Raw genomic sequence first — 72,089 nt, 5'->3', positions numbered from 1 at the left:
TCTGAATCTATTACCATTTGTCAAGTCCAAAATGTATGAGTACAGCCAGATTATAATCTTGAATGGCTTATACAGAAATAATTATTTCTTAAGCTGTTTCCTGAGAAGGCAAAGATGAGTGACAAGAAAAGATCCCAAGACAGAATGAGAACAGGAGAAAAGGAGCTTGTGTAGATGTAACCAACCATCTTATTAAATAAGAAATACAGAATCAATGCAAAGAAGAAAGCCAAGAGGTCAGAGCAATAGCTACGAGCTTAAACCTTACATTTCCTCTAGTGGTGGTCCTATCTCTCATAAGAGACCTACTTCCTGTGTGTCTGTCTTTATAAAGACTTTTTGTTCTGCCTTCTCATTGGTTGTTAAACCAACCACATGACCTCCTCATCACTGCCTGTCTGTACAGACCTCCAGGTCTTCTATGGTTGGTATTGAGATTAAAGGCGTGTGTCTCCATGCTGGCTGTATCCTTGAACACACAGAGATCTGCCTAGCTCTGCCTACCAAGAGCTGGGATTAAAGGCATGCACCACCATTGCCCAGCTTCTGTGATGGCTTGCTATTAGCTCTGACCCCCAAGCAACTTTATTTATTAACATACAAATAAGATCACATTTCAGTACAAATAAAATATCACCATATTTCCCCTTTTCTATTTTAATAAAAAGAAAAAAGGAAATAAGTTGTAACTAATGTAAGAAAAACTATATACAAAAGTACAATAACTATATACAATATATACAAGTAATAAATACCTAAACAAAGTCTAGTCCATTTGTATTTGACAAATTCAGGGAAAATAATTCCACTATCTATCCTATTTTGGTAAGTCCAAAATGTACCTAATTCACTTTCTATCCTAATTAATCTTCAACTATAACTAACTAATCTTCAACTCCTTCAGAGATCCAAGAAGGAAAATAATATTACCTAACAAAAATATAAAACAGGAAGTGCATGCAAGCAACTTCCAAAAAATTGTGAGTTGACAGAAACAGCCAGCTGCCTGGACAGTCACCTGAGGTTTCTCCGCAGTGCTGGGGCTTAGCGTATCTGACAGACTCATTTGTGAAGTAGGATGTACACAAGTTCAACAGTTCAACCACACATTGGGTGAGAGCAGTCCATGTACCAGAAACACCTGAATTCCACTAGTGTCCTGTTATGATTCAGGATTTTAAATTCTGGAAATTGTTGATTTTTTTTTTAAATTCAGCTGTCCATTCTTCTTGGCTATGTGTGTGTGTGGCTTCATCTCTGCATCCTGTTCTTCTCCATATCCTACAACTAAATGCCAGTCTACTTTGAGAGGTGTGAGTTTAGTTACTCTTCAAGAATAACTGTTTTAGCTGCTGTTCCATTGCACATCAGAAGCCATTGGCCCACTGCCTGTTCAGCTGCCTTCAAAGAAAAGGGCACTGTAATTTTTCTGGATTGCGAAGGTCACTTCAGGGATGGTGCCATATTGTCCTGGCCTCAGAAGATGACTTTTGATAAAGCCATAACCACACTTGTTTTGGTAAGAATCAGTAGTCCTTTGTTTCATGTCCTGTCTGTCCTGTTTGTCAGCAGTTGATTCGAGGATACTTTGTTGTCCAGTGGCTAACTTTTGCCACAGTGAAAGTTAACTCCATATGCAGTTTCTTCAATGCCCATATTTTCTCTGAAGTAGATTGGTGCTGCCAGGAGCTGACATGTCTCATAGTCATAAAAAAGTAAAAAAATCTAAGTTATTAAAACATTTTAAATGTCATATTCTATAGATCTCTGAGGGTTTGAAGATGACCTATCTAAAGTATATCTGCTCAATCTTGAAAATATACCTAATATGACTACAAGTTCTATTATAATGTCTAACTACTAACTTTCATTTCTTTATATCCCAATAGTTGGTAATAATAACATTCAAGGAACAGAAAATTGCATTACATTGTTAAATGAATGGTATAAGTACAATTAGAAATATAGCATATTCTGGCTAAGATCAAAAACACTGAAGACACTTTATGCTGGAGAGGATGTGGAACTAGGGGAACTCTCCTCCACTGCTGGTGGGAATGCAAGCTTGTACAACCACTTTGGAAATCAATATGGCGCTTTCTTAGAAAATTAGGAATCAATCTCCCCCAAGATCCAGCTATACCACTCCTGGGCATATACCCAAGAAATGCTCAATCATACCACAAGAGCACCTGCTCAGCTATGTTCATATCAGCATTGTTTGTAATAGCCAAAACCTGGAAACAACCTAGATGCCCTTCAACTGAAGAATGGATAAATAAATTGTGGCACATATACACAATGGAATACTACTCAGCAGAGAAAAACAATGACATCATACGGTTTGCAGGCAAATGGATGGATCTAGAAAAAATCATCCTGAGTGAGGTAACCCAGACTCAGAAAGACACATATGGTATGTACTCACTCATAGGAAGATGCTAGATGTGGAACAAGGATGACTGGACTGCTACTCACATCACCAGTGAGGCTACCTGGAAAATGGGACCCCAAAAAAGACACGGAGAAATGGACGAGAGCTACATGAACAGCCTGGTCATGAGTGGGAGCAATGAAGGGCGACGATTGAGGGAGAGATCCTAGCTGGATCAAGAAAAGAGATGGAGAACAAGGAATAGGAGACCATGGTAAATGAAGAACACATGAGAAGGGGAGGAAGCTGAGAGCTAGGGAGGCCCACGGAGATCCATAAAGATACCCCCGCAAAAGACTGCTGGCAATGGTCGAGAGATGGCTGGGACTGACCTACTCTGGTGATGGGATGGCCAAACACCCTGATGTGCCATAAACCCCATCCAAGGACTGAGGAATCTGGATGCAGACATCCATGGCTGGGCCCCTGGTGGAGCACTGGGAGTCTAATTAGTGAGAAAGAGGAGGGTTTATATGAGCGAGAATTGTTGAAGCCAAGGTTGGATAAAGCACAGGGACAAATAACCAAATGAATGGAAGCACATGAACTATGAACCAAAGGCTGAGGGGCCCCCAACTGGATCAGGCCCTCTGAATGGGTGAGACAGTCATTTGGCTTGATCTGTTTGCGAGGCAGCTGTGCGTTGGTGCCGGGTCCTGGGCTCATTGCATGAGTTGGCTGTTTGAATCCTGGGACTTATGCAGGGACGCTTGGCTCGGTCTGGGAGGGGGGGACTAGACCTGCTTGGACTGAGTCTATCAGGTCGATCCCGGTCCTCGGGGGAGACCTTGATCTGGAGGAGGTGGGAATGGGGGGTGGACTAGGGGGAGGGGGAGGGGAGCAGGAGGGGGAGAGCAGGGGAATCTGTGGCTATTATGTGGAACTGAATGGTGTTGTAAAATAAAAAATAATAATAATAAAAAAATAAAATAAAAAAAGAAATATAGCATATTCTAAAAATATCAATTTCAATATATATAATTTGTATATAATATAAAACAATCCGATCCAATGTAAAGTATTTAAAACTAGTAATTGTCTTTCTTTTTCTTTCTTTTTTCTTTTAAACAAGAACCTTAAATCTAATCTCCTTTGCTTAGCCCTTTTCCAGTATGGGATTGAATATGAGTTATATATAAAGGATAACTCCTTTTCCTGATTGTATCTTGTAATTGAATAAATAGTGAAGTTAATTCTGAAGCATCAGGGATAAATTCTGCAGTCTCAATATGTAATACTACTTTTTCAGCATACTGAGAGTCAGTTACTATGTTGAGAGGTTCTGAAAAATTGATTAATACCAACAGAATAGCATACAAATCTGATTTTTGAACAGAATTATAAGGACTTTGAACCACTTTACTTAAATTTTCTGATTTGTAACCTGCCTTTCCTTGTTTGTTGGCATCTGTATAAAATGTATGAACTCCAGATATGGGTTTTTCCCATACAATTCGAGGCAAGATCCAATCAGCTCTCTTTATAAGATCAATTCTATTGCTTTTGGAATATTTGCTGTTAATTTCTCCCAAAATATTACTGCAAGCTCTTTGCCAAGTTTCACTTTCTGTCCATAATTTTTCAATGTCCTCCTTAGTTAAAGGTATGACAATTTCTGCTGGAGCTATTCCTGATAATTGATGAAGTCTCAATTTTCCTTTCCAAATCAAGTCAGAGATTTTTTTCCACATAAGTTTTTAATTTTTTATTTGGTTTATTTGATAAAAATGTCCATTCCAATATAATATCTTCTGCATTAATATTCCTGTAGGAGAATGCCTAGAAGGTAAAATAACCAAAATTCAATCCAGCTTTGAATCAATACGTTCTATGTGCCCTTCATTACTTTCTTTTTTGCCAAGGCCAATTCTTTCTCAGCTTCAGGTGATAATTCTCTTGGACTATTTAAGTCCTTGTCACCTTCTAAGGTTTTGAACAAAGTATTCAGCTCATCATTTTTTTACCCCAACAATAGTTAGTAGGTGAGAAATGTCTCCAAATAATCTTTGAAAGTTATTAAGAGTCTGTAGTCTATCTCTCCTATTTTGCACCTTTTGGGGTCTAATTTTTATAGCTCTATTTTATATCCTAAATAATTAATAGAATCTCCTCTTTGTATCTTTTCTGGAGCAATTTGTAACCCCCAGTAAGGCAAATTTTTCTTTTTCAAACTTTCTTTCTAAAGTATCTGCATTTGAGTCAGCTAGTAAAATATCATCCATATAATGATAAATTATAGATTTAGGAAATTTTTTATGTATCACTTCCAATGACTGTTGTACAAAAATATTGGCACAGAGTTGGGCTATTCAACATTCCCTGTGGGAGGGAATTCCCTCCACTGAAATCTTTTAACCGGTTGAGTAGGCACTGTGAAAGCAAATAGGCACTGTGAAAGCAAATCTTTCTCTGTCTTTTTCTTGTAAGGGTATTGAAAAGAAACAGTCTTTTAAATCAATAACTATGAGAGGCCATCCTTTTGGTAACAGAGTAGGCAAAGCAATTCCAGACTGTAGAGAGCCTATTGGCTGAATTACTTTGTTAATTGCTCTAAGGTCTGTTACCATTCTCCATTTACCAGATTTCTTTTTAATAGCAAATATAGGGGAATTCCAAGGGCTGGTTGATTCTTCAATATGCTGAGCATTTAACTGTTCTTCTACCAGCTCTTCTAAAGCCTGGAGTTTCTCTGTTGTTAAAGGCCATTGCTGAATCCATACAGGCTTGTCTGTTAACCATTTTAAAGGTAGAGCTGTTGGTGTTTTTGGAAGATCATCAGTTGTTGTGCCCTGTTCTTGTATAATATGGATGGCTGGTGACCACTCATTAGAATAATATCTTCTAATATTTCTCTCAGAAACATGTGCTAGTTTATGATTTGTTTCTGAGGTTAGAGGGATGTTAATCTGAGTATTCCATTGTTGCATTAGGTCTTGACCCTACGGGTTCTTAGCTATGTTAGACACATATGGTTTTAATTTTCCTCTCTGTCCTTCTGGACCTATACATTCCAGCCATCTTGCACTCTGTTTCACTTGAGATAAATTCCCAATTCCTAACAGTTAAACATTTACCTCCTGAAGAGGCCAAGTTGGATGCCAAAATTCTGGTGCAATTATGGTAATGTTCACACCTGTGTCTACCAGACCAGACAACAAAACACCATTTATTTTTATTGGTAATTTTGGTCTTTGTTCATTAATAGAAGTTTGCCAAAATTTTTTCTTTATGTTTTCTCCTGAATTTTCTATTCTCTGTGTTTCATCATCCTGACCAGCATGATTTATTCCAATAGGCATTTGGTTATTTAATTGCTCTGAGTAGGGGTTTCCTCTACAACTGCAGGAAAGGTTTGAACTGGATTTGCTCTGGGGGCCTGCCTGAGGCCCCTCTGGGAGTTTCCGAGAAGCCTGAGGCAAAGGATTACCTTGCCTGTCCCTTGGTGATCTACATTTGTTGGTCCAGTGTTTTCCCTACCACACCTTCTGTATACTGCAGAAGAAAAGGACATTCTGTTACCAGTGTTCCTTGAAGAAACATTGTTTCTAGGAATGACCTGTTTATAGTCCCTTTTCAAATGTCCTTGCTTTCCACATCCAAAACATCTAAGATTCCTCAAACCTTTTGAAATTGCTTTTCTTACCCACATGCATTCAAGGCTGCCATTCGACATAGAGTTAAGGTTTGGATATCATATAAACATTGTGGTTGTATTGAAGCATATTGGCCTTCTCCAATAAGCTGATCCTGGAAGACTTGTTTACCTCTCTATCTCTCCATTGTTTTTCTGTGTTTTTAGCCTCCTCTTTAAACCACATTTGCCACTGAAGCTTTTGTCTGGGTTCTAAAACTGCATGTGCCTGCTCCCGCCAGTTCTGTGGTATAATCTTATTACAAATTGACCAGGTGTTTAACATTTGCTTTACATATGGGGAATGCATGCCATAAGATACTATTGCCTCCTTAAACCTTCGTAAATCTAACATTTCAGTTGGAGTCCAAATATTTTGTCTATTCATTTGATCTGGTAGCTGCTCTATGGTTAACAGATAAATTAAGGATGACTGTGTGAAAACAGGCTTTCTTTCTGTAACCTTATGATACAATCTTGAAACAACTTCACTGTTACCTTCTTCTGTCTGAATTTGAATTTCTCTATAATTTATTTTTACAGGTTTAACATGTTTTTCTAAAACTCTTATTCTGGCACTTAAATTGACTATCTTTTTAAATAGTAAAATGAGGATAAGAAAAGTAATAAAGTGCATAATTCGATAAATATTAATCTTCTCATATAGTTGTTCCATTGTCAGACTGCCTAAAATTTCAAGCAAAGCCCTTTTTTTCCAATGTACACATAAAACCCACTTTTTTTAAAATGTGGAAAAAATTCTCTTTTAAATAGTTTCCTTTAAAATATCTGATATCTTAATTGACTTACCAAGTCTGCATAGAACAGTAGAAATCCAAGGGAATTTCAAAACAGCCACTAGTGTCTGAGGTGTGAATCCAGAGAGAAAGGAGAGAGGGAGAGGGAGAGGGAGAGGGAGAGGGAGAGGGAGAGAGGAGAGGGAGTGGGAGAGGGAGAGGGAGGGAGGAGAGGGAGGGGGAGAGGGAGAGGGAGGGAGGAGAGGGAGAGGGAGGGAGGAGAGGGAGAGGGAGAGGGAGGGGGAGAGGGAGGGGGAGAGGGAGAGGGAGAGGGAGGGAGGAGAGGGAGAGGGAGGGAAGAGAGGGAGAGGGAGAGGGAGGGAGGAGAGGGAGAGGGAGAGAGAGAGAGAGAGAAAGCATAGCCACAATTTCTGGCTAAAAGCTTAAATCCAGCCATGTGTTCCCACTTGAGCCAAGTCAAGCCTGGGTTCCAGCTTCCTTAAGCTCCGATCACATGTGTTGGCTTTACAGGCAGAGGCCCTGTTCATCAGGGCAGGCCTGAGTTGTTTATAGCACTGGCTTTAAGCAAGTAGGTACAGCTGCATGTAACCGCTTGGGGCTACGGTCAGTCCAGCCTGAGGCCAAGCCAACCTGGGCCTGAGCTAGGGAGCCAGGGCACCTAGGCCAGAAACTGGACCTGCTGCCAAGCCAAGCCAAGCCTTTTTTAATAGATTCTTTTCACATTGGGTTCCAAATGTAGATGTAACCAACTGTCTTATTAAATAAGAAACACAGAACCAATGCAAAGAAGAAAGTCAAGACGTCAGAGCAATAGCTAAGAGCTAAAACCTTACTCTTCCTCTCACGGTGGTCCTACCTCTCTGAAAGAGAGCTACTTCCTGTGTGTCTGTCTTTATAAAGACTTTCTGTTCTGCCTTCTCATTGGTTGTAAATCCAACCACATGACCTCCTCGTCACTGCCTGTCTGTACAGACCTCCAGGTCTTCTATGGTTGGTATTGAGATTAAAGGTGTGTGTCTCCATGCTGGCTGTATCCTTGAACACACAGAGATCTACCTAGTTCTGCCTACCAAGTGCTGGGATTAAAGGTGTGCACCACCACCGCCCAGCTGCAATGGCTTGCTAATAGCTCTGACCCCCGGGCAACTTTATTTATTAACATACAAATAAGATCACATTTCAGTACAAATAAAATATCACCATAAGCTTGTGAATCACAATGTAGCCCAACTCTGAGAAAAGGACCCTCTGAGAAAAGGGAAAGTACCCTCTTGGTGGACTCTATGCCAGGGTTTTTCCATTTGACCCAGCATTTCAGCCTGTTTTGGACCAGGAACATGAGACGATGTATTCTCTTCTGAAAGTGCTTTGAGCTGGTATTGGGATGCTGCTGTCAGGACCCTCCAAAATGTTGGAAGGCTTAGTCAAAGACTGGGCAATTAGTATTTGTCATCTGATCTAGCAGTAGAGGAAGAAAATAATTGTGTTTGGCTGGGCAGGTCAATATCATATAGACAAGAATCTCTGCTGACATTTGTAGCTGCTTCAATGTTTCTGCCAGACTGCTGAAATATAGACTAGACGTGAGAGTTAAAATTTATAATTTATTTGAAATCTTTAAGTGTATAGTTTTGGCAAGTGGTGACCAGAAGAGAGAAAAAAATATATCTGAAAAACTGCAGTAGTCTCATACTTTAAATTTAAAATCCGGAGCTTGTGACTCAAAATGTATCAGAATTGTATTAATGCTAAGATCTGAAATTTTAAAACCTTAATATAATGATATCATCTACTACCTCTCCAGGGCCTCACCCACACTAGCAATGATGGAGGAATGAATGCCAGGTGCCAACTGAACTTTCCTCCACCCAGATGGCTGGAGCCAGAGAAAGGTAACTGGAAATGCCAGGCCAATGAGCTGGCAAGTTGGCTATATCATCAGCGTGTATTTCCTCTGATGCATGGAGGGGAGCTTATATGTCTCTGGGTCCCACCTGCATGGGCAACTAAGGAGGATGGAATGGCAGACCACAACTGAACCTCTCCCTGCCTGCCCAGGTGGCTTGAGTGCAGGGTGTGCTGCCCATGCTACCATTTGTAAAGATGGCAATGAGGTCATATGACCTGCTTGTTTTTGACCTTAGCCAAAATGGCCCCATCTGATCATGTGATCACTTCTATCAAATATGGCACCTGACCATGTGTTCATGTCCCCAGTAACAGTGGCAGCAGCAGAGGAAAGGCGGGCTGCCAGAGGATGGAGGGGCCTGGCCCAAATGGTGGTGGTAACAGCAGCAGCAGCAGATATACAGTCAAGTGAACAGATATTTCTATGGTTAGTCCACCACCCATTTCACTCAGCTCCAGTGGGGAGGAGCCCCTAGTGGTGGCAGAGCAGCCAGTGGAGCAAGGGAAGAGCCCTACTCCAAAGTTCCGTGGGTGGAACAGGAAGTCCTGGCAGCAGGGTTATGTAGCAGAGAGAAAAGATTTAAGATAGAATTATGGACAAGGATAGGAATTAGAGGCAAGGGGTACATGCCATGTAAAGGAACCTGGCGACCAGTGCTGGGGATGTTTTCTGTATGCTCTGAATGTATTGCTCTGATTGATGGATAAATAAAACGCTGATTGGCCAGTAGCCAGGCAGGAAGTATAGTGTAGGTGAGATAGAGGAGAATTCTGGGAAGTGGAAGGCTGAGTCAGGAGACACTGCCAGCCAGACAAGAAGGAAGTAAGATGTAAAAGTACTGGTAAGCCACAAGCCAAGTGACAACTTATAGATTAATAGAAATGGGTTAATTTAAGATATAAGAATGGATAACAAGAAGCCTGCCACAGCCATACAGTTTATAAGTAATATAAATCTCTGTGTGTTTACTTGAGTCCAAGTGGCTGCAGGACTGGCAGGTGAGAGAGATTTCTTCTGACCTCTGCATGAGCAGGACTGAAGTAAACTCCAGCTACAGACAGGTGTTGATGTAATTGCTTAGCAGGAGGCTGGAGGAACATGGGGGAGTTGGCAATGAGGAGGAAACTGGGAGAGGATAGTGCATTTTTTCACAATGAAGTAGAGAAGGTCCAAGGGCTAGAATTTCTAATGTCTCAGAAATTCAGGGAGGACCAATGGCACAAGTTCCTCAGTGGACCATTGTCCAAAGAGCAGGGGTTGAGGGGCAGGAGTCGGAGTGCGACACAGCCATCTCCATATGCCATTGCATAGGGGTGGGGCCTAAGGGCTGTGAGCCTGACAGATAGCAACCAAAACAAGATTGACCTCCAGCCAACAAAGAGCTCAAGATAGCTAAAGGATCGTCACACAATAGCTTTGGGCCATGCAGGGGCAAAGACCCAAGGGGCTTAAAGCCCAAAGGCAAAGTGGACAGCACTATGATACTAATAAACCCTCAGTTGTGGGGAAATGCCCAAACAGGAAGATCCTGCTTGCCTATCCAATAGGGTGAAGAGTTTCCAATGGTCCTCCAGCCAGAAACATGGTGGGTGGCACAGGTTCCCAAAGCTCCTCAAGACTGCCGGTGGGCAGGAGAAAGCAGTGGGATTGCCTGGCAACCCTGGGCGCCAATGTTATGAATTACAAACAAATGCTGGTGGGTAGAGCCAAGGTGCCCCACGGAAGGTGAGAGACAGAGATGCCATGCAGATAATACTCAATGAAGAGGGTTTTCTGTTTGTTTGTTTGTTTGTTTGTTTGTTTTTGTTTTTGTTTTTTGGTGTGGGAAAGAGAGAGATAGGGAAAGGGAGAAGGGCAAGGGGTTTGAGAGGCACACACCTCGTGGGAAGAAAGCAGAACAGAGAGAAGAGAAGAGAGAGAAATGGGCAGGGTTTTCCCGTAAAAACAGGCTTTTACATCAGGGTGGTACCAAGGGGCGGGATCAGAATATTAACACTTTTGTTATTATTGTTATTATTATTATTATTATTATTATTATTAGTCAACTCAAACTTTTTTCCACAGATCAGTGGTTCATTGTTTTTGTTACAAAGCACTTTTCTGTTACTCAAATGTTCCATAATATTTTGGCATTCACATGTGACTAGATGATATGTTTCAAATTTTAACAATTATGAATAAATTTCTCATGCTAATTTGTGTTAGTCACTGTGTGAACATATATTTAATTCCTTTTAGTAAACATCTAGAACTCTGATATTAGAATCCTTGTGGTAAGTGCAGTTTTATTTAACAAGGAACTTCTAGCATGTTTCACATGACACATCATCTTACTTTCTCTGCAACATGGGAGAGTTCCCTTTGACCCTCATCTTTGCCAACACTTGATATTATCAATGCTTTGGGTTTTTACCAGTGCGATCAATTGAGAAATTTACATGTCTCTAAGAACTAATGATACCAATCATCTTTTTTCAAGTATTTATTGGTCACTCATATGTTTTCCTTTGTCAAATATCTGTTCATATTTTCTCACCTCCTATTTGTCCTCTAATTGTAACATTGTAAAGGGTTTCTGTATCAAAATAATTTGTACACATTGTGTTTGATAGAATTATGTGCTGTAATATTCTCTACTGTCTAGTCTGCATGTTCGAAAATAAATCATTTAATAATATAAAATTTAAATTTCATTCAAATTTGACTTATCACTTTATTATGATTTCATAATAAGTCTTTAGTATGAAGAGTTTCTTAATTCAAATTTGCATAGATTTTAACCGCATTATTTTATCTAGATATTATACAGTTCCACCTTCCACATTTAGCTAAAGGTAATAAATATTTTCATTTGGATATTTTATTTATCTTCTCTCTCTCTCTCTCTCTCTCTCTCTCTCTCTCTGTGTGTGTGTGTGTGTGTGTGTGTGTGTGTGTGTGTGTGAGAGAGAGAGAGAGAGAGAGAGAGAGAGAGAGAGATCATATGCCATGTCAGTATGGGTACTTCAGAGGCCAGAAGAGGGCAATGGATCCCCTGGACCTGGTCTTTTAGGAGGTTGTGAGCCACACAGGTACTGTGAACTGAACTTAGGTCCTCTGTATGAGTAGCATGCATGCTGCCTCCTCCTTTAAAAATCATAACAGACACTTACTGAATACTTCAGGAGAGATGTTTTAACTGTATTTTATTTTGAATACATTTTTAATGGAAATAGATACTTTTAATACAATCTATTCTGATTATGACTTACCCTCCCTCATCTTTTCCCAGATCCTCCTTACTTTCCTTACCTACCCAAATTTATATTCTTTCTTTCTCTCTCTATTTTGGATACAAACTTGCATCTAAATAATAATAATAATAATAATAAACAAAATAAAGTTAGATAAAATTAACAAACAAAACACAATAGGGCAAAATGAACAGAAGAAAAAGAGCCAAAGAAAAAGCCCAAAATCTCATACAGACACAGAGACAGACACATTTGCACACATAGAAATCCCATAACAGCACAGAACAGGAAGCAGTAATATGTATGCAAAGGACCTGTAAGGGGAAAAAAGCTCTCACAAAGCATTTTGAGACAAACAACCTCCAAAAATGACACTGAGTTCGTTTTGTGTTGATCTTCTACTGATGGGCATGAGGCCTGGTCATAAGAGTGCTTGTAGTATCTCAGAGTCATTTTGATTAGCATTTTCCTGATGGCTAAGGATGTTGAACATTTCTTTGAGTGTACTCAGCCATTGAAGATTCCTCTGTTGAGAATTCTTTGTTTAAATCTGTACCCCATTTTAAAATTGTATTATTTAGTATTTTGATGTGTAGTTTCTTGAGTTCTTTACACATTTTGGAAATCAGCCTTCTTTCAGATGTGCAGTTGGTAAAGATCTTTTCGATTTCTGTAGGCTGCCCTTTTGTCTTATTGACAGTGTCCTTTGCCTTGAAATGCAAATCAAAATGCCTCTGAGATATCATTTTACACCTGTTAGAATGGCTAAGCTCAAAATACTAACAGCAGCTGATGTTGGAGAGGATCAGGACTAAGGGAAACATTCCTCCACTGCTGGTGGGAGTGCAAACTTGGACAGCCACTTTGGATATTGGTATTCTGCTTTCTCAGAAAATTTGAAATCAATCTACCTCAAGATCTAGCTACACAAATAATCTACCTTGAGAGCCAGCTATACCACTCTTGGGCATATACCCAAAGGATAGTCAATCATACCACAAGACACTTGCTCAAATATGTTCATAGCAGCATTATTTGCAGTAACCAGAACCTAGAAACAACCTAAATGCCCATCAACCAATGAATGGATAAAGAAAATGGGGTAAAATTACACAATGTAGTATTACTCAGGGGTAAAACCCTATCACACCATGAAATTTGCAGACAAATGGATAGAACTAGAAAAAAAAATCACCCTGAGTGAGATAACTCAGACCATTAAAGACAAACATGGTATGTATGCACTTATAAGTGGATATTGGCTGTAAAGTGTAACCAGGACACAATCCACAGTCTCAGAGAAGCTAGGTAAGAAGGAAGGCCCAAAGAAGGATGCATGGACTTCACTGGGAAGGGGAAATAGATGAGATCTCCTGGGTAAACTGGGGGTAGAGGGAGATGGGAGGATGAGAACATGAAGGTTTGGGTTGGGCAAATTGGGGGCAATTATGAAGAGAATTAGTGTTAGAGTAATGAAAAAGATATCCTGATAGGCTGGGCCATATGAGGGTTAGGGAGAAACCTGGTGCCAGGGAAACTCCCAGGAATCCACAAGGATGATCCCAGCTAAGACTCCTAGTAACAGTGGAGAGGGTTGCTGAACTGGCTTTCTCCTATAATTACACTGGTGACTACCCTAGTTGTCATCAGAGAGCTTTCATCCAGTAACTTATTAAAGCAGATGCAGAGATCTACAGTCAAGCACTGGGCTGAGCTCCAGAAGTCCAGTCTAAAAGAGAGATGAGGGACTGTATGAGCCAAGAAGGTCAATGTCATGATCAGAGAAACCATAGAGACAGCTGACCTGAGTTCATGGGAGCTCATGGACTCTGGACCAACAGCTAGGAAGCCTGCATGAGACTGATCTAGGCCTTCTGCATGTGGGTGACAGTGTGTAGCTTAGTCTGTTTGTGGGGCTCCTAGCAGTGGGATCAAGACCTATCTCTGGCACTTGAGCTGGCTTTTGGGAACCTATTTCCCATATTTGGATGCCTCACCCAGTCTTGATGCAGGGGGAAGAGCTTGGTCCTGCCTCAGCTTGATATGCCATGCTGTGTTGACACCCATGGGAGACCTGCCCCTTTCTGAAGATGGAGGCCTGCTGCTTTCTGAGACAGATGAGGAGTTGATGAGGGGGGTAGATGGGAGGTGGGGGGATGAAACTGGAGGAGAGGATGGAGGAGAAACTGTGGTCCATATGTAAAATAAATAAAATTATTGTAAGATGTCAATGACAAAAAAAATGGTCTGTATACCCAGTGAGACTGTCAGAGAAAACTAATTTTTCATTTACAAGTGCTTATCAATTAGAGAGAGCTTCTGTGTTAGGGATATGCATTTGTTTCCACTTCCCCTTTTGGTACTGGGATGCCTTAAGGCTCAGCCATCTGCAGGCCCTGTACATACTGCCATAGCCTCAGTGAGTTCATATATGCATCAGTTCTCCAGTGTTTGCAAGACCTTGTTTCCTTGGTGTCCTCCATCATCCATGGCTCTTATACTCTTTCTGCCTTTTCTTTCATAGGGTTCCCTGAGCCTTGAGGGTAAGAATTTGTTCATAACATACTATATAGAACTGAGTGTTTCAAAGTCTATCACTTTCTGCATATTGTCTGGATGTGGATATTGGTGAAATTATTAAGGCCACACCACATAGTTAAAAGAAAGATTTATTTAGTGGGTAACTTACAAATGAAGGGATAGGTAGGTTGTAGGGTCTGGGGAAGGTGTATTGCAATCCAGCGGTGTTCTCTGGAGCTCTGCTTGGTCAACCTCCACCGTCTAGGATCCAGGAACAGAGAGCACACTGGCCCATCCTGATCTCGGGTCTCTCGGCACCTCCCTTGGCCCTGCCTTCTAGGCGTGACAGTTGCCGAAGCTTCAATGGGGGTTGGAACTTTCAGATCAAAGCTGGAATGGCTACCCACTACATGTGGGTCTCCGTATTTGTTCCATCTTCTGTAGTAAATAGTCTCCTCATAACAGATGCTGTGTACTGACACTAATCCAGGGGCAGAAAGAAGTAGCTTGGGCTCAGTATCTTACTTCCAAGGGTTAGAGAAAGATTCTAAGAATAAAGAAGCGTGTAAGAGTCTATGGTACCGGTACATCATCATCCCCTATATTCAAAATGGATAAGCTACAGTCTTGGCAGGTCTGGATTGGTGAAATTATTAAGGCCACTCCACGTAGTTAAAAGGGAGATTTATTTAGTGGCGTAACTTACAAATGAAGGGATAGGTAGGTTGCAGGTTCTGGGAAAGACGCAGTGCAGTCTGGTGGTGTTCTCTGGAGATGGCCATGCTCTATTAACAAACTTTATCTCCAACCATTGTTTTCATGTAAAGAGGTATCATTGTGTATCTCAGGCTGGCCTGGAATTTGCTGAGCTGTCCAGATTGTCCTCAAATTTATAATTCTCCTGTCTCAGTCTCCTAAGAACAGGGACTACAGCAATATGCTACCATTTACAGATGATGAAGTTCTTTTAAAATAATGACACAAAACCTTTTTCTCAGCTCTGAAATATTTCAAAACATTTTTGGCACTTTTTCTTTTCTTATCACACATTTTGTAATGTTGCAGTTTTAAAGATATTATTAGTCCTTGCATAATAATAATTGCCAACACATATCACACATAAAAGCTCTTTGTAAACTCTAAATTCTGGAAATAATATTTAATAATGAATGATAAACTGTATGAACTAGTCAACCAGTCATGATACAAGGTAACAAAGTTTCCTTGTAATGCTTGATATTTTCATCTTTCTGGCATCATTTACTGTGTCACTGACAGAGTTACTCAAATGTGGATACCATTTTGAAGTTCCCAAATATGCTACAGGGAGCTTCACCATGGTTACAAATACCTCATACCAAGAAATAAGGGAAAAAGACATACACACAATTATTTTTATGACTGCATCTATATAAATGTTCTAAGTTCATTTCAGCCTATGAATTTTGTAAATACATTCTTATTGGAAACTTCTATGTTCTGTCAGCAACAAAGTTAGAGACTCAAATTTGCCCACTAACCAAAAGAACATGAATTATCAGCTGTGTTGACTTACAATTACATCCCCTTGGAGCAGTAGAAGCCACAACAGCCACTGAGTTCTAGAACCTATAAGATTCTCCTAATTCAAACAGGGGTATCTGGGGTCCCAGGCCCTTCTATAAGATAAGGAAACACCAGGACATTAACCCAAAGATCACGAGCATTTTAAGCTCCAAATTGGACTTCAAATCTTATGGAGAAATAACAATACAAAATAATGCAATTCTTTATTCAAGATTCTCCATCCCCCATGTGTGTGCACTGTATGAAATCTAAAGCAGCATTAGTTTCTGCATAACATCTGTTCTGTTTTCTGTTGAGGGAATACAGATGGTCTCTGAGGGCATCAGACTCTATAGACTTATTTCCCAACATTTCTTCGCTTAAGTGACTGTCATTTTGCATGGTTCTGTATTTTTGATGGAAATTAAAGTTTTTTGCAACTCATGTTTTTCTTGACTATACTGAGAAACTAAAATTAGTAGCAGATATAGCACCTAAATGTTCATAAGGAGAAACTATTGAAGTTAAATATAACAGAAAAAGCCCATGTTGACAACAAACACATATCATTACTTTAACTGGTACTTTGACATTTAGAAAGTAACACCTTGTAGCAGGAATCTTAAAAGTTCTTATTAATAAAATCAAACCCGAGGCAAGTTATTGGGGTCCATGCTGGTACACCTCAATTAACTAATTATAGGAAAGGAAATAGAAATTTCTCTTTAATATAAAGTAAAGAATACAGCTGAATAAAATGATGGTAGATGTACCACATTCCAATTGCATTTTTCACAGCACAAAACGTTTAAATAAATACTTCATTATAATATTCAATAAATACTTAACACAGCATGAAAATGTGAACTAAGAAACATTAAGAAATGGCACAATTCTTATTGGAAGACAGAGAAAGCAAAATATCCAGATACGTAGCCATTATCTTAGCACAGCCTGGGAGTGATTTCCTCTAAAAATATGAGTAAAGAAATCCAATAAAGCTTAAACTTTAATGTCTCTGTACAGATGAAGTCTTTACAACTAACCATGTCCTTAATATATATATACATACAGAGGAAAATAAAAATAAAAATCATCATTTCTTTTGCATATCTGTTTCTCACAGAATGTTTGCATAAGATTTACAATCATCTAAACTCAGAAAGCAGACTATCACAAAGTCCTCAAAAAGCAACAATACCAAGAATGAGACAGAACAAAGCAGCTTCCTCCAACCCCAGAGTTAATAGAATAGGTATGCATGAGAACAGAACACTGTAGGCAAAAAAAAAAAAAAAAAAAAAAGAAGAAGAAGAAGAAGTCCAGATCTATCTGGCACATTGCCTGATTATAGGCAGAACAATCAATGAAGAGAGTGTGTTAACTACATAATTTGTGTCTAAAGTTATTACTTAGGTAGAAAGCCAAAGAAGATGCATGCCAGTTACTCACTGTGTGTCACCAACACTACAACGGTGACCAGCAGAATGGAACAAAGGATTTCTTGAGGTATTGCAATGAGGTGCCAAGGGACTGAACACTCTTAATCAAATCAAATAAATGAACAAAAACAAAGCAAGAAAATAATCACCATGAAAAGAGCACATCCAATAATAATTATAACTTTGTATACTATGGAAACAAGGAGCTATTGGTCTGTAAAAGTTTTACAGAAGTCTATCATACAAACTCACTGAAAATGTGCTTTCAAAATTTGCAGATTTTTACCTAAAATGCACCTACTGTAGAAATTCTGTGTGCGTGAAGTTTCACAGAACTTCAAACTATTTTTACCTTCGGCTTTGTATTCTCAATCCTCCTGACTCAGCCTAGAGTAGCCGTATGACAGGCACACTCCCCTCACCCAATTCTCCAGGATCAAAAGTGCATCCTTCAGAAATCACTGGAGGCACAGACACAGCCCAGGTAGACAATCCCAACCTGGAGAGTGCAGTCCACCAAGGGAGTGTAACTGAGGAGGAGGAGGAAGGAAGCAGGAGTGGGTGTTCTTGAGAACTGTAGGGAATCATGGTTGTTCTGAAGCTGACTTGTATACAGGTACATCCTTAAAGGGGCCTAAGGTTAAACCTCTCTTTTTTTTCCCTGTAAGTTCTGTTTTTCCACTAGGCTATACTAAACATCTTCATGTGGCTGAGGTGTTGGAAATCTGAAAGCCAAGCCTCTGATTATCACTCTGTCAAAGAAGTTAAAGTTCTCAGCTTGGAGTACAGCTATTATAATTCATGCAGAGTAGGCAGAAAAAGAGAACAGAAAAGTGAAATTTCTTCTTTTTTATTAATAAACTTAATTGTTCTTTGACATTTTTGAAAAAGCATAATGTGCTTTAGTCATTTCCATCCCCACTACCCTCTCTCATACCCTCTCTTCCTCTGCAATTTCTTCCCAGAAAGTGTCTTCCTCCTCCGATAGACTGCTTTTGCTGTTTGGTTGCATTAGATGTTGGAAATATTTAAGACAATTAAAACACCTTCTGTTAGAATAAAGTATTGTTTCTAATGCATTTGTTACATTTCTTTAACATTTCATTTCTTTTTCTAGAACATTTGGTGTTTCTTCAGATTCTAGTTTTTCACTTTTAAAGTTTCAGAATTCCTTTTTACTAAATGATAAAAACCTCCTAACAGTTTCTCAAATCTGATGGAATGTTTTAACTTCTCATTTGTCAATTCTCAAGAATATTTTTATTATAGAAATCTATTGATCTCCTCTAACTGGCTGGCTTTCTCTGTTACTAACTAACAGGTAAAAATAGAGTTATTGTTTCCTTTTTCTTTTTTTCTTTTGAAAATTGATTACTTAATTTTTCAACTTTTTTTGGAACAATTTCATACATGATTACTCTCCCACTCATGCTCATTTACCCGCCCCCCCCCCCCGCATCACCAAGCCCAGCTAACATGGAGGGTTATTGTTTTCAGTACAAAGTAAGTAGGATAATGTTTTCAAATGTCAAAAGTTACAATGCATAAAAAACAGGTGAATTTAGGCATTTAAAACACTTACCTCTGTGCCCAGCTTCTCTGGACCCTTGAGTCTCATCAGGCCTTCTTTATTCTGCAACTCTGAAGAAGACTTATGGAACCTCACAGTTGTGTAAGTAATCTCATCACTCATCTTGGGAGTAAGTGAAGTACGGTCTGTGTTACAACCTGACCTTGAGTGATTTCTAAAGAAAAAGTTAAAATGTCCACCTTCAGGAAGGTACCTGGATCTGATGCTACTGTGGGTGGGAAAAAGTGGGGTATGATAAACTCCTGTAATGATCCAAACACCCTAAGTCACATGGACTGACCTTGATTTCCACTAGAGGTGAGAAGTCTTTGAAGATTTCAGTTATTTACACCTCTAATGTTCACAGCACTTATTATTAGGAAGTACAGAAAGAATTAAAAATTTACTAATAAGATATTGTAATATTGGCACAGCCTATTTGTGTTAAACACGCAACATATATAAATTGTTAGGCAAAATTGATGCCACTGAAAATCATTGAAAACACTTCTAGACTATCAATTCAAATAACACACAGTCAAACCTTTCTTAATGAATATTTTGCTTTAAAATTATTTACACGTGGTAGCATGAATCTTAAAAGGTCTTATTAATAAAAACAAACCCGGTGCCGGTTATTGAGGTGAACGCTGGAAGATCAAAGAAGCAGAACAAGCCACAGGTACCTCACCTTGCCAATTCCTCAGCTGATCCTGTTTCCTCAGACTTGAAGCCTCTGAGCCCTCATCCAGAAGGGATCTCAGCTGAACTGCTGCTCAAAAGCCTAAAAACCAGATCTAGTTCCTGATTCTTACACCTAATATACCTTTCTGCTTCCTGACATCACTTTCTGGGATTAAAGTTGTGTGTCACCATGCCTGGCTGTTTCCAGTGTGACTTTGAATTCACAGAGATCTGGATGGACCTCTGCCTCCAGAATGCTAGGATTAAAGGTGTGAGTGCCACCATTTTCTGGCCTCTATGTTTATCTAGTGGCTGTTCTGTTCTCTGACCCCAGATAAGTTTATTAAAGTGCACAATATATTGGGGGACACAATATCACCACAACACATTTTGATAAATGACAAATATAAAAAATGTTCTTGCAGTCTTTTCAATTATACATGATTCTCAAAGTTTCCCAGACACCATCTTCAAAACAATATATGAAGGTTAATATTGCTGATGATTAACATATTGGGCTCCAAGACACATAAATATTTTTTTTTTTGTTAAAGCCCAAATACTTGAGATATCCAATTTCTCAACCCAACCTTAGGTTACATATTCTTCTCCAGAGTCAGGTCTGGTAAATGCATGGAACTAGGAAAATCCTACTGAGTGGAGTAACCAAGACCCAAGAAGACAAATACTGAATGTTCTCTCACATCTGAGGCTCCTGGCTCCAAGTCTTCAGACATGCTACAGAACCTGGAGTAACTGTAGCAACCAAGAAAGTAGAAAGGGGTATTGCAAGGGTGGGGTGTGGGAGCAACAGAGAGGGGTGTAGCAGGATACCACCTGAAGTTTTTTTTTTTTTTTTTTTTTTTGGTTTTTCGAGACAGGGTTTCTCTGCGTAGTTTTGCGCCTTTCCTGGAGCTCACTTGGTAGCCCAGGCTGGCCTCGAACTCACAGCGATCCGCCTGGCTCTGCCTCCCGAGTGCTGGGATTAAAGGCGTGCGCCACCACCGCCCGGCACCACCTGAAGTTTTAATCTCAAATCATTCCATGTACATGATTATTTCACATATTATATTCTAGTATATAATATTGCCAGAGAAAGCTATAAGAAAATAAATTTTGTCACTATAAAGCAATCATTAGCTAATGCCCATGAAGTATTCAATTTGATATCAATATATTATTAAATAGTAAATATTTGTTGTAGTTAGAGTTTTTCTGGTCCTGCCTGACCTTCCAGTCCTGAAGTCACTCAAATCCAACCAAGCAAACACACAGACAATTATGTTACTTATAAACTGTATGGCCGTGGCAGGCTTCTTGCTAACTGTTCTTATATCTTAAATTAACCCATTTCTATTAATCTATAAATTGCCATGTGGCTCATGGCTTACTGGTATCTTAACATCTTCTCATGGTGGTGGCTGGCAGTGTCTCTCTGCCTCAGCCTTCCATTTCCCAGAATTCTCTTCTCTCCTTATCCCACCTATACTTCCTGCCTGGCTACTGGTCAATCAGTGTTTTATTTATTAACCAATCAGAGCAACACATTGAACATACAGAACATCCCACAGCACTTCCCCTTTCTTTTTTTTCAAAAAGCAAGGTTTTAACTTTCACATAGTAAAATTACAGATAACAAAACAATTATCAAGCAAGAATTACAGTTACACTATCTAGTCTATTTATAATGACTAGTCTATTTGTATTTGGTAAAATTAAATAAGATATCCTATCTATCCTATATTTGTGAGTCTAAGGTTTCATATCTAACTTATCTCTCATCATAACTAAGGAAAATTATAACTCTAGTCTTCAACTACATCAAAGACCCCAGAAGAATATACTATTACCTGAGAAATGGGAGAAGGATGCAAGCAACGTTCAGAAGACAGAGACAGCTGGCAGCCTGGACAGTCACCTAATGTTCCTTTGTAAAGTTGGGGCATCTGTCTTCAGCCTACAGGCCTAGAGTCTCTCAGTCATTCCTCTCTGTGTCCTGTAGAATGTCTGGCCGTTTTCTCTGTAAAGCAGGAACCTGAAGGACCATTTTGCCAAGCAAAGTTTAGTGGTCACCTTCCTATGGGTCCTGCATGTCCAGTTGATCAAGCAGTCCCAGAAAGAACAGTTTCTTGCCAAATAGCTATCTTTGCTAAGATAAACTCCATATGGAGTGTCTTTGATGCCCATCCTCCTCTCTGAGTAATCAGTGCTGCCAGGAACAGACATGTCTCATTGTCCAAAAAGTCTAAATTTTTAAAACATTTTAAATGCCATATTTTGTAGGTGTTTGAAGTGTTTGAAGATTACCTATCTATCTGAAATATATCTATGTATACCTAGAAGACTTAACTAACATGGCTACAAGTATGAAGATCATAGATGACTAATTATTAATCTATTTCATAATTACTCATTACAATCTAAATGAGTTATATAAACATAATACTTCAAACAAGAATAGAAATATATATATATATACAATATAACAAAATTAAGTTTAAACTTGTATCAATAAACTAAAATCCAGAGCAATGTAAAACATTTCTAAACAAGTTCTTACTTTTTAAAAGTAGGTTCAGCAATTTACCCTTTTATCCTATCAAATCTATATCACATCCCCTTTTCTTCTTTAGAAAGAGATTGCATTTATAATCAACCTGTTTTAAATAAAAATATTGGTTTTTCTCTGTCCCACACCAGGGGGCTCTTCTGATTTGAGACACAAGAATCTCTTAACTTTTTCTTTTAACAATATGACTGGGTTTAGAGAAGGAGTGAGCCAATTCCATCTCCAAAGCCAGCTTGGTATATTTGGGAACTTGGGCATAGTTTCTTTTACTACTTCCTGCTGGAGGGGGCGCTGTTGCTTATGGGGACATAAAGAAAATTTTAGGATTATGGAGTAGTCCGTGAGGGTGTATTGTCTGAGCCAGTTGCCTTGAAACCATTCTGGATGTTGGATCATCTGAGCCATGGTGTCATCGAGACCTTTCAAAGGGTCTTTGGCTGATCAAATCTGATGTACCTTAATCTGGAACAAATCCATAGCCTCTGGCTTTCTGTGGAAACAAAAGCAAAGCCTCCTTTCCAAAGCAACATATTCTTACATCCAAATTTTGAAGTCAAGGTACCTTTAAAATATACATATTTGCTTAACCCAACAACTTTTACAATCAAATGTTTTTCTGCAGTTAAAAATCCCAAAGACAACACAATCTAGATTTTATGTGTAATATCCATCTTTATGTGGCTTATTTTTATACTACCTTGTAGCAGGAATCTTAAAAGTTCTTATTAATAAAATCAAACCCAAGACCAGTTATTGGGGTGAATCCTGGAAGGTCAGAGAGACAGAACAAGCCACAGCTATCTCACCTTGACAATCCCTTAGCTGGTCATGTTTCCTCAGACTGGAAGCTTCTGTGTCCTCATCCCAATGGCTCTCAGCTGAACTGCTGCTCAAAAGCCTGAAGCTTAACCAGCCAAATGCTTCTAGTTTCTGGTCCTCACACCTTATATACCTTTCTGCTTTCTACCATCACTCCCTAGGATTAAAGGCTCGCTTTCTGGGATTAAAGGCATGAGTCACCATGCCTGGTGGTTTCCAATGTGGCCTTGAACTCACAGAGATCCCAGATGGATTTCTGCCTCTGGAATGCTAGGATTAAAGGCGTGTGCTATCACTGCCTAACTAGTGGCTTTTCTGTTCTCTGACCCCAGATAAGTTTATTAAGATACACAATATTTTGGGGAACACAATACCACCACACTACCTTTACTGTCTCTTTAAAACTTTATTTTTTTAAAACTATGTATTTCTTTATATAACTGTATATATCATTTTTTTTATTTCTTTCAAGCCTACATATATTTTACACACATTGTAAACTATTCCATCTGAATCTATCTTATTGTGAACCTATTGCTTTAAAATGCAGCATTCTAAGACTGAAACTGTGCTCTGGCTACTGGCTCTGCCCACCTCAGTTTCCCAACATGGCGGTGGTACAGTTTACCACCAGCTCTGGGAGCCATCAACTCTCAGAAACAGTGGGTCTACGTTTTTATCACAGCAGCCTGTAGCCCAGAAACTTTTTTTTTTAAACTAGTAAAGGGTAAATCTACCACACATCATAATGTGTCTCTTGTAGATGCCTCATTTCTGCCATACTGCTGGTCAAAGGCACATGCCAGGAACCTGCCAACTTGAGAGAGACAACTAGGAAGTTGTTTTTACCTCCAATTTAGAATCTTTTTTCTCAGGTTTTAGGTGGAAACTCTTGCCAACCTGTTGGGCACCATTTGTAGTTAGAGTTTTTCTGGTCCTGCCTGGTCCACAGTCAGGACAAATCTCTCTCACCCGCCAGTCGTGCAGCTGCTCAAACCCAACCAAGTAAACACACAGAGACTTATATTACTTATAAACCGTATGGCCGTGGCAGGCTTCTTGCTAACTCTTCTTAGATCTTAAATCAACACATTTCTATTAATCTAAAAATTGCCATGTGGCTCATGGCTTACCGGTATCTTAACATCTTCTTATGGAGATGGCTGGCAGTGTCTCTCTGCCTCAGCCTTCCACTTCCCAGAATTCTCCTCTCTCCTTATCCCACCTATATTTCCTGCCTGGCTACTGGCCAATCAGTGTTTTATTTATTAACCAATCCCATAGCACTGTTTCTATCAATGTTACATCTACAATTTGTAACTTACCTTGCCCCTTACATTCATAACTGAGATGGTAGCCAACAGATAATATAGAAAACAAATAGTACATGAATTGATCTTCTCTAGTTTTCTAATTTATGAAGTTTTCTGAAATTATTCAAAATTTCCCTTATTTGCTGAGAAAAGGAAACTTTCCATTACAGAATTCTTTTTTTTGGGGGGGGGGTTAGAGACAGGGTTTCTCTGTGTAGCTTTGTGCCTTTCCTGGGACTCACTTGGTAGCCCAGGCTGGCCTCAAACTCACAGAGATCCACCTACCTCTGCCTCCCGAGTGCTGGGATTAAAGGCATGCGCCACCACCGCCTGGCTCAGAATTCTTTTTTAAAATTGTTATTTATTATTATTAGGGGTTTTTTTTGGGACAGGGAGGTATCTGAGCCATGGTGCATGTGTCCAGCAAGATAGCTTTACTGAGGGAGGCCCCTCATTCCACCTTTATGTGGATCCCATGGATCAAACTCAGGTGGTCAGTTTGTCTTGTGTAGCAAGTACACTGAGCCAACTCACCTGGCTCCTGTTATGACTTCTTCAAGATGGGTAGTATTTAAACATTTAACCCACTCAAAAATAATGAACCTCATTGAACCCTGTACCTCATTTTCTTAGCAGACAGCAAAAGTCACAGCATATTCAGAAAAAAAAAAAATGAGTACTGAACTCCAGTTTTCACATGCTGCCCCAGTCGACCAGACCTAACACAACCAACAGGGAGGGTCTCCAGCAATCCTGCTCTCACCTCATACCATCTGAAATTCTCTAGAGAATATTTGATCATGTGTAAACAATAAAAGCAGCTGTTACCTGTGTCTGGATCCAGAAGTGATTTTGGTGCAGTGAACTGATCCCCCAGCTGGGAGACAAGTTGAACTTCCCTGGACTGATCCTCTCAGAGCTCCAAGAGAAAAGGCAGAACTGAATCACTTCTGAGTGATACTCCAGATCGTGATTTTCAGCCCCTCCTCTTGACAGAAATTGAATAGAGGAAACTGCATGATGAGAGCTGATGCTGACAGAAAGGGAAGAATCAACATACTATGACAGATGCAGCAAATCATAGCCATTTCTAAGGCTTCTAACTTATCAGTCAAAATTGCACTTTTTTTTTTTTTTTTGGTGAGTGCAGGACTTGCATGTTATCAGTAGTAACCTTTTCTAAGGCCTGTTCTCATCAGTCATTTTTTCGTATTTGTCACTCATATCAACCAACATTTTTAGGGATAAAACAATAACTACCAAACTGATGATTATAATTGACACTGTGTAAATCCAACCTAAGTTAATTATCCCCTCATTTAATTGTTCCATTGAACATTCCACAACCATTGTGAAATCATACAGAAACCTAACTCCCTCCATTGTAATATTGTTTCCCGTTTTTTTTAATGTGGGAAAAACTCTTAAAAAAAAAAAACTAATCCCCCTCTTTAAGAATTCCCAGTTGTGGATCCATTACCTATGGCAGGACAGGTTGCAAAACCTTGATGCAGTGGGAAGAAGCTTGGTACTGCCTCAACTGAATGTACCAGGCTTTGCTGACTCACTATAGGAGCCCTTACCCTTTAGGAGGAGGAGATAAGGGGTGGATGGGGGTGGGCTGAAGGGGAGCAGGAGGAGGAATGAAAGGAGGATCTGTGGTTGATATGTAAAATGAATAAAAAATTCTTAAATTAAAAAAAATTCCTATATAAAAAAAGAATTCCAATTTGCCTCACCAAATATTCTGCTGCTGCTGGTGAAGTTGAGGCTTGGCTGTTGCTATGCAGAACCATCAGGCAGAGAACACAGATGGTGCACAGCCTGTCTGAGGTCAGCTACAGCTGCTCTTGCATAGCTGTGAGCTGAGAGCTTGGTGGCCATTGCAACAATGATACAAGAGACTGATTGTGGTCAGCTAGTGGCTAGCTCCGCCCTCTGACTCCAAGCAAGTTTTATTTGTCAGAATAGAATGAAAATATCACACAACACTATTACTCTTCAGGGTTTCTGTGAAGAGTTAATAAGATATACAATTAGCTTTTTGTTTTGTTGTTTGAGGCAGGTCTCATTATGTAATCCTGGCTGCCTAGAACTTACTATGTAGACCTGGTTGGACTCAGATTCCCAGATCTTTGCCTCAAAAGTGCTTGGATTAAAGGTTTGTGCCACCAGACCAAGCCTCACAAATGAATTTTTAAATCAGCCTGGCAAATGGGTAATAAATGTACATTTAACATTAAACATTATTATTTGAAGTCCAAGACTCAAATCTTTCCTTATCATATAAATTTGAACAAAACACTGAATCTTAAAAGACTTTTTTCACATGGTCATTCAGAGAGTGTGTCACCTACTTTTTAGGGTTGGAATACCTGCAATCAGTAATACAGACAGAAGAGCTTAGATTTCAAAAAATGATTTTTTTTTTGAGCATTCTAACCTCCAGAACCTTCTCTAGGACACAAATTGAGCTAGTTTTCTTATCTGACCTTGTCAAAGAGTGCAGGTGTTTGGAAGAACAGAATGGGGAGAGTATGTAAGCAAAAGTGAGGAAACAGATCTACAGCAGTGAGCCAGTATTGCTCTAGAAAAATCATGTGGTTACCCCACTCTGCACATGGAAATATTAATGGTGCTGAGACCTTTTCACATCCTTGGCTCTGGTGAGAGGGTGTCATCCTTACCCCAGAGGTTAAGCACATGCAGGACATGTTTCTTTATATTTTCTACATATTGTTTGCCTCCTCTAACATCATGCAAAGTCTGTGGGCAAGAACTCCAGATCTATTCTGTTTATTACTGTAACTGAAGAACAAATGGAAGGTGGGGTGTGACCAGTGCTCTTGATGAAAGAAAGGGGTAGCTAATAAAAACTAAACACATGATGGACAATTTTTTGGTTGTGGACAGTCAGGAGGATACCAAAAAACTGTAATGCCAAAGAGAAGCACCCTCCTTTAAGCTCTGTACAACTAAGCTCTGAATTTCTAGAAAAACATAAAGTGTTAATGATCATAATTAACAGAGTCATATAAGACAGAATTGATAGACACTCCCACTGTGGTTTTTTGGCCAAAGTCAAACACAAAACAGGAAATACCAAAATTCATCTCAACCAATTAATAAAAAGGATAGATGAGAAACTTGAAGAAAGATTTTGTTTTCTTGACTTTTGTCTTCTAAATTCATTTTTGTGCCAAAAACCTCATACATATGCATGGTCATATATATCCAAAATTGAACAATTTAACAAAGATGCAAATATATTAAAAGACAAATTATCCAAATGAACAGATATATTGTCTAAATCGAATTAAGTCCATTAAATAAATGCTATTTTTAATCATTTAGGTACTTGCTCCCAAAGATAATCAAAATTTTAAGAAAATAAAATACAAATCTTGCCAAAAATTAAGTTTACAAAAATACAGGAATGACTTTTTAAATTTCAAACAAACACATAGGTCCACTGTTTTCTCCATATCATAAAGAGAAGAAGGCTGAGTGTGATGGCGCACACCTTTCCTTCCAGCACTCGGGAGGCAGAGCCAGGCAGACCTCAGTAGTTCAAGACCAACCTAGTCTACATAGTGAGTTCCAGGCCAGATAAGACTAAATACTGAGACTCTGCCCCCCCCCCCAAAAAAAGAAAACATTTTTAGAGAATTATATGACTCATATCCATAATTCTAACATGTAAGAGGCAAGAACAGGAGTACTGCCAAGAGTTAAGGCCAGCCTGGGCTACATAGTAAGTTCCAGACAGGTGAAAGGAATAGTGTGAGACACTGTCTGAAACATAAAGCAAATTAAATAGGGTGAGGGTGGTGGTGGTAGATAAAGTTATAGGCCATTCTGTTATAAACATACACACAAATATTCTTTTAAAATATTACCCCAAGAAATAGACAATATGGAGAAATGTCATGATATATTTATGCAATGGCATGTCTATGACACTCTTGAAGTTACAGCATCTTTAGTTGCTTGCTTAGAGTCTTTATGAGACCAAGCCCATAAACAGTCATTCTTAGATAGGGAGCAGTTTATGAAGCCTCATCCTCCAATGCCATTATTTTCTGTCTGTGGCTTCTGGAAGAGAGAAAGCTACCATTTTTCAGTGATGTAATCACTCTTGAGTTACTGTGACTCCAGTGGATAACTCCACACCCATGTGCCTGTGATTGTGGCAACTTAAATAGTCAGAAAATGAAAACAGAACTATAAGAAAGACATCAAAGTGGGATTACCACTCTACAGGCAAAGGGTTGATGGGGGTAGGCAGGTATCAGAGGTGAGGAGGATAAGTGTGAGTAAGATATATTAAAAACAAGTATGACACTGCAAAACACTAAATTAACTTTCATACAAACACACATTTCAAGCAGGCAAAGCTATATAAAATGGTAATATATATTAATGAGCAAATGTGATTTTTTTTACCACATGTAGAAATTCATTTAACATTCAAACAACAATGGACACATTTGTTTATAGGTATAAATAAAAATACTGAATAGGCGATTTGATGTTATGTCAATTGCTCTAAATAATAGTGTTTAGGCCCCACTTGAGAAAAATGACCTGACCATCCATGGATTTTGGCCAGACTCATACTAAGAGAAATGAAACCTTTTCTGTGTAGTGGGCCTCATATCCAATCAGAGAGTAACTGTTTCCCCCATAATAGTTATAGCACTATTGCAGCAGTGGGCATAACTGGCCTGGCAGCTGGTTTTCTCGCTGTTAAGTTTAGAGTTGCATAAAAATGTTGGTGGACTTTTCTCCCTCCATAGCCTATGTCTGCTCCTGTCTCTATGTACACCAGCCAGCAGCAAGAAAGCTTTCAGATGTGTTCCAACTTGATTTCACTATGTCCTGCAAACTAGATGTTCAGTGATAGAATCTTATAATACAGTTCTGGTAAGCAAACAAAAGCAATGGCAATATCCTGTGCTATTTCAGAGAAGTATCCTACCTCTGCATTGGGACTTTTCTTTGATGCCCTGTATCTTTTGGAATTGCCAAATTCCATTCAGCTGCAGTTGCCAGTACTGGGCCTGCACAAGTTTCAGTCTGTCAACAGTCAGTCTTGGGTGGGGAAAAGATTCATTGGACATTATTCATCCCTGGGAAACTACTGGTATTGGCAAATGCTGGGAGAGGAATAATTATTGTCTTCCATTTTGTTCCTATAAGTGAGTACACCAGGATGTATGAATATAGTCCTTCACTCTGCACCCTGCAGGGCTCCAAGGATTGACCTAACTGGGGCAGTGAGCAAATGAACAAAAGACAGACAAAGCAAAGCTGTGATCCGGTGGTCTGGTTTCTATAATGGAGGAGATGGGCACCCTGGAAGCATGGCTTGTTTATAATACAGCATTAAATAGGAAGACAGAGTTATTGCATACAGCTGAACAAGTAGGTAGTACTTGTGGTATACAGACAAACATGGAGTAAGGCTTAGCTTATCACAGAAAGATCAGTCTCTATAGGAGAGCAGTCTTCAGGACATACTAATCTTGGATAGAGAAAGTTACAGTGGACATTTTATGGAGACACTGTTGTAGCTGAAAGTTTTTTTGTGTCCTGCCCAGTCTGTAGCCACTCAGACCCAAGTAAACACACGGAGGCTTATATTAATTAAAACTGCTCAACCATTAGCTCAGGTCTACCACTGACTAGCTCTTACACTTAAACTCAGCCTTCCTCTTTCCAGCATTCACCTTGTCTGCTTATCCAGCCTATACTTCCTGCCTGGCTACTGGCCAATCAGCATTTTATTATCAACCAAATCAGAGCAACACACATTCACAGCATACAGAAAGACATTCGCATCACGCTGTCAACATTCACACTCAGACCCGAGGAAAGCTTTGCCATCCTTCTGAGCCTTAGCTAGGGAAGGCTTTGCAACTCTCATGGGGCTGAGGCACTGGTCCTTGACATGACCATTCCCATGTTAAAAAATAGCATTCCCTCAGGTCTTTACCTGTTTCTTATACTCACCCATGGTGATATGGACAGCCTGGGTTTAATTCATTGAGAAAAAAACTAACCAAAAGACATCAACACAGGAAGAAGTTATGAAGTGTTGTGAAATAATCCTATTGTTCACTCTAAAGATTTTTCACTTGAATTGTTTTAATAAAATGCTGATTGGTCAGTAACCAGGCAGGAACTTTAAGTGGGTAGCCCAAATTAAGGATGATAGGAAGGAGAAGGGCAGAGTCAGGAGTCACAAGATAGATGCAGAGGGAGCAAGAGATGAATGTGCCATGCTAATAATGGTACTACCACATGGCAAAACATAAATATAAATATGGGTTAATTTAAGTGTAAAAGTTAGCTAGTAACAAGCCCGAGCTATTGACTGAGTATTTATAATTCACATTGAGCCTCTGAGTTGGTTATTTGTGACTGGACATTTGGGACAGAAAAAGTCCATTTACACATGGCATTCTAATGTATGACTGAAATTTCCACATAAAACCTGACAAAGCTTAAAAACAGGATTTTAAATGCACAAGATTGGAGGAAAGCACAGCTTCTTAGTGGCTGTCTCTTTTCCAGTGGCTTCTGTTTGTTGATGGTGAGCAGAGGCACAGCTCCTTTAAGAGACAGCTTTTGGTCAGTCATAACAGCAAAAATAGGTCACTCTTTTAAGAGGCCCTTCTGCCAAACACTTATATGGTGTTTATGAGCAGCCACAGGCACTTGACTTGGTGGTAACATAGAACTAGAAACTTCCCAGGGTTGGGACAGTAGATAAGGCTTTCAGAAGTGGTGGTAAACATGCCTCCAACATGAGACTAGACTGGCAAGGAGCTGAGGGGGAAGAGCCAGCACCAGCATGCTATGATCTAAGTTACACAGCAGTTTTGTTTTTTTTTTTGTTTTTTTTTGTTTTTTTTTTTTTTTTTTTTTTTTGCTCACAAAGACAGAAAAGGCTATAGATGTGCCATAATGACAGATGATTCAGGCAAAAAAATCTAAATGGGTTACAGTGTGTTAAAAAAGTATGTGTAGGCTTGAGAGAGAAAAAAGTGTAGAGGAACTCTTTAAAAAAGGAACAGAGTAATAAAAATATAATAAGCCACATAAAGATGGAAAATACAAAATGAGTCTGGAATATGTATATTATTGTGTTGTCTTTAATTTTTTTGGTTGCTAAAAGATCTTTGATTATGAAAATTGTTATAGTAAACCAACCTATATATTTTAAAATTATCTTGACTTTAAAATTTAAGTCAAAGTATATGTTACTTTGGGGGAAATGTTATGCTTTTGTTTCCACAGGAAGGTATAATTATGAAAAATGCACTGAAAAATCTCCAGTGGAAATGGATGGCCCAGATGATGCAAGGTTTCAGAGCACCTCTGTTATAGTTTCCTCTAACTTCTACATGCAGATCATTTTCAAGGTTGCTGACTGAGATGACCCAGCCTCACTGAATAATGCAGTCATGACTTGACCATAATCCTAAATTATCTCAGCGTTCCCCAAAGATTAGCAGCACCCCCAATCAACAGGAAGTAGTCTAGAGAACTATGCCCACATTCCCAAAAATAAATTATGAATGTTTGTCATCTTTAAGGGAGGTTGGTTACAGGTTGTTATTGGTAATGGTCAGAAACAAGCTGAACAAAGGAGATTACATTCAGAGATTTCATTCTAAAAAGAAAAAGGGAGGATATAGAAATTATAGGATAAAAGAGTAGATTATTAAATCAAATTTTAAATAAAAAAGCAACTACTAGTCTTAAATATTTTACATTGATATGGATTTTTATATAGTGATAGGTTATTTTTGTTAGAACATACCATACTAGGTTTCTACTCTTGTTCAAGTTATTGAATCTATACAGCTAATTTAATAATATAATGCAAATTTCTAGTCCTTGTAAGTAATTATTACAAACTATTTAGGATAGTAGAGAAATGTAAGTTAATAGTCACCTATTATAATCAAACTTATAGTCATGTTTGGTATGTTTTCAAGGTCAAACAGATATATTTTAGATAGACAGGTCATCTTCAAACACTTTAGAGATCTACAGAATATGATATTTAAGGTGTTTTAGTAACAAATTTTTTTTTATGACAATGAGACATGTCTGCTCCTGGCAGCACCAATCTACTTCAGGGAAGATGGTGGGCACTGAAGAAACTTCATATGGAGCTTCTTTTCTTTGTGGCAAAAGTTAGACACTTGGCAAGAGACTGGCCTTGCCTTAACTGCTGACAGTATGCTGTCCAAATTGGATAAGCAGGATACAAAAGAAAGTGATTGCTGAACTTTCTCAAGAAAAGGTATGACAGTACTTCAAAACTTCTGCTTCACAAAAAAATTTGTCAAATATTCTAGGCCTACAGGCCAAGGAGAGATGCTTCAAACTACAGAGGAACCTTTGGGTGATTGTCTAGGCAGCCAACTGTTTCTGTCATTTCTTAGTTTTGGAAGTTGTTTTCTCTGCTCTTCATTTTTATTCAGATAATATTACATCCTTCTTAAGACTCTGATGGAGTTGAAGACTAGATAGTTATAGTTTTCCTTTTTAAAAAACAGAAAAGAAACTCACAAAAGAGGTATAAAGTGAATAAAGTTGAGAGCTATAAAAGGATAATTTTGGGTTGATAATGGAAGTTAGAATATAAAGTGTAATTATGTACAACACTTTGGACTCACCAAGATAGAATAGATAATTGAGTATTTTCTCTGAATTTGTCAAAAGCAAACAGACTGGACACAGTTAGTACAATTCTTGCCTGTATATACTTGTATATAGTTATTATATCTATTGCATATAGTTTTGCTATGTTAGTTAAAACGCTTGCTTTTTATGTAGACAAAAAGGGGGAACATTGTGTGATATTTTGATTGTTTTTTGACAAATAAAGCTTGCTTGGAGTCAAAGGGCAGAGTTAATCACTAGCTCACCAAAATTAACCATAGTGTTTGGAGGACTGTAGACAGATAGGAGACAGGAAGTAATAACAGGGGTTTGAGACAAGATCTCAGCCTTTTAGGAGCAAAGAACAGAGAGGTAGGAGGTGATTGGTGGCTGTTTCTCTGTCTCTCTGATCTTTCAGGTTCTTATCCCAATATCAGACTCCTAATCTTTTATTGATAAAGAATAATTACGCCAGTGGGTGGTGGCCCACGTCTTTAATCCCAGCACTCAGGAGACAGAGGCAGGCGGATCTCTGTGAGTTCAAGACCAGCCTGGGCTACTGAGTGAGTTCCAGGAAAGGCGCAAAGCTACACAGAGAAATCCTGTCTTGAAAAACAAACAAGCAAAGAAACAAAAAAGAATAATTACATAAATGCTTCATAATAGCACTTCTGTTTTGTGAATGATTAGACTTATCTGTAGTCACAGGAGCTTGTTGGTGTTTCCACTCATGTTTCCCCAGCTCCCAGATTCATGCTTTATGGCAAATTAAAACCCTGGCCCTTCTGAGTCCACATTGGATTCAAATTGTGTGTATCCAGTTAGGCTTTATTTATAGGTCCAGATTTAGTCTTAAGGTATCCTTAAGTAAATCAGCTGACTTCTTCACAGTGTTTCCGTTTGGAAAACTTAAACAACACAAGCATCTATGTGCACGGAGACAGAGTGTCTGCCACTTTCTCTAGAGTGGTGCTCTTCCACCTCCACTTGCTCTTTCCTCCAAGCACAACTTTATTAAATCTCTTCTTCATTCAGTGTGTGTGTGTGTGTGTGTGTGTGTGTGTGTGTGTGTGTGTGTCTGTGTGTGTGTGCGTGCGTGCGTGTGTGTGTGTGTGTGTGTGTGTGTGTCTATTAACACAAGAGATAGAGACCCTTAGGATGAGGCTATACAGACAAAAGTGACTAGCTGAAGGTATTCTAGAAGCATTCACACTCTGCACCCAGTGAACTTTACTTACACTGTTGAGATGAGTTAATGTCTATGAGCTGTTTCAGGACATCTCTGATGCATGACAATGGCAGACTTGAGTAATGACTCAGAGATACCAGGGGTTAAGAATCATTAAGAGGACATGAGAGATGGCTCAACCAGTTCTTAGGGGGAGAAAAGAACTAACTCCCCAAAGTTGTACTCTGACCACCAAGAACATGACACAGCATGTAAAAGTTTTTTTGGGTCTATAAAAGGAACAAGGTAAGGAGATAGAATCTGGTTATATAAGACACAGGCAGCATAGCCTAGTGGTGAGAACATGTGTAGATTGTGAAAAAGGAAGAAACATTGTAGGTGGTACTAAGTGAAGGTTAAGAGAGAGATGATTAAAGGCTGACTAGAAGTTAGTAAAGGAAGAGAGAAGCAGGAAGTTCACCTCTATGCTTGTCAAGTAGGGGTCAGGCTTGTCACTGCATCCTCAGTTCCTCTTCTCTTCTCCAGCCTGTTCCTCATCCCCCACTGCTCCATTAACTTCTGTCACTTGATTTGAATAATAATTTAAATTGGTGTCATCCAGAACAAGCAGCAAGTTGGAAAAGCTACAATAAAATGAAAGTAAAGTTTGGTGAGAAATTTGGACATATTTTGGCAAGGGTTAGCCCATGGCAACAGACTAGAATTCAAACCATCTTTTACTTCTTCTCTTTCCTCTACTATTGTTGTTGTTGTGTTGTTACTATCATTGTTGCTGCTATTATTATTATTTTTATTATTATCATTCTAATGACAATATAATTAAATCTTTTAGGTCTACAAAAGGAAAATTGTCAGGAGACATTTGTGGTCAAGCCTGAGTATTTGTACATGCCAAGCAAGGATCTTTTATGAACTGTATCTGAAATTCCAATGCAGTTTCTAAAGTCTTCAGTGTTAGAATATGAGACTTCACAGGGAATGTGCACATTAAGGGCTTTGAATGAAGATTTGTGGATGCAAAACCAGCTTTCACCTTAAAGGTAATAACAGATTGTTTATTCTGAAACCATTTTAAGTGACCTTAGCTCCATGTTCAATGTGGAAGCAGGTTCATGAACTTTTGTAGTTCTACAGAACTGAGAAAGTTATAAATCGAGGCAAATTTAACATATATTGGTTGATACTTCAGAGAGGTGGTTACAGCAAGATGGAGGAAGATTTTGTATAGGTCATCAGATATTCTTAACATTCAGGTTGGTGGAAGTTAGTGGTTGTTAAGTAAATAGATTTCATGAAGTCTTTATCTATTTGTCACAGGATATTAGTTCTAACAAAAGTGGGTAAGAAATGGCTATTTAAGGCACTAGAGTTTTTTTTAGTAAGGTAATTAGCCTCTGGACCTACAACATTCCAACTTCTCCACTTCACTGTAGCTTTACTCAGTAAATCAGTCTTTGATAACATAGCTTCTCTCCAAGAATTCTCATTCACAAACCTATGGGCAAAACTCACAAGAAGAAAAATTCACCTTATCTCATCTTAAAAAAAATCAGTTGTGCGTATTTTGACACCCAGTGGGTATACTATAAATGAATAAGATGGCTTGTAATAATCTATATTAGAGTTCCTTAAAAATGTATCTACTTTAATTCCATAAGAATCTTTCTAAATATATTGCAATGGAAATCCCATGAAGTTTTTAACCTAACAACAGCAAAATGCTGTAAAACGACTTAAGTGTTCAGCAGTAGAGGTTTATTTAATTGATTTCTACTGTATACAAGAGACTAATAATTATATTTGGCTTAAAATATCTCATAGATCATTATTTATAAATCATAAATGCTTTTCATTTATTAGAAATATCAAGAAACATGATGTAAATTGATGTGGTGGTATATAGCTGTAATCTTAGCAGTGAAGAAATTGAGTCAAGAAGACTGTGAGATTGAGACCAGCCTGGTCTACATAGTAAATATGATATAACAACTGTCTCAAAACAAACAAACAACAAAACACACACACACACACACACACAGACACACACAAACACACAAACACACACACAGAGTAAAAACCAAAGTCTGTAGCTCAGTGGTAGAATCTTTGCTGAGCATGCTCAATGTCTTATATTAGATAATCTCACACTGTGAAAATATCAGCAATAGACTACTCCCTTTGGAATGACACCAATGTTCATAGTAAATATTATATATGAATAAAAAGCTATGTTTACAGCAAGTTTCATGCTGGAAATGTGAAAGCTTTAAAGGCATCCTAAAACACACAGCTGTAATAATAATAATTCAAAAACAAGAAGTAACTTTTTAAAATATTAACATAAGGAAAAACTTCCAACAGTCTCTTACTAAATGAGGAGTGGAGGAATGTCAGTCAACTCTTTTTACTAGTGGTTTTTCTAAAGATACTGTTTTTATTCTTGCAGATACATTCCTCTCAGGCTTCAAATATTGATTATGTACAAGATCTGCAGCATCTGTACATAGATTCTTCCCTTTCTGTCAGCATCAGCTCTCATCATGCAGTTTCCTCTTTTCAGTTTCTGTCAAGAGGAGGGGCTGAAAATCACGATCTGGAGTATCACTCAGAAGTGATTCAGTTCTGCCTTTTCTCTTGGAGCTCTGAGAGGATCAGTCCAGGGAAGTTCAACTTGTCTCCCAGCTGGGGGATCAGTTCCCTGCACCAAAATCACTTCTGGGTCCAGACATAGGTAACAGCTGCTTTTATTGTTTTTCTATCACATGATCAAATATTCTCTAGAGAATTTCAGATGCTGTTGACATGAGAGCAGGATTGCTAGAGACCCTTTCTGTTGGTTGTGTTAGATCTGGTTGACTGGGGCAGCATGTGAAAACTGGAGTTTAGCACTGGTTATTTTCTTTGTGATTGTGCTGTGACTTTTGCTATGTGCTAAGAAAGTAAGGTAGGAGGTCCTATGGAGTTCATTACTCTTCAGTTGGTTAAATGTTTATATAGTATCCATCTTGAAGAGGTCATAATAGGAGCCAGATAAGATGGCTCAGTGTGTAACATACTCGATACACAGGACTGAGTGACCACCTGAGTTTGATCCGTGGGACCCACATAAAGGTGGAATGAGAGGCCTAACTCAGTAAAGTTATTCTCTGGATAACTTCACCATGGCATAGGTCCCGCCAACCACCCCCAAAACACCCAAATAACAATACATAACAATTTAAAAAAAGAAATCTGTAATGGAAAGTTTTCTTTTTCTCAGCAAATAAGGGAAATTTTGAATAATTTCAGAAAACTTCATAAATTAGAAAACTAGAGAATCAATGCATGTACTATTTCTTTTTCCATATTATCTGTTGGCTATTATCTTAGTTATGAATGTAAAGGGCAAGGTGACTTACAAATATTTACTATTTAATAATATATTGATATCTATTATCAGATTGAATCTTTCACAGGCATTCACTAATGACTGCTTTCTAGTGACAAAATTAATTTTCATATAGTCTCCTCTGACAATATCATATTCTAGAATATAATATGTGAAATAATCACATATATAGAACGATTTGAGATTAAAACTTCAGGTTGTACCCTGCTATGCCCCTCTCTATTGCTCTCACACCTCACCCCTGCAATACCCCTTTCTACTTTCCTGGTTGCTGCAGTTACTCCAGGTTCTGTAGCATGTCTGAAGACTTGGAGCCAGGAGCCTCAGACATGAGGGAACATGCAGTATTTGTCTTTCTGGGTCTAGACTACCCCACTCAGTAGAATTTTCCTACTTCCATGCATTTACTAGGCCTGACCCTGGAGAAGAATGTGTAGGATAAGACTGGGCAGCGAGGGTGGACAGCTCAGGAGTTTGGGCTTTAACTGAAGAAATATTTGTGTGTTGGAGTCCAAAATGTTAACCACTCACAGTATTAACCTTCATATATTGTTTGGATGGTGGTGTCTGGGAAACTCTGAGAGTCAGTTTAGTTGAAAAGGACTTCGAGAACAGTTTTTATATTTGTGTTTATCAAAATGTGTAGATAATTTTAAAGCAAAATTTGTATTCATTCAGAAAGCTTTTACTGTTTGTTATTTGAATTGATAGTTGAAAAGTATTTCAGTTATTTGCAGTAGTATCAATTTTTCCTAACAATTTATATATGTTCAATATTATAAATAAATAGGCTGTGCCAATATTATAATAGCTTATTAGTAAATTTTTAAATCTTTCTGTATTTTCTAATAATAAGTGCTGTAAACATTAGAGGTATAAAAGTCAGAAATATTCAAAGACTTCTAACCCTAGTAGAAAACAGGGTCAGTCCATGTGATTTAGGTTATTTTGATCATTAGGGGAATGAATCAGACCCCACCCTTTCTCACCCCCCACTGCAGCATCAGATCCAGGTACCTTCCTAAAGGTGGACATTTTAACTTTTTCTTTAGAAATCACTCAAGGGCAGATTTTAACTCAGACCATACTTCACTTACTCCAAAGATGAGTGATGAGATTATTTACACAACTGTGAGGTTCCATAAGTCTTCTTCAGAGTTGCAGAATAAAGAAAGGCCTGATGAGAATGAAGGGTCCAGAGAAGCTGGCCACAGAGGTAAGTGTTTTAAATGCCTAAATTCTTCTGTTTTTTTAATGCATTGTAACTTTTGACATTTGAAAACATTCTCCTACTTTCTTTCTACTGAAAACAATAACCCTCCATGTTAGCTGGGCTTGGTGATGCACGGGGGAGGGGAGAGATAAATGAGTATGAGTGGGGGAGTAATCATGTAGAAAATTGTTCCAAAATAAGTTTAAAATTAAGTAATCAATTTTCAAAAGGAAAAGGAAACAATAACTCTATTTTTACCTTTTAGTTGGAAACAAAGAAAGCCAGACAGATAGAGGATTTCATGTCTATAAGAAAAAGTTCTTGAGAATTGACAAGTGAGAATTGAATACATTCCATCAAATTTGAGAAACTGTTAGGAGGTTTTATTATTTAGTCTAGTCTAGAAAAATTCTGAAACCTTTAAACCTGAAAAGCTAGGGTCTGAAGAAACAATATACGTTCTAGAGAAATGAAATCTTAAATAAATGCAAAGTACACGTTAGAAGCAATACTTTCATTCTTGCAGAAGGTGTTTTAATTGTCTTAAATATTTCTAACATCTAACAAACCAAACAACAAAAGCAGTCCATCAGAGGAGGAAGACACTTCCTGGGAAGAAGCTGCAGAGGAAGAGAGGGGATGAGAGAGGGTAGTGGGGATAGGGATGACAAAAGCACATTATGCATTTTCAGAAATGTCAAAGAATGATTAAGTTTATTAATAAAAAAGAAAATCTCACTTTTCTGTTCTCTTTTTCTGCTTACTCTGAATGAACTGTAACAGTTGAATTCCAAGCTGAGAACTTTAACTCCTTTGACAGAGTGATAATCAGAGGCTTGGCTTTCAGATTCCCAACACCTCAGACACACAAAGATGTTTAGTGTCATCTAGAAAAAAAAGGAACTTATGGAAAAAAGTGAGTTTAATTTAGACCCCTTTTAGGATGGATATGTATATATGTCAGCACTAGAACAACCATGGTTCCCTACAGTTCTCAAGAACATCCATCCTTCTTCCCTTCCTCCTCATCAGTTAAGTGCCCTTGATTGACTGTATGCTCCAGGTCGGAGTCTTCTGCTTGGACTCTGTCTGTACCTCCAGTGTTTTCTGAAGGATGCACTTTTAATCCAGTAGATCTGGGTGAAGGGTACGTGCCTGTCATCCAGGTACTTCTAGGATGAGTCAGGAGGATTGAGAATGTAAGGCCAAAGGTAAAAAAGTCTAAAACCCTGTGAAACTTCACACATGTAGGATTTTTACAGTGGGTGCATTTTAGGTAGAAATCTACAGACTTTGAAAGCATATGTTCAATCAACTTGCTCAGCTTGTTTGATGGGCTTCTGTAAAACTTTTAGAAACCAATATACCCCTTTTTTAATGCTATATGAAATTATAATTAGCATTGGGTCATGCTCTTTTCATGGTGATTATTTTATTGCTTTGTTTTTTGTTTGTTCATTTATTTGTTTGTTTTGTTTTGACTTGATTTAAGAGTGGTCAGTCGCTTGGCACCTCATTGCAATACCTCTGGGAATCCTTTGTTCCATTCTGCTGGTGACAGTTGCCGTGTTGGTGAAACACAGTGAGTAACTGGTATAAATCTTCTTTGCCTTTCTGCCTAAGTAATAACTTTAGACACAAATTATGTAGTTAACACACTCTGTCCATTGTTCTACCTATAATCAGGGAATGTGCAAGACAGCTCTCAACTGTGTTTTTTTGTGTGTGTGTTTGTTTGTTTTTTGGTTTGTTTTGTTTTTTGCCTGACACACTGCAGTGTCCTGTTCTCATACATACCTGTTCATTACCTCTGGGGCTCTTGAGAGCTTCCTTGTTCTGTCTCATTCTTGGTATTGTTCCTTTTGAGGACTTAATGGTAGTCTGCTTTCTGAGCTTAGGTGATTGTGAATCTTATGTAAATATTCTGTGAGAAACAGCTGTGCAAAAGAAATGATGATGTTCAGTTTTCTCTTGTATATTAAGGAAATGATTAAGTGAACAGTCTTCATCTGTACAGAGACATTAAAGCTTGAGCTCTATGAATTCCTTCACATGTTTAGAGAAAATCACTCCCAAGCTATGCTAAGACATGGCTACGTGTCTGGATATTTTGCTTTCCCTTTGGTCCAATAAGAATTGTGTCATTTCTTAATGTTTCTAAGTTCACATTTTCATGCTGTGTTAAGTTTTTATTTGAAAGTTTTGTGCTGTGAAAAACTAAATAATTGGAAGTTGTGGTACATCCATTGCAATTTTATTGAGCTGTATTGTTTACTTTACGTTAAAGTTACCTTGATAGAGGGAAATTCCTGTTTACTTTCCTATAGTGAGTTAATTGAGGTGTTACTTTCTAAATGTCTAAGTACCAGTTACACTAATTATCTGTGTTGTTAATCAACATGGGTTTACTCTGTTATCTTTAATTTCAATATTTACTCCCGGTGAGCATTTTTGGTGTTATATCTGTTACTAATTTCAGTTTTTCAGTATACTCAAGAAAAACATGAATTGCAGAAAGCTCTAAATAATCTCCATCAAAAGTACAGCACCATGCAAAATGCGAGCTACTTAATGGAAGAAATGTGGAAAAATAAGTCTATAGAGTATGATGCCTGCAAAGACCATCCAGCCTCCCTCAACAGGAAACAGAATAGATGCTGTGGGGAAACTGAAGTTGTTCTAGATTGCAAGAAGCTCATAGGTAAGGAGGGGATCTTGAATAAAGAATTGCATTATTCTGTGTTGTTTCTTCTCCAGAAGATTTGAAGTCCAATTAGAAGCTTACAGTGCTGATGATCTATGGGTTAATGGCTTGGGGTTTCCTTATTTCATAGAGGGGCATGGAACCCTAGAAATCACTGTTTGAATTAGGAGACTCTTATAGGTTCTAGAACTCAGTGACTGTTTTGGCCTTTACTGCTCCAAAGAGATGTAACCGTAAGTCAGCACAGATGATAATTCAGGCTCTTTTGGTCTGTGGGCACATTCAATGTTGTTGCTGACAAAACATGGAAGTTTCCAATAAGAGTATATTTATGAAATTCTTAGGCTGAAATGGACTTGGAGCATGTATATGGGTGCAATCATAAAAAAATATGTGTGTGTTTTCCTTCTGCCTTAATATGAGAGAGTTGGCTTATTTGTGACCATGGTGAAACTTACTGCAGCACATTTTGGAGCTTAAAAATGGTGTTCACACTTATGTTACTCTGTCAGTGACACAGTGATTGAGGCCAGAAAGATGAAAATATCTAGGACTGCAAGGAAACGTTCTTACCGTGTATTATGACTGACTATAATGAACACAGTTTATTGTTCATTACTAAATGTTTTTTCAGAATTTAGAATTTACAAAGAGCTTTTGCATATGATTTCACTATGCCATGATAGGGGTTGACAATCATTATTATGCAAGGACTATAGAGTATGATGCCTGCTATATGTTTAAAACTGCTACATTATTAAATAAAGGTGCCAACAGTTTTTTGAAATATTTCAGAGCTATGAAAAATGTTTTGTGTCATTATTAAAATGACTTTATCATCTGTAAATGGTAGCATATTGCTTTAATCCCTGTCCTTAAGAGGCTGAGACAGGAGGATTATAAATTTGAGGGCAATCTAGACAGCTCAGCAAATTCCAGCCTAGCCTGAGCTACACAATGATACCTCTTCACAGGAAAACAAAGGTTGTAGATAAAGTTTGATATTAAAGCATGACCTTCCCCAGTTGCTGTGGGATGTTCTGTATGTCCTGTGGGAGCCCTTCTTGGGTTCTTTGTGGCATTACCCAGCAGGTCCGTATAGAGGATGATTAGGACCATGGGCCTGAGTGCAGGTGTTTGAGATGGTCTGCACTTGGCTGTGCTGGGGGATGGTCTGTATGTCAAGTTGCTCTGATTGGTTAATAAATAAAACCTGATCGGCCGTGGCTAGGCAGGAAAGATAGGCGGGACAAACAGAGAGGAGAAATAAAAGGACAGAAAGGCAGAAGGAGACGCTGCAGCCGCCGCCATGACCAGAGACACTGCAGCCGCCGCCATGACCAGCAGCATGTGAAGATGCCAGTAAGCCACCAGCCACATGGCAAGGTATAGATGTATGGAAATGGATCAATTTAAGATAAAAGCACAGTTAGCAAGATAAGGACAGTTAGCAGGAAGCCTGCCACGGCCATGCAGTTTGTAAGCAAATTAAGTCTCTGTGTTTACTTGGTTGGGTCTGAGCGGCTGTGGGACTGGCGGGTGACAGAGATTTGTCCTGACTGTGGGCAAGGCGAAAAAATCAAGCTACACCCAGTCCCTCACCAAACAAAATAATCATATTGAGGTATTATTGCTATACAAACTGCACACATTTTAATGTATTCAACTTGACATATTTGGGCGTGTGGGCATACTGTTAAAAGCATCAACATAGCCGGGTGGTGGTGGTGCATGCCTTTAATCCCAGCACTTGGGAGGCAGAGCCAGGCGGATCTCTGTGAGTTCGAGGCCAGACTGGACCAAGTGAGCTCCAGGAAAGGCGCAAAGCTACACAGAGAAACCCTGTCTTGAAAAACCAAAAAAAAAAAAAAAAAAAAAAAAAAGCATCAACATAATCAGGAGAATAGACTAACTCCTTCAAAAACTCCCTCATGTGTCTCTTATTTCCCTTAAGGTAAGATCTTCTAACACAGATCACAGCATTACTTTAAATGCACAGTGTGTTTGAATGAACTGGGGGCACAGTACATTACCACAGGTCTAGAATTCCATCATCCTTGTAACTGCCTCTGTGCAGCATGTGTTTGTTCCTCATATTTCAGCTCTGGTATCACACAAGCCTCTGCTTCTTAGTGTTGGGCTGTGTTAGAAACCTCATGTGAGTTGAGTAACAAAGTATGTTCTTGAGCCTGGCTTGTTTCACTTTCCACACCATCCTTGAGTTCATCCATGTCTGTCATTTAGTTGAACATCTCTTTTTTGTGGTGTATAGGTGTGAGGCATTGTTTCATTTTGTAGTGAAGGCTTTCTTAGAGTCTACTTTATAGTCAGGGCTGGCAAAGAAGTCACTGCTTAGCCTATACTGGCCGCAAACTGATGGTGATCCTCCTGATCTATGGAGTGCTCATGTTATAGGAATAAGCCATTATGCCCAGCCAGTTTACTTCCCTTTAAAGGATAAAGAATGTTCCTTTGTGTGCATTTGTTACATTTTTTCTACTGATTTATCAACAATGAACACATCATCTGTTTCTATATATTTAGTATTATAAACAACACTTCATAGAGCAAGGGTGTACAAGGATATCTCAGCGTTCTAAAATTTCAATTTCTTAGAGCTCTGAATTTTACTTAGTTATATATGTGTAATCAATACAGCTCACTAATAACAGAATACTATAAAGTAAGAATTTTCACCATTCCCTTCTCTGTTGTAGGCAAACGTGTTGAAGGATACTGGTTCTGCACTGGCATAAAATGTTATTATTTCATCATGGACAATAAACCCTGGATTGGATGTAAACAGACCTGCCGGGACTGCAGCTTATCCCTTTTGAATATAGAGAATAATGATGAATTGGTACTTTAGATTACACACTTCTTTATTCCTAGACTCCTTCCTTAACTCTTGGATAGTGAGATACTGAGCCCAGGCAGGTTCATTGAAAGAGAGACCTCTAAGTGTTGTACATGGTTTGCCTGTAATGTGAGCAAAAACTGTGCAGTAAAAGTATCCTAAGCTACTCCTTCCTGCTCCTGGCTTAGGGTCAGGACACAGGGTCTGTTATGAGGACACTGATTGCTAAAGAGACAGCTGTGTCTTTGCAGGCTCTTCCCTTTCTCAGGAGTCTGCAAGAGAGTCTCATAGAAGCATGTTTCCCTGAATAAATTTAACCCTTTGGTATAACACATGCTGTGACTGACAGTTATGTATCTCTATAGATTGCCAACCAGAGAAGCCATTGTCTAGGGTTTGCTCCTTGGAACCCAGAAGTGAGACTGCCTGAGATGAGTAATTGGAAGATAATAGAGAGAGTAACTGATCTCTGGGCCAATTACCAAAATGGAAATTATATGAGAACCATGGAAGTAAATAGTGTCAATGAAACAGTCCATAATTATTACTTTATACTATTTTTATGTTTTATAAAAAGATGCCTATTTTTAGAAATGAGTAATTAAAAGAAAACAAAAGTGTCAAGATGCCTACATTTTCTGTTTAAATTATTACTAACAAAATCTCTTTCAATATGAAGACTATGTTTTTCTAGAGAAAAGACTGAATGATGAGATTGAAACCTTTGTCACTTAGAGCATGGTACAAAATTTATACACCAATTTAATACATGTATTAAAAGTTATAAAATAAAAGAATTTTTAAGGTCAAGTAAAAATGCAAATTACCTTTTGATATAGTACTCATAATTAAATTTAAACCCATATTTTAAAATATATTCAGGCATTTAATTAGACATCATGCCACTTGGATGTCACTTGTAAGATACTAAATTTTTCCAAATATCTGTCCTTTTCCTCAATTTCTGTCACCTCCAGGTCTGAACTTGAAAATGGCTTCCTCTCTGGAGCATGGAACTTAATGAACAACTTTTCACACAGGATTTTTCATCTTAATGAATTTGCTTTGAAGGCAGGGCATTACTTACCATATGAACACTTCCCACAGGCCTCTGTGGTCTTTGGGAATGCACATTTGGTTAATCTCATAGAGTGTCAGAAATTATTTAATGAGCCATGTATGCAGTGTGCCTGTTTTTAGGAGCCACAAGCAGGAATATTGTGAGTACAAGGCCAGCCATGGCTACACAGTGAAACTTGGTCTAAGAAACACAATCACAAATTATTTCATGAACCTAGTATCCCTAGATACCTGAAGTTTTCATTTTAAATAACTTCTGCAGTTGAAATCGGTTTTGACATAAATGAGCCTCCAGTGGGAAATCACTTTAAAAATGAGCTTGGAGGGACTGAAGGGCTGGAGGACAGGACCACAGAGACCTGACATAAGAATAGCTGGGGGCTGCTATGTTGTTCTTTTCTCACCAAACAGCAAGAAATTTATCATCAGGTGTGTCTTTTCTCTTACAGAAGTTCCTTCAGCTCCAAATTAAGCTGAACAGATACTGGATTGGATTAAAATATAATAGAAGCAAAGGGAAATGGCAATGGATTGGAGATGTCCCATCTAAACTGTGAGTTTCCTGAACCCTCACACTCTAACACTGGTGCACAGTTGGGAGGATTGTGTGCAAAGGCATTTCTCTTGTCAATGGAACTCTGGGGTAAGGGCAAGATTCATAAGACAGTGTTAGAACAAGTGTTAGACAGGGCAGAGGAATGATCTAGAAGCTGACTGTCAGTAATGTAATACTGAACACAGCTGAGGATTGTATGTTCTAAGGTGTGCAGGGCCCAAGCAAATCAACAGCGTGAGATCACTTGAAGTGACTAGATCATCCTGATAGATTCTATGAGTATGAATATCTGAAACATTCATATCATTTATTTCTATAGTTACCTTATATAATTGTTTGTTATTTATAAATATTAGAAAATTTTTGCATATACATACATATGTATATCTACCTTCCATTTCAAGATGTTATATTGTGTAAACTCCAAGTTTTATGTTAATTGGTAATCTGGTAGAAAACTATTCATTGATTATCTTTATTAATAATTCTTTTTCTTGAATAGATCTCATATATATAAAATACAACATGATTACACCCTTACCTTTGTCTCCCTAAGCTTCTTCTGCTTCTGTCTTAACATGTGCCCCTCCAACTCATCTTTTCTTACTTGATGATGTCCATAGGAGCATGGTACAGCATCCACTGGAGGAAGGATACCTACCAGTGGCCACACCCCCCAAGAAGAACAAATCTCCCTTTTCCAGTAGCAACCACCTAACATCAATGATTCATCAGTGCCCCATCTATGCAGAAATTTTGTAATGTCCATAATGCTGATTTTCTCGGTGCTTTTCCCCTTCTCTGTCCTTACATTCTTTCTGATTCATCTTCCTTCTATTTCTGAGTCTTGGTTATGGTGTTTGGGGAAAGAGTTTATGAAGATGTCTCCTCTATGGCTGAGCACATATTCTCTTCTCCTAAGCTCTTTGACCAATTATGCTTCTTTGCACCTACCAATACCCATTGTAAAAAGAAGCTTCCCTGACAGAGGTTGAGAGCAGCCCAGGTCTAGGCCATAAAGATAAATATTAAGAGTGCAATTTGACCACATAGCCACTTAGTAAAATGATAATAGCAGATTCCATACTAGGGCCCATGACTTCCACAATAATGGACTTTTGGTTTGGATTACAATATCAAACATGACACCCTTCAACTCCAATAAGAATGCAGTTAGTTGTCCTATAACTATGGGTCCCCTGGACATGTATTGCCTACAGGTCAGTATTGTGGCTTGTGGGGTCCAGTACTGGGTAAGATCTTACAAATCTTTTCTCTCTTTGAAAATTTGAATGTAATTGGCCCACATAATCTCATAGGAAGTGGCACTGTTAGTAGGTGTGGCTTTGTTGGAGTGGGTGGGGTCTTATTGGAGGAAGTGTTTCATTGTGGGAGTGAGCTTTGTGGTTTCCTGTGGTCTGGATACCGCTGTTGTGTCAGTCAGCTTCCTGCAGCCTGCACATCAAGAGGTAGCCAGCACCCAGTCTGCCTGCACAATGCCATGCTCCCCACCATGATGATAATGGACTGAACCTCTGAAACTGTGAGGGAAACACCCCAATTAGATGTTTTCTTTATAAAACTTGCTGATGTCATGGTGTCTCTTCACAGCAATAAAAACCCTAACACACCATGACACTCCCCTACCAACCTGCAAAGGACCTTTGACCCATTGAAAGCTAGCCCAAGGGAAGATGTTTCCTGATTGGATTGAGATTGATTTTTCTGTGTCCTGGTACCAAATGTGTGGTGTCTTCAGAAATAGGGTGTTTCCATGTAGTTATGGTGGAAAACCAAGGCACAGCAGCAGCCTGGTTATTTGGAGGCATCTGTGGCCTCATGGACCAGTAATTCCTTTGGAGGTATCCTTTGCCTTGCACTTTGATTTTCACTTAATAACTCATATTTTCTGTGGATCTAACTCATTTTAAATTATATTTTGATATTTTGATATTTTTAAATTAAATTTTCCATAGAATATATTTTGATTAGGTTTTCCTTCCTCCTTAATAACCAGTTCCTCCCTCCCTCCCTCCCTCCCTCCTCACTCAATTTTATCTTATTTCTCTCTCATTCCCCAAAACAAAAGGAAAATAAAATCAAACTAAAGAAATCAACCAATAAGACAAAAATTGCCTAAAACAAACAAACAGACAAACACACAAAGGTCCCCAAACCACCAAAGAAAAAAGGAGTCTGTTTTGTGTTTGTCAACTATGAGTTTACTAACTAGTAGGTTTCCATAAGGCCTTTTATACATCCTTAGTTTTGGTTGATTCATCCTTTATTCTCTCCTGTCCATTATTTTCCTGTATTCATTCATATTTTATCTTTAATCCTAAGAACCTTCTCTCTGCCTTCATTATACATATTCATCAGTTTTTCTGATTATTGATTTTTTTAGAAATACAAATTTTTTAAAACCCCCCTAATAATTCTGTTTGTCCTTTAATAACTTGTTAGCTAGTTACATTTTAACTTACTTTTTATATCACTTAAAATAAATTTAATTTTTATTCTTTGTTGTTGTTGTTGTTTTGAAATAGAGATTTATGTCCTCAGGCTGGTCTTGAACTCCTGATCCTTATATTTCTATCTCTCAAGTGTGAGACTACAGGCAGCTGTGACTATCTTATATCCCTTTAAAGATAAAACTGTACTTATTTTACATGTGTTAATTGGTAGTACTATTGTCTGTAATTTTGTGGGCTTAATGTACTGTTTCTGCTGGATTTTGTTAATGATGGAATTCTTTGTGTTATTCAGTGAATTTCTTCTTCAGCTGTTACAAAAACTGAGGCATCAACAGTGGAAACTTTCTCAGGAAACTTTCATTCGGTGCCTGAGAACATGGCAGGTCTGGCTCACTTCTATTTAAATGTGGTCCTGTCAGTGTGGACAGTTAGGTTCCAAATCTGCAGAAAGATAACTTCCTCTTTAGTCCAAGAAACTCTGAAGCAGGCTGTCACAGAGGTGGCCAGACTGTCACAGAGGTGGCCAGAGGACAGAAGACCTTACACGATGTATTAATATGTACAAATCATACAGATTATCACTATTGTTATTAATTTTGTTTTTCCTATAGGAAGTATCATTTCATACAGGCTAGCTCTGCTGTTTGCATCTACCTCCCAAGCACTAGAATTGATGGTATTTGCCACTGTGAAAGGCCACAGAGTTAATGAATTTGTTTGTATCCTACAGCACCATACCGAGTGAAATGAGCAGGTGGTAACATTTAGAGCAAGGTTCTAGCAGCTGAAAGGATGTCTGCATCCAGATTAAGTGATCTTTGTAGACCTTGACTATGTTACAGAACTGTTCCCTGATTATGGTATGATTACTGGGCCTAAACATGAGGCTTCTGTAAGGAAGCCCAATGGTCAGATGGTTTCTGTGGCCACCATAAGTATTTTCTCTAGTGGGAAGACACAGAAGCTTGTACATCTGCTTACAATGTCAGCTTCTAATGAACTTAGTGAGAAATTGTGAGCTTGTGTTTTTTGGTAGAAATCCAGGAAGGCATCACATGGAGATAAAGTTAAGAACTCATGATACAGAATATGTGCTCCATGTGTATCTTGTGAATAGTGTCTGCTATGCCTTTTCCTCTTTGCCAATGTTATACACACATGCTTTACTGATTGTACCATAATCATATCTTATGGCTGACTAATATGTATACTCAGCCGTACTATACATTACCTGTTCTTTATATGATCCATGGTCCACTTAGTTTCATTTACCATCCTTTTCTGTTCCTATTATAAATCTAAATCCTCTATTTCCACCTGGCTTAAATCCAATGTTAAATGAAGGCAATCTTTGGTTAAAGTTTTATTCCTTTGCCGTTTTAATCCCATGGGGTTTGATGGATTTCATTCTCTGTCTGGTATTCTTTGACGTAGATTCTCATTAGGCTAGGCTGGTTCAAACTCACTGTTTCCCTAACTGGCCTTGAACTCCTGATACTCCTGGACTCATTCTTTGGTATTTGAATGGTCATTTTCTGTAGATTCACTATTTATTTTGCCCTGCCTAGTAGTAGAAAGACTGGTTGACATGCTTTACTGATGCTTTGGGAGTCTCAGCTTTACTGAAGCCTTAGTCTATATAGGAATCTGCTTTCTGCCTATACATAAATGAACTGAATCAGTTTTATTTGATCGGGGTCTTGCTCCATAGCCAGGTTTATCCTGGTTTACAATACTTCAAAATCAGCACCCCAATGCTAGGTTATAGTCATATATCATCTTTCTTTGTTTTTCTTTTGATTTTTCAAGATAGGGTTTCTCTGTGTAGTCTTGGCTGTCCTGGAACTCGATCTATAGACCAAGCTGAACTCAGACTCACAGAGATCCACCAGCCTCTGCCTCACAAGTGCTGGGATTAAAGGCATGTGGCACCACCATCCAGTATTGTGTTTTAGTTTTTATTTAACACTTTGAATTATCTTTCACAGGAAGGTAGTTGTGGATTTAGTATTCATCATGCATCAGAGATTGCAGATGTGCTGCACACAGGGAAGTCAGTCAATCACCATGTGTTAGTGAAGGCCCAATACCTCTGAGGAAGGGGAGGAAAGAGAAAAATCAAAACAGTCACAAACCCTATTCTGTGACTATTCTACAAATGTCCCTTTCTCCTCAAAATGTGTGCATATAAGACCTTGTCCTGTGTGCCACATGCATTTATTTCTTCTTTTTAAACTATCTTTATTGTAAAAAGTATCAGAGGAAAACAATTTTAGTGTAAAATTATTCCATGGAAATACTGAAAATTAATTTAGCTTGCTCACAAAAAAATTAACAGTGTGAAGTAGATAAGAACCTGAGTTATGATCAAAAGACCATTTTTATTTTTCATTTTATTCCATTTATTTTTGTGGGTGTATTCACATGTACTGTGACATACAGGTCACAGCACAGGTGTAGTTAGAGGAGTGTTGAAAGAGTCACTTCTCTCCTATTGTGTGGGATCTGAGGTCTGAACTCTGGTTGCCTGGTCTGGTGCCAATGGCCTCCACCCACTGAGCCATGTCATTGGCCCAAGGCAAACTGTATGCATTTAGAGAAAATGGAAATCTTTTATCGATATTCTTATGATTAATTCCATACTTTGTATATTTTGGTCAATAAATCTTGTTTTAAAAACTTTGGCTTGAATCAATATAAGATTTGAATTTAAATAATTTCCCATTATATTTTTCACTTCATAGTGATTTGACAGTAATGGGATCACCACATAAGACAGGAGGCAGTGCATTTTTCAGTTCAACAGGTGTAGATAATGATGACTGTGTTAGAACTCACTCCTGTATCTGAGGACAAAAAGTGGATAAATTATCTCATTCAGTGTGCAGTGCGTAGGAAAGTTAAAAATGGAATGTGGTCATCTTTGTTGGTTTCCTGTGGAGATTTGTGACTACTTAACGACCAAATGTTTTAACCACAGGTCTCAGTCTGCTGTGCAAACAGGGTGATGAGCTGGAAAGGGAAGAAACGTTCTTCTGAAATCTGACTTAACAGAGCAGAAGCCATTGTCCTTCCTTGCACAGCACAGCAGCTTGTGTCTGTAGAATGGATGCCTTTGGTCCAGGGCCCTGAGGAATCACTCTCTTTTTTACCTGAATGACACATGGAACTTGATACAGAACTCTAATAAATAACACACATATTTCATCATTACTAGAAGAAATCGTTCCAACATCCATGGCATTGACAGCACAATTAAGAACTAGGATGCAGTTGTGGATTTTTGTTTGTTTGTTAGTTGATTGGCTACTGTTTGACACTTTTTATACGTAGAAGAATTTATCATCTTTATAGTGCATTTATTTGCTGCAAAAAATAATTTCAGACTTAGTGAATAGTTTCCAGACTAGTTCAAGACACTCATACAACCTTCCACAATCCATATGCATTCTCACTCTCTCTCTCTCTCTTTGATCCATTTGATGATGAGTTAAAACTCTGTAGCTACAGTAATATTCATTGAGGCCAGGTACATGTGAATGTTCAAGACTTATAATCTTTTATCTTTTTTGGTTTTTCGAGACAGGGTTTCTCAGTATAGCTTTGTGCCTTTCCTGGAACTCACTCTGTAGCTCAGGTTGGCCTGGAACTCACAGAGATCCGCCTGGCTCTGCCTTCAAGTGCTGAGATTAAAGGCGTGGGCCGCTGCTGCCGCCGCCGCCGCCGCCGCCGCCACCACCACCACCACCGAGCCTCTTTTCTTTTTTATTTATTTTATTTTATTTTTTATCTTTTTTATTTTATAATTTAATTTAATTTTACATATCAGCCACGGATTTCCCCTATCCTTCCCCCTCCCCGCCCCCCCCCCCCCGCCTTACCCCCAGCCCACCCCCCATTCCTATCTCCTCCAGGGCAAAGACTCCCCTGGGTATTCAGTTCAACCTGGTAGATTCAGTCCAGGCAGGTCCAGTCCCCTCCTCCCAGGCTGAGTGAAGTGTTCATGCATAAGCCCCAGGTTCCAAACAGCCAGCTCATGCACTAAGGACAGGTGCAGGTCCCACTGCCTGGGGGCCTCCCAAACAGTTCAAGCTAATCAACTGTCTCACTTATCCTGAGGGCCCGATCCTGTTGGGGGCTCCTCAGCTATTGCTTCATAGTTCATGTGTTTCTATTAGTTTGGCTATTGTCCCTGTGCTTTTTCCAATCTTGGTCTCAACTATTCTTGCTCATACAATCCCTCCTCTTTCTCACCAACTGGACTCCTGGAGCTCCACCTGGGGCCTGGCTGTGGATCTTTGCATCTACTTCCCTCAGTCATTGGATGAGATTTCTAGCATGACAGTTAGGGTGTTTGGCTATCCTATCACCAGAGTAGGTCATTTCAGGCTTTCTCTCGACCATTGCCAGTAGTCTATTGTGGGGGTATCTTTGTGGATTTCTGGGGACCTCTCTAGCACTTGGCTTCTTCCTAATCTCATGTGGTCTTCATTTATCATGGCCTCTTATTCCTTGTTCTCCCACCCTGTTCTTGATCCAGCTGGCATCTTCCACTCCTCTAAGCTCTCTTTCCCTCAAACCTTGCCCTTCATTACCCCCACTCAAGTTCAGGTTGTTCATGTAGATCTTATTTCTCTGTCATTGGGTGATCCCTGTGTCTTTCTTAGGATCCTGTTTTCTAGGTAGCCTCCCTGGAGTTGTGAGTAGCAGTCTAGTCATCTTTGTTTTACATCTTATCCTCCTATGAGTGAGTACATACCATGTTTGTCTTTCTGAGTCTGGGTTACCTCACTCAGGATGATTTTTTTCTAGATCCATCCTTTTGCCTGCAAACCTCATGATGTCAATGTTTTTCTCTGCTGAGTAGTATTCCATTGTCTATATATTCCAAAATTTATTTATCCATTCTTCAGTTGAAGGGCATCTAGGTTGTTTCCAGGTTTTGGCTGTTACAAACAATGCTGATATGAACATAGCTGAGCAAGTGCCCTTGTGGTATGATTGAGCATTCCTTGTGTATATGCCCAAGAGTGGTATACCTGGGTCTTTGGGGAAATTGATTCCCAATTTTCTAAGAAAGCACCATATTGATTTCCAAAGTGGCTGTACAAGCTTTCATTCTCACCATCAGTGGAGGAGAGTTCCCCTTGCTCACATCCTCTCCAGCATAAGCTGTCTTCAGTGTTTTTGATCTTAGCCATTCTGACAGATGTAAGGTGGTATCTCAGAGTCATAGACAAGCCCTTATCCAAACTAACCAAAAGACAAAGAGAGAGCATACAAATTAACAAAATCAGAAATGAAAAGGGGGACATAACAACAGACAATGAGGAAATCCAGAGAATCATCAGGTCATTCTTCAAAAACCTCTACTCTTTTCTTTTTTATTAAGAAATTTTCTATTCATTTTACATACCAATGACAGATCCTCCCATGGGGAGTCAGCAGAGCCTGATACACTCAGTTGAGGCAGGTCCAAGCCCCTCCCCCTGGACCAAGGCTGTGTAAGGTGTCCCACCATAGGCAGTGGGTTCCAAAAAACCCACTCATGCCCTAGGGATGGATCTTGATCCCACTGCCAGGGGGCTTCTTAAGTAGATCAAGTTATGTAACTGTCTTGCCTATGCAGAGGGCCTAGTCCAGTCCCTTAGAAGCTCCAGAGCTATTGGTCCACTGCTCATGAGTTCCCACTAGTTTGGTTTGGTTAAGACTTAGAATCTCATAGGTAAATGAGTTTGAGGATAGCCTTAGGCTACATAGTATGTTTGAGGTCATTGTGTGCTACAGAGTAAGATTCTGTCTCATGAAGCCTAATAATAATAATGGTAATACTACTACTAATAATAATCCACAAATATTTTGTAGGGACAAGCAATTTCTTTTACACCATACTAAAACAATTAAACTCAATAAATATAGATAATTTATTAATATGTTCTAACCCATAATTCATATTCTTATTAGTCAGTTTTCTTAGTTTTCTGTATCATGTCACTGTTGATATTTCTTTGTACTCAGGATCATGCAGTGCATTCACTTGTGTTGTCCTTTAGTTCTGAAACTGTTTGACCTATGATTGTTTGCTTGTTTTCCTTCCTTCCTTCCTTTCTCTGTCTGTCTGTCTCTTTCTTTCTTCGATCCTTTCTTTGTTACTTTTGTTCTCTCTTTCATTCTTTCTTTTGACAATTACACTTAATAAAATCAAGTCTTGAAGTAAGATTGCACATGTAATAAAATATACCCACTGTAAATCATGAGAAATATGAATTTTAGCAAATATGTATACCTTTGCAAGCACCATTATGCAATTTAGTTTTATGTCAACTTGACAGAAGCTAGATTTTTCTGAGAAGAGGGAACCTCAAGTGAGAAAGTGCCTCAATAACAAACATCTGACAGTAGGCAAACCTGTAGGGCATTTTTCTAATTAGGGACTGATGTGGGAGGCCCCAGGCCACTGTAGGTGATATCACCACTAAGCTGGTAGTCTTAGGTACTATGAGAAAATAGGCTCAGCAAATTTGGGGATGCAGGCCAGTAAGCTGCACTCCCTTTTGACATATGTATTTACCCCTGCCTGGGGATCAGCCTCCAGCAGTGCAGGGCTTGAAAGAATTTCACAGAGTAGGCAAAGTACAACTTTTTTATCTGAAGGGGTAAAGTGAAAGACATTCACACACATATTAATAGTTTTCTTCTTCTATATTCTTTATTCTGTATTCTATGATTTTACTTTTCCTCTACAGCTTATATACCTCAATAAAATGTTCCAGGCAATATAAAAATTACAATGTGGTTACTGTAGATGGACAACATTTTCCTGCCTGCCTGTTCCTGAATAACTAGTCAGAGGCTTAATATTAATTACAAACTGTTTGGCCTATTGCTCAGGCTTATTTTTTATTAGCTCTTACAACTTAAACTAACCTATTTCTATTGATCTACATTTTGCCACATGTCTCATGGCAAATATTTAATATTTTGTGTGTTCTAGTACATCTTGGTCCTCTGGTGGCTGGCTGGCATCTGCTTCAGCTCTGCCCTCCTTTCTCCCTGTATTCAGTTTGTATTTCCAGCCTAGCTGTCTTCTGCCTGGCTATAGGCCAAATCAGCTTAATTTACCAGCCAATGAGAACAATATATATTCACAGCATACAGAAAGACATCCTACAGCATTTCCCCTTTTCTGCCTAATCAAAAGGAAGGTTTTAACTTTAATATAGAAAAATTACATGGAACAAAACAGTTATCAAGTAAGAATTATAGTTATAATATCTAGTCTATTTGTATTTGGCAAAATGAAAGAAAATACTCTATCATCTCTCCTATTTTCACGACTCTAAAGTTTCATTTCTAATCTACCTCTTATCATAACTAAGGAAAACTACAATTATAACTATCTAGGCTTCAACTCCATCAAAGACCCCAGAGGATATTTACCCAAGTAAACAGAGAGTGCATTGCAGGTAACTTCTAAAATTTTAGCTATAACTGAGACACCTGGCTGCCTGGACAGTCACCCAAAGTTCTTGTGTAATGTTGGGGCATCCATCCTCAGACTACAGGCCCATAGTATCTGGCAGACATTTCAGTGAAGAAGGAAATTTGAAGGTCTGTCCTGCCCATCTTGGCAAAGTTCATCAGTTGCTTTTCTCTGTGTCTTGCAAATGTCTGGCAGTTTCTTCTGTGAAGCAGGAACTTGAATGACTATCCTGCCTTGTTCACTTTCCTACAGGTCCTGCCTGTCCAGTTTATACAACAAATTGTCAAGCAGTCCAGACAAGAGCAGTTTCTTGCCCAAATGACTAGCCTTTGCCACATTGAAAGCAAATTCCATAAGGAGTTTCTTTGATGCTCATCACTCTTTTTGAAGTAACTGGTGCTGCTAGGAGGAGACATGTCTCAATGTCCAGAAAAGTCTAAGTTCTTAAAATACTTTAAATACCATATTTTGTAGGTCTTTGAAGTGTTTGAAGATTACCCTACCTATCTGAAATATATCTCTGCATATCTAGAAAACCCAACTAATATGACTATAAGTTTGACTATTTAGATGACTATTAATTTGTATTTTTAGCTATATATTACCTTTTTAAATGAGTTGTAGAAATGTAACACCTTAAACAAGAGTAGAAATATATATATATATATATATATTACAACAAATTGACCTTATATTTGTATCAATAAACCAAAATGCATACCAATGTAAAGTATTTTGAGATTAACAGTTACTTTTGGGATTAAAATAGAGCAAATAATCTACCTTTTTCTTATCATTTCTATATCATATCCCCCTCTTTTCTTTAGAGAGAGACTGACTATGAACATTAACCACTTATAACCAACCCCCTTTCAATGAAAACAAACATTCATAAACAATATTTGGGAATATGGGCATAGTTGTCTATACTACTTCCTGTTGATTAGAGACACTGGTGATCTTATGGGGATCCTGAGAAAATATGAGATAATGGTCAAGTCCTGGGAAGATCAGCTACAACCCTTCTTGATATATACCATCTGCCAAGGTTCAGGAGACCTTACTTGATCAAATCTGATCCATCTTAACCTGAAACAACTCCACAGCCTCTTACTTCCTACAGAAACAAAAGGAGAGCCTCTTTTCCAAAGCAATGTATCATTAGACCCAAATTTTGAAATCAAGATACCTTTAAAATATATATGTTGGTTTAACTTAGTAGCTCCATAATCAAATGTCTCTCTGCAATTAGCTCATTAACAGTCAAAAAATTCAAAGAAAACACAATAATATACACAATCCAGACTCTGTGTATTTTCCATGGCTTTACATGGCTTATTTTTATGTATTACTTTATTATTTTTCAAGACTTTATTTTTATGACTATCTATACCCATTCTCTTCTCTTTCCAAAGCCTATGTACATTTTTTGAACATACTGTGACCCATTTAGAGATTTTTTTCCATCTGAATTTATCTTCACTGGATATCTGTAATCCTTTTCTGACCACTACTTTAAACTGCTAAGCACTAGGACCAAAGCAGGTGCTTTGGCGGCTGACTCTGTCCCATTCTTTTGTTCTCCGAGTACCTAGCTTCATAGCAGAGGTACCAGTGGGACCACATTTATTCCCCAACTCTGGAAGCAGTATTAAGTACCATGCAGCTGTGTCCTTAAGCCTGCAGCTATTCTCTCAAGCCTGCAGGCAGCAGCTGAAGCAGCTTCTTGATACCTCAGCCTGTGAGAGACTGCGGGAGTCCACGATGTTCAGCTGAGGCCCACCATGGCCAGGGGATGCAGTTCTGTTCCTCGGCCTGTAATGAGAGACATGAACTAGGAAAGTGCCCCGGCTCTGTTTCAGAATCTCTCTTTTTTAAAGCTCTCTCGGGTATTATGCAGAAAAACTTGCCAAACACCTGGGCACCAAATGTAGACAGATTAATCTCTCCTGCCTGCCTGCCTGTTCCTGAATACCCAGTCAGAGGCTTAATATAATTACAGTCTGTTTGGTCTATAGCTCATACTCATTACTAGCTATCTCTTACATCTTAACTTAACCCATTTCTATTAATCTATGTATCACCACTTGGTCGGTGACTTACTGGTACTTCACATTTTGCCTTTTGGGCAGTTCACTGGCTTCTCTTAGACTCCATCCTCTTCTCCCTGTATCTCTGCAGCTCCTTTATTAACTAATGGTAATAAAACATATTCACAACATACAGAAAGACATCCCACAGCAGGTTACATTCTATTTTTCAAGTGAATGATTTTTCAAGTCATGTCAAGAACCCACACACATTTACATCTAAGTAAGTTGTTATAGATTAACAGGATATGAGCAACCATGGTATTTTTCTCAGCTAGTTTTTTTTTTTTTTTTTTTTGCTGGCAGTCTGCATATTGTGAGTACAAAGAAAGAATCAATCACTTTTATTACTTATATTAAAAGGTAATCTTTTAAGGAATTTTAAAAGAATCACAAACCTAAGCTTTTACATATGGAAAACAATCAATTAGCCCTACTTTAAATATTTAGTGTACATATCCACTCATCAACAGTGTTTGTTTTGTTTTGGTTTTGCTTCAGGAGATTGGGGATAGAAATGTGTACAAGGAATTAACCAACATTTTTGATCAACAGTCAAGCCTAGCAAGGAAAGTACTCCAGCTAGTAATAATTGGGCTGCTTTGTTTTTTGATTCCTAACCTAATGAATAGCTATGTGTCCTTGTGAACTTTAGACTGTTTTTAGGATTTTTCATCTCTAAGCTATTATTAAAACATCTTAATCTAACCTGAAGTTATTTTAATGCTTTGTTACAGCTATGGTGCACACTGAAACTTGTGAACCATCTGTCTATATCAAGATGAAAAGAATTTAAGTTGTCTGAGCTACTAGGACTCAATTGTTTTTCTTAATCTTAACCTTAGTCACAGTCTGTATGGCTCCTCAATATAAACTCATGTGCTTTAGCTGTGTGACACTTTCTTTTTTTATTACTTATCCTCTGTTGTAGCTTGATTTTTTTACATCTATACCTTGCCATGTGGCTGGTGGCTTACTGGCGTCTTCACATGCTGCTGGTCATGGCGGCGGCTGCAGTGTCTCTGGTCATGGCAGCGGCTGCAGCCTCTCTGGTCATAGCGGCGGCTGCAGCGTCTCCTTCTGCCTTTCTGTCCTTTTATCCTGCCTAGCCACGGCCGATCAGGTTTTATTTATTAACCAATCAGAGCAACTTGACATACAGACCATCCCCCAGCACAGCCAAGTGCAGACCATCTCAAACACCTGCACTCAGGCCCATGGTCCTAATCATCCTCTATACGGACCTGCTGGGTAACACCACAAAGAACCTGAGAATGAGCTCCCACAGGACATACAGAACATCCCACAGCACTTCCCCTTTCTTTTTTTTTTTTAAAAGGAAGGTTTTAACTTTTACACATCTCCAAAGTCAGCTTGGTATATTTGGGAATTTGGGCGTAGCTTCTCTTAACTACTTCCTGCTGGAGGGGGGCGCTGTATCTTATGGGGACACAAAGAAAATTTTAGGATCATGGAGTAGTCCGTGAGACCGTATCGTCTGAGCCAGTTGCCTTGAAACGATTCTGGATGTTGGATCATCTGGGCCATGGTGTCATCGGAGACCTTTCAGGTGGTCTTGGCTGGTCAAACCTGATGTATCTTAATCTGGAACAAATCCATAGCCTCTGGCTTTCTGTAGAGACAAAAGCAGAGTCTCCTTTCCAAAGTAACACATCCTTATATCCAAATTTTAAAGTCAAGATATCTTTAATATATACATATTGGTTTAACTCAACATCTTTTACGATCAAATGTTTTTCTGCAGTTAAAAATCCCAAAGACAATATAATCTAAACTCTCTGTGTGATATCCATCTTTTTACTTTCTCTTTAATACCAACGTCACCGTTCCTGGAGAACTTACCGACGTCACCGCTCCGTGTGTTGAGTTCTGAATCCTCTTTACCACCACGCGAGGATTCTTCTCAGATCACACTTTATTGGAGCGCCTCTTGGTTAAGGGACTTTGTCTTTAGTATTTTTTTTTTTTCATAACACCGGCCTTTATCCCTGTTCATTTATCCTTTTTCTTTTTTTTTTTGTTTGTTTTTTTTTTTTTTTTTTTTGTGATATATATTTTTTATTTTACAATACCATTCAGTTCTACATATCAGCCATGGGTTCCCCTATTCTCCCCCCTCCCACGCCCTCCCCTTACCCCCAGCCCACCCTCCATTCCCATCTCCTTCAGGACAAGTCCTCCCCCGAGGACTGTGATCGACTTGGTAGACTCAGACCAGGGAGGTCCAGTCCCTTCCTCCCAGACTGAGCCAAGTGTCCCTGCATAAGTTCCTGGTTTCAAACAGCCAACTCATGGAATGAGCACAGGACTTGGTCCCACTGCCTAAATGCCTCCCAAACTGATCAAGCCAATCAACTGTCTCACCTATTCAGAGGGCCTGATCCAGCTGGGAGCCCCTCAGTCTTTGGTTCATAGTTCATGTGTTTCCATTCATTTGGCTATTTTTTTTTTCAATAATTGAGTAAAACTGAAATTTATTATATGCCACAGTCGTCCTACGGACCTCCATGCTATATATATATAGCCTCTGTGGTTCTATGGGTTGTGGTCTGATTGTTCATTTTATATCTAGAATCCACCAATGAGTGAGTACATACCATAACTGTCTTTCTGGGTTTGGGTTACCTCACTCAGGATGATATTTTCTAGTTCCATCCATTTGCCTGCAAATTTCATGCTTTCATTGTTTTTCTCTGCTGAGTAGTACTCCATTGTGTATATGAACCACATTTTTTTCATCCATTCTTCCATTGATGGGCATCTAGGTTGTTTCCAGGTTCTGGCTATTACAAATAGTGCTGCTATGAACATAGCTGAGCATGTATCTTTATGGTATGTATCAGCATTCTTTGGGTATATGCCCAAGAGTGGGATGGCTGGGTCTTGAGGTAGTTTGATTCCTAATTTTCTGAGAAACCGCCATACTGATTTCCATAGTGGTTGTACAAGTTTACATTCCCACCAACAGTGGAGGAGTGTTCCCTTTGCTCCACATCCTCTCCAACATTGGTTGTCATTGGTGTTTTTGATCTTAGCCATTCTAACAGGTGTAAGGTGGTATCTCAGAGTCGTTTTGATTTGCATTTCTCTGATGATTAAGGATGTTGAGCATTTCTTTAAATGTCTTTCAGCCATTTGTAGTTCTTGTTTTGTGAATTCTCTGTTTAGCTCTTTAGCCCATTTTTTAATTGGACTGTTCAGTGCTTTGATGTCTAGTTTCTTGAGTTCTTTATATATTGTGGAGATCAATCCTCTGTCAGATGTGGGGTTGGTGAAGATCTTTTCCCAAAGGATATCAATCCTCTGACAGAGGATTGATATCCTTTTTCTTTAGTCCCTTTTTTTTTTCTTCCCTTTTTTTCTTTAGCCCTTTTTTTCTTTAGCCCCAAGTTCGGGCGCCAAATATAGCTTGATTTTTTTACATCTATACCTTGCCATGTGGCTGGTGGCTTACTGGCGTCTTCACATGCTGCTGGTCATGGCGGCGGCTGCAGCGTCTCCTTCTGCCTTTCTGTCCTTTTATCCTGCCTAGCCACGGCCGATCAGGTTTTATTTATTAACCAATCAGAGCAACTTGACATACAGACCATCCCCCAGCACAGCCAAGTGCAGACCATCTCAAACACCTGCACTCAGGCCCATGGTCCTAATCATCCTCTATACGGACCTGCTGGGTAACGCCACAAAGAACCTGAGAATGGGCTCCCACAGGACATACAGAACATCCCACAGCACTCTGTAGACCCTGCTTTATCAGAGGAAGGAGCAACATTTTATCCTACCTTTACCTATGTTAATTTTTCCACTAAACTCACCTCTATCATAATGCCTTACTATATTTATTAAAGACCCACAATCATAAAATTCTAATTTAAACTAACACTACTATTGTATAAAATCACTACTTCAGTTTAGAGGTACAACATAGGAGGATATCATCTCCATAATAATCCTTAGGTAAAAATGCCCAGTAGAATGGGATATTTCTAAGAGATGATCATACTGCATTAAGGCAAGTGGGAAATTCCTCATGCCCATTTACACCATGCCAGACACCAGAGGAAGATGGCAGCAGCAAACATGTGAAAGCCCAGCATAAGCAAAAGACATTCTAGGGTCTGTGTTCTCAGGGCCTTTCCTATCTGAAATTTACCCAACAAGGTCTTGTTTGCTGATAGCCCATCCCCTGAAGTCAATTGCCATCTGCTGCTCTTCTGTCATCACCAATGGCAAGCTCAGATTGTGCTCCTGCTCAGTTTAATTCTTCCCTGACTTCCTCACTCTACATACATCTCTCTTCTACACATCTCTTCCTACACAATCTTTATATAGATATTGCTCCATCTCTCTACATAGCTCTCTCTTCTACATAACTACTCATCTTCCTGTCCATACAGCTCTCTATTATAGCTCTCTCTCTCTCTCACAACTCCTCTACATAGCAGCAGTTCTCTCTGAGAAAAAAATTCTGGACATATATATGAGCTACATTATGAGGGTCAGAGCTATTTGATAACATATGAGAATCATAGTTTCTTTCAGGCTAGGGATGTCACATTGACCAGCCAGTCAGTGAGTGGCAATGCTTGGCTGTTAGCCAAGCTCCTTGGTGAGGAGGTGTGAGGCACATAGGCTGAATGGTCAGCATTTCCCAACAGAAAGTGACATTGAAATTCAGGACTTAAACAGTAAACAGTTTTTTGACTGACCCTTAATCCTTGTGTCATGAACTTTGGTTGGAAGTGTGTATAGAGAGTCAATTGCGAGAGAATTATATCTATTAAATTTGTTTTGTGCTTGACTTTAGTTCAACAAACAGACACTTGGTAATTTGTCCTTGTGCCTATTTTGCAGGGGCAACTAGTCTATTTTGAATTTGCTCTAAAGTCTAAAATCAGCTAAAAAAAAAAAAAAGGTGTCTTTGTAGCAGAGAATACTGTTATTTTCCATTGTCAGCCTGAGTTATGAAAAATATCCTGGTATTCTTTCTAGTCATCAAAATTTTACAGCTTAATGAGAAGTCATCTTCCTGACCATCCACAGATATATGTGCCCATAAGATTGAGATGTAATCATGAGATTAAATATACACATCACACAAGATTACTCATTACAGTGCAGGTATTAGGGAGACACCACAGCTGTTTTTGCACATGTAACATTACAGACAGAAGTAATAGTGTTCAGAGTTTGTGGCACCATTAGCTTTGCTTGAACAGGGTTCCTCCATCAGAAAATTATTCATCTGGTGTGTTGATACTTGAACTATCAACTGCTATCTGTTGTACAATGCCATGGCTCTTGACATTCACAGACCAGTGATTCATTCTTTTTGTTATAAAGCACTTTTTTTTAATTACACAAATATACCACATTATTTCTCCATATGTGAACATATGGTATGTTTCTAAGTTTTGACAGTTATGAGCTGTTGCAATTATGAAAGCTATCATGCCAATTTGTGTACAAGTCACTGTGTAAGCATATATTTTTCTTTTTAGTAAATATCTTTTGTTAACAGTTGATATCTTCTGTGTCATTTCTTCCCTTTGCACATTAAACATACACACATGATTTTCTGACTGTACCCATGAGCATGTCTCATAGCTGACTAATGTATATTTTATTCCTAAATTATATAACCTTTCCTATGTGCATTCCACAAGCTACTTGGTTTCATTTATCTTCCTTTCTTCTAAATTCCTATGGTAAACTTGAATATTCCATTTCTCTCCATCTTAAATCCAAAATTCAAAGAACATGATTTATTTTGCTAAAAAATGGTTCCTTTGAATTCTCAGTTCCATGTAGTGTGAGTGGGTTTCATTCTCTTTCTGTTTTTCTTTGTAAGAATCTTATTAGCCCACACTAGCTTCAAACTCCTTATGTACTGATGTGTGCCTCAAATCCCTATGTCTTGAACTGTGATTCTCCTACCTTCATCTCCAAAACACTGGAACTATAATTGTGCCCAACTATGCTGGGCTGGATTTATTATTGAGGATCTCCATTTTGAATTCATTCTATAGTCAGCTTCCTCTGTCTATTACAGGGAAATCTGGCTACAGTTCTTCTCTGACCATTTGAGATTTTTTTTCCAACTTCTGCTGACACCTCAGCCTGAGCAGGAATCTGATTTCTGTCAGTTTATGCAGGATGATATTAATTATTAATAAATTATTTTTTTGATTTCTGGTTTTGCTACATAGCCCAAGTTAAACTGGAACTCACAATCATTCTGATTTAGCTTATGTACTAATTTGCTCTATTAACAATTTCTAATTGTTAAATATGTTTTTATTTTGAATTTAATTTTTTTTCACAGAAGGGTAGGTATGGCTTATAATATACAGTCCTGTAGAAATCATAGTTGTATTGCATACAGGGAATTCAGTAGATTACCATGTTTCAGAGAAGACCCATTAGCTATCAGGTGGGGGAACACGAAAGGGAAAAATAGGCCGGGCGGTGGTGGCACACGCCTTTAATCCCAGCACTTGGGAGGCAGAGCCAGGCGGATCTCTGTGAGTTCGAGGCCAGCCTGGACTACCAAGTGAGTCCCAGGAGAGGCGCAAAGCTACACAGAGAAACCCTGTCTTGAAAAACCAAAAAAAAAAAAAAAAAAAAAAAAAGGGAAAATAGACTGAAATATTAGTTACAAGGTTCATCTGTGCCTGCATTCCAAATCTTTCCTGTCTCCTTAAAATGCAAGCATATGAGACCTTGTTCTGTTTGCTACACATATTTGTTTATACCTAGCACATTTATTGACAAAATATAAGTGGGAAAGAAGATTTAGCATAAAATAATTCCATTGTAATATTAAAAATCAGTTTTACCTGCTGATCAAAAATTGCAATTATGGAATAAGATGGGGATTTTGGTATGATCAAGAGATCATTTCTTTTCTTTTTTTTTTTTTTTTTTTTTTTTTGGTTTTTCGAGACAGGGTTTCTCTGTGTAGCTATGAGCCTTTCCTGGGACTCACTTGGTAGCCCAGGCTGGCCTCGAACTCACAGAGATCCGCCTGGCTCTGCCTCCCAAGTGCTGGGATTAAAGGCGTGCGCCACCTCCGCCGGCATGAGATCATTTCTTTTTAATGAGGTTAGAGAATAAAAAAACATTTTAGTGTTGTACTTATGATTAATAGTTCCATATTCTGTATATTTTGCCAAATAGAAATTTTAAAACCATGACATTTCAGTGAATGTTCAAAATTAAATAATTGCCTATTGTTTTTGTACTTTAGTGACTTGAACACAGTGAAACTGAATCATAATACTGGAAGATGTGCACTTTTATCTAGAACAAGACTAGATAATGATAACTGTGATCAACTCTACCCCTGTATATGTGAGAAGAGACTGGATAAATTCCCTGATTCACTCTTTAGCAGAAGCTAAATGTAAAATGGAATGTGCTGACCTTCATTTGTTTTCTGTAATAATTTGTGACTCCTTATGAACAAGTGTTTTGATCACAGGACTTGGTTCTCTGTGTAAACAGAGAGATGAGCTGGAAGAGGTTGTAAATATCCTCCCAAATCTGAATTGGCATATCAGAGGCAATCTTTCTTCCTGGAAGACACAGAACACATCTTCTCTGCTGCATGGACACCATTTGCCTCAAGCCCGGAAGAATCTACACTTTCTGTTTACCTAAACACCCATAGAACTAAATAAAGAACCCTAAAAGATAGCTTGACAATTTCATTATCAATAGGATAAATCATCTCAATTGAAAGCACAATTAAAAACTACAGTGTAGTCGTAAGCTTCAATTTCTTAGTTGTTAGTTGATTGCTGTTCTGTTTTGTGTGTTTTGTTTCATGTAGAAGTTTTCTTCATTGTTATAAACATATCATTTGGCCATGACTTATAATTTCAAATTTGGTGAACATTTACAAGGATAGTTCAAGGAATTATATTTTATCTAAGACATCAGTTTATCCCATCCTTCTTTAAACTATCTTGCTGTGGATATCATTCTATATAAATAAAACACTGATGGCCAGTGACCAGACAGGAAGTATAGGCGGGACAAAGAGAGAGGAGAATTGGGGAAACAGGAAGAAGGAGGAGAGACACTGCAGCCACCGCCAGGAGAAGCAGCATGTAAAGACGCTGGTAAGCCACCAGCCACGTGGCAAGGTATAGATTTATAGAAATGGGTTAATTTAAGATATAAGAACAGTTAGCAAGAAGCCTGCCATGGCCATACAGTTTGTAAGCAATATAAGTCTCTGTGTTTACTTGGTTGGGTCTGAGCAGCTGTGGGACTGGCGGGTGACAGAGATTTGTCCTGTGGGCAAGGCAGGAAAACTCTAGCTACACCATCTATGATAAGTTGAGGCCTTATAGAAATGGTGGTGATAAATGAAGTTGGCTAGATGTAGTGGCTTACCCTACATCTTAGCAATTAGGAGGCTAAGACAAGATTGCTGAAAAAAATTAATACAGTGAGAGCCTGTGTCAAGGAACCAAACAAACTAACAAAACTGAGGCCCAAAAGTTCCTAAGTATTTTCCAGGGACATCACTTTATCTTATACAACTGTACCCAAGTAATCAAACTTAAGACATCTAGTATTGGTACAGTAATTTAATCTAATCTAGGATCCATGTATTCATCCACTGAGGGATAATGTCACTCTAGGTATTTCATCCATGTTCAGTTTCACAACATTCAGTGCTGGTATCATTTTTGTGTGCTTTAGTCTTGAATATTTTTTTTTTTTTATGTTTTCTGGTGGTTTGGTGGTGGTGATAGTTTTTTGTTTTTTGTTTGGTTGTTTTGTCCAAGACAGGGTTTCTCAGTGTTACCCTGTCTGTCCCAGAATTCTCTCTGTAGAGCAGGCTGGCCTGGCACCCAGAGATTTGCCTGCCTCTGCTACCTGAGTACTGAGATTAAATTATATAAAATTTGGCCAGCCTAAATCTTGTTATATCAACAAGATTGACACCTAACTCATGGAGATACACTTACTTTTGTCCCCCCAAGTGCTGGGGTTAAAGACTTGCAACACCATGTCCAGCTGAAATATGGACATTAATAAGTACACTACCTATCCTCCATTAAATCCAAGCAGAACATTTCATCTCCTCTCTGTCCTTTCTTGTCTCCAGCTGTACTCTCTTTCACAGTTAGTTGGTTCTCTTTGCATTAAAGTTTGTATCTGCATTCTTTTTGCTCATCATGTTTTTAACATTAACCGATAATTTCTTCATTTTAAAAATAATATTTTTACTAATTCTTTGATAATTTCATGCCATATTTTTAATCATATTCACTTCCCCTGGTTCAGTTCATTCCCACCTCCCAACTGATTCAACTCTGTTTTATTCTCTTTTTCTTTTTTTAAAACCCATTTAGTCCAGTTGTGTTGGTCAGTGACTTTTGGATATTGGGCCTGCCCTGGAGTTGGTTCATTGAAAATATTAATAAAATTGACAAACCTTTGGCCAAATTAACTAAAAGATACTGATAGGATTGAAATTATTAAAGTCAGAGATGAAATGGAAGACATTACGATGCACACTGGGAAAATTAGGAAATCATAAGGACATACCTTAAACAATATCTGTATTCAATTCTTATAAAAACTGGCTGCCCCTAAGCTTGGAGCACAGAGTGGGGAGCACTTCCAAATTCTTTTTATGATACCAGCAAATGTTTATTGGAATATCTGCCTGATGGAATTTTCCTTTAGTGAGTATAAAATGACCTCCCCTGATGCTTCTCACTAGTTTTAGTTTGAAGTCTATTTTGTCAAATAATAGAATAGGTAATCCATGTTTTTAGTTCCGTTTTCTTGGAATATCTTTTCCACTCATTCCTCCTAAGTTCATAAAAGAATTACTTTTCTAATGTTTGATAAAAACACCATGATCATGACAAATTATAGAAGAAAGGGTTTATTTTAGGTTTATGGTTCATGAAGGACAAGTTCCATGATGGCTGAGCAGAGACATGGTAGAAGAAATACCTGAGAGCTTTCATCAAATCATATATAGGAAGCAGAGCAAGCTAACTCTAAATGTAGTGAAATCTTTGGAAACCTCATAGCCTGAGCCCTGTAACTTGCTTCTTCCAGGAAGATTATACCTCCTAATCTTCCCCAAACAGCCAAAAACTTGGAACCAATATTCAAATACCTAAAATTTGTAGGGTACATCTCATTTAAAGCATCGTTGGTGGTATCCACAAGTTAGCCATGTTTCTTGAAGGCTTATTTAGGAGACAGGATAGTGAAAAACAGAGAAAAGAGATGTGTTCATTGTGACTGTCACTGAGTACAGAAAAAAAAAAAAAAAAAAAAAAACAGTTCAGTGAACTCCAAGTCCATCTTTGCTGTTCCTTGAATGAGGCTTAGGTTTAAATAGAGATCAAGAGATATGCATAAATAAACAGTACTGTTCATCATGTGGTTCTAATTATCACTGCTGTCTTTGCTTCAGTCACTTCAAAAGAAGTTTATAGAACCCTTTGCCAAAATTGTAATCTGCTGTGGGATGTCCTTCCACATGCTGTGAATATGTGTTGCTCTGACTGGTTGACAAACAAAGTTACATTGGCATATGGCAGGGCAGGCTGGAGCCAGGTGGGAAAATCCAAGAGAAATAGGAAAGAAGAAAGGAGAGTGGGCAGACACTACTAGCCACTGCCAGAAGAAGCAAGATTTAAAGTAGCAGTATGCTACAAGCCAAGTGGCAAGGTATGGATTTGTAAAATTGGGTTAATTTAAGATATAAGATTTCTCTAGCAAGAAGCCTGCCATGGCCAGAGTTTGAAAATAATATAATTCTCTGTTTATTTGGGTCTGAGCAGCTGTGGGACCAGGCAGGACACAGCAAAAACTTCCAGCTACAGTAATCTGCATAAATAAAATGTAGGCATAAACTGAGTTAGACCATTACTTAGAGCTGTCGATCCAATATGGTGACCTCTGATCACCTGTAGCCATTGGGTCTTGGGAAGTTAGTGACTTAGATAATATCTGTAAGAATTAACTCTATGGCAAGATTAAAACAAAAAGCTAAGGATTCTGTGTAGTTCCAAACTATGTTTTCAATCTCTTGATTCGAGTTTCAGAAACTCAGCACTCCTTCATTCCCATATGAAGCTGTCAGACCCCAAGGAATCCCTTCCTGACACATCTAAGATAGGGTTTTTCCAACTCTCTCTTATGCATTTCTTCTTATGCAATTACTTTGTTTCCCTTTCTTAGACTGATACTTACTACAAGAAACCAAGAAGAAGATAAGAATACTACAGAAATAACGTAGTATAAGGTTTCTCTTTTTCATATTCCGGAACGCCCTCAAAATTTTAGTGGTGTTTGTTTGAATATTATAAAACCATTATTGTAATTGGTAACAACTTTGAGTTAAAACCATCCAAAGGACATTTTCTTTTGCTATCCCCACCAGTGATTCACTCTTCCAGATGCCTAGTTGCCCTCATGGCCACTGATACCACCTCTCCTGTGAAAACCTATGATAAAGCTGACTGCAGACTTTCTGGATGCTTTGCATTGTCCTGACTTACATTTTAGCTATCTTGACCTGTACTATGGCAGGCATACCATAGCTACACATTGTCAGAAACACAAGAACCAAAAATTAGGGAGATTTAGAAAACCAGTGGTCTCAAAATGCTTTTGAGACTTTTCATTATATGTGTGTGAATACATGCCAAAGAACTACATACTTTTGTTATGAGTTTGTTATAAGTTTCATAGGACTTCTGAAAACATAGAAGAATTAAACAGTACATGCAGTTTCTAGAAGTAGGAAGGCCTCATAGGCAAGGTAAAGCATTTGGATCCCTCATAATCATTCTGGATTTATTCTCCTTGTAGCTATAAAATTTGGCCTTATTTCCTGGCAGTGCAGTATGTTGAGAAGATACCACAGTGCAAAATAAGATGACCTACGATGAAAAACAACCCACAGAAGATGGCAATCTAAAGGAAATTTTTATGGTTCATGGTTGAAGAGTTAACAGGACCCTAGGTCTCCCAGGCCTTCAAAGCTGCAGACCTCTGGCCTCTTCCTGAAATCCCTGTTTTATGTTTACTGACCAGTTATTTTTAATATTTTTTCTGCTCACTAAAAGAGGAGAATTTCTTTAAAGTGATAAAACTTTAAAATTTTATTTTTTTGAACATAAAGAATTTTTCATTCATCGCCAACAGACATCACCTGCAGACATAGAGGGTTGGGAATGCTGAAGTAGGTTTTACTTACCCGTCAGAGGAATTCTTTAGATGGAGAAGAAAATCAATGGAAAAAATGGTTTTTATTATTCACTTTATGTCTTGTGATCTGCAAGAATATATCATAGAGATTCAGCTGAGTATTAAAGCTATACCTTGACTGGCCAAGGGTCTGTCAAGAGAAAAGCCATTTATTATGAATATTTGGTATTATCCAGACTTTAATATTCTAGCTGTATTCTGTTAGGAAATTCTCATGTGGCCAAATATTTTCAGACCTGCTGAACTTGTAGGTAACTTCCCTCTTGGCGCTGGTACCTGGATGAGTTCAAGTAAGCAAAGACAAGCTGACTGGAGAATCACAGCATTATTTCTTGTGCAAATGAAGCTGAGACCATCCCCCAGACCTGAGGCCTAGGGGCTCCCGGAGCAACTGACTGAGAACAAAAGAGATTTTTACATACCAAGGTGAGAGGTAGAATAACATTCCCGTGGAGGCAGACAACAGCAAGGGAAGAAAGGAGAGACATTTTTCTGTAGAAAGACCCAGAACTGCTTGGTGAGAGAGAATAGAGGAAGACAGGTTCAGTAGAGGGTAAGCATATCTCTAGAAGAGTTTTCTGAGTGCCAGGAGTAGAGAGTAGCAGAGATGGAGAAAGAGGATACAGAGGGCGAAGATGAGCCTGGAAGCAGGAGTTTAGTCGTTATCAGGACTATGAGCTAGGGAGCTGGACAGAACCAAAGTTATAGAAACAGGAATTCATTCCAGAGAAATAAAGTAAATGGATATAGACGTAGAACTTGGTATGTCTAGAGTTATTCCTGCCTTGAATGCCTTTTGGAGCTATAGCTGTATTGATGGAATTTTGTCTTAGAGAAATAAAGTTAACTGATATAAGAACAGAGTGTACATAGATTTTTTTTTTCCCTCTCAGATATCCTACGGCAAGCAAAGCTAAACCCCTGGGACCCCTGGGTACTCCATATTTACGTGACACATTATGTGGTTGTGGGTGCTGTGATGTTTATTAGGAACTCTTTATGACATACAGTACGGACGTGTGTGCTATGTGCTATGATTTTTACTAGGAACTCTATGTGACACACAGTGTGGATGTGTATGCTGTGTTATTTTTCCTGCACTTCTGTACAGGAAGATCTCCTACCTTTTTTTCTATCTCATTGTTTTTTCTCCTCTTCAGAAATGGTTAAGGAGGGTGTTCTCACAGTGGTAAAATCTCATGGCAATAGGTAGAAGCTAATGTAATCTCCAAATTCTGATAGTTGATGCTATTCCTGTTGTAATAAACACCTTGCTTGAAGAATCATTAGCTTAGAACAGGACTTCACAGGCCCAAATAACCCCAAGAAATCTGTGGATTTCTCTTTACAGCTTAACTCAGTATTTGTCAGCCATGCTTCCCCCTGCATTTGATACACACAAGTGCTACTTGGAGCCTTTAAGTGGTGAAGAAGTGATACTCAAAATATCCATAGTGATTTTCAAGGCAAAGTTCAACATCTCCAAATAAGAGGACTATCTTTTTGATCTGTCAACTGCTAACATACAGAAAACACAAGAAAGATGTATTTTATTCAACATAGATTTCAATAGAGTTAGTTCATGCCCTTGCTATTATGAAGACAATAATGTTGGCAGCTTTATTTAGTTACATTTAGACCCATATTGCCATTCTCAACTCTCACTA

The 72,089-nt window shown here is 38.6% G+C and overlaps 1 protein-coding gene across 1 annotated transcript; it reads left to right on the top strand.

Moving 5' to 3' along the window:
• The first annotated feature begins 36,883 nt into the window (after positions 1-36,883).
• On the top strand, positions 36,884-65,845 carry LOC102923477 (killer cell lectin-like receptor 2). Its single transcript, XM_076566114.1, has 7 exons — positions 36,884-37,029; positions 38,739-38,902; positions 40,392-40,481; positions 41,379-41,600; positions 44,321-44,463; positions 45,990-46,093; positions 65,414-65,845. Exons 2-7 carry the CDS (start codon positions 38,791-38,793, stop codon positions 65,565-65,567), a joined length of 825 nt encoding a protein of 274 aa, XP_076422229.1. The 5' UTR covers positions 36,884-37,029; positions 38,739-38,790; the 3' UTR covers positions 65,568-65,845.
• The last annotated feature ends 6,244 nt before the right edge of the window (positions 65,846-72,089 follow it).

Source organism: Peromyscus maniculatus, chromosome 3 (assembly GCF_049852395.1).
Source record: "Peromyscus maniculatus bairdii isolate BWxNUB_F1_BW_parent chromosome 3, HU_Pman_BW_mat_3.1, whole genome shotgun sequence".
Taxonomy (NCBI): Eukaryota; Metazoa; Chordata; class Mammalia; order Rodentia; family Cricetidae; genus Peromyscus; species Peromyscus maniculatus.
This window is presented reverse-complemented; position numbering and strand designations above follow the sequence as displayed.

Bases quoted from the DNA above. Each gene is read 5' to 3' on its own strand.
- LOC102923477 (XM_076566114.1), top strand. From the start codon at position 38,791: ATGAGTGATGAGATTATTTACACAACTGTGAGGTTCCATAAGTCTTCT. The intron at 41,601-44,320 runs GTAAGGAGGGGA...TCTCTGTTGTAG, and splicing joins AGATTGCAAGAAGCTCATAG to GCAAACGTGTTGAAGGATAC. The intron at 46,094-65,413 runs GTGAGTTTCCTG...TTTGTACTTTAG, and splicing joins GGAGATGTCCCATCTAAACT to TGACTTGAACACAGTGAAAC.